Source organism: Rousettus aegyptiacus, unplaced genomic scaffold (genome assembly GCF_014176215.1).
Source record: "Rousettus aegyptiacus isolate mRouAeg1 unplaced genomic scaffold, mRouAeg1.p scaffold_m13_p_10, whole genome shotgun sequence".
Taxonomy (NCBI): Eukaryota; Metazoa; Chordata; class Mammalia; order Chiroptera; family Pteropodidae; genus Rousettus; species Rousettus aegyptiacus.
Window position 1 is genome coordinate 68833887 of NW_023416285.1, and position 72089 is coordinate 68905975.

At 32.1% G+C, this 72089-nt stretch overlaps 1 pseudogene; it reads left to right on the top strand.

Moving 5' to 3' along the window:
- Positions 1–33939: 33939 nt before the first annotated feature.
- On the top strand, positions 33940–35018 carry LOC107518841 (annotated as a pseudogene).
- The last annotated feature ends 37071 nt before the right edge of the window (positions 35019–72089 follow it).

A 72089-nucleotide genomic window follows, 5' to 3' on the forward strand; every position in this document is an offset into this window, starting at 1 on the left:
GTGCTCTACTAAATCTAATATAGTCCATATGAAAACACTAAAATAAAAATGCAACTACCTAAGGAATAACAATTTTTTGGTTATACATGTTTTCTCCAGAGAATTATAAGCACATTTTTTTTAATTCTCAAGGAATAACATGTTGTCAGAAAATGTATGCAATAATATTCTTATAATGAGGATGTATAATATGTACCAAACTTGTCAGAAACTCCACACAAATCCATTGACTTCACTTTATACATTTGTATTTTAAAAATGACTTTCTAAAACAATTCTGCATTTAACTTGCTTTTCCATTAACACATAATTATTACCTACTGGTTTCCAATGGGCTATAATTCAAATGCAAAAATATCTCCCCCACACTCGAACAATTTTAAAAACTATTTGTCAAAATAAGGCAAAATTATATTAGAACAAAATATATTTCATATAGTCAAGAAAGAATTATTTGTATTTGTGTCTTTTTAAACTACAAAGGGAAAGATGTGTCCAAACTAACCAAAGACTTATGTAAAATTTTAATATTACAAAGGTATACTTTATTTCCTAATTGCTATTGCTACTGTGATTCTATATTCATTTGCACCAATTTCCAAAGATTTCTGAATTAAAAATGTACACATTATCCATGTTAATTATCTAAAAATCTAAAATTCTTAATATCATCACCTAGAAGTAAATGTTACTACTATAGTTAACATTACATATTAAGTTGGGATTATTTGTTAAAAGCCTTGAGATATAAGTAAGTTCACTTTTGACCTTTTGTGTCTGTGGATTTTTCTGAAGCCCTGTTATAATTTACATGGGTCTTGTTTCCATATACTACATAATATTTTTATTCTGATATTTAATCTCCATACTGCAATCGGTTAACCTAGGTTTGAAAGTCAAGCCTTTTAACAAGTTCAGTAGACTCACTCCAAGAATTTGTGCATGTTGCAGAGGGAGGAGTTGAACATTTAGCTAAAGTCATATTCTATGTTAGCAATGCAAGTCGATTTGATTTCAGTATTATGAATTTGTTTTTATTGAGGTCATTTAGGAGATAAGAAACAGTGCCAGACATGTCATAATTGCTATTTAAAAGTATCAGTTTTTACTTTATTCATGTCAATCCTGGTATTCTCCCACAGGCCCCTTCCTAGACAATCTCCCCTCTCCCCTTAAGTGGCTGTCCCAGGCTTATATGTTCCCAAATGTTTGTCTGGCTTTATACAATTTCTCTTTTATCCAATATAAAATATTTCATTGTAAAGAGGGTGTGACATTTACAAGTTCTTCAGTTTTCCCTTTTCTGCCAGCATTAGTTTCATCTAGTCATTTTTCTGTTTTCTTTTTTGTATTAGCTATTATATTAAAACTTTTATACTTGTTATTGGTGTACATATAAAAACAGATTTTACTGCATCTTTTTATTTTAAATTGAGTTGTTTTTAATTTAGCCATGTATTTGAACCTTTTCCCATAACTATATATCTACAAAAGCATACGAGCTTACATGTAGCAAGAGGTAAAGAAAACCTGAATATGAAGTTTCTTGAGATCATTTGTGACATCACTGAGTTTTATAAATATAAGAAAACATTCACCCAGATGTGTGCTTAATATTGATATCTACCTACATGTAAAACCTATACAATTGTTTTAAAAATGTATTTAGATCATAAAACAGCATGTGAAAACTTCTCAGGACACCACATCTAAAATTGGTCTTTAGTTTCGCCTTTGATTTACATAGGATTGTATGCAGACCTATTTCACACGTGCTGTCTTACACACAAATGAAGATACTCATACAGAACACAGCTTTCATAATTATTTCATATTGAGTGATATTTATTAATTACAAACAAGCTGTTTTCATGGATAATGTTTTTAAAAACATTTTATTTTGATTTAGTTCTTTCTGCTTTAACTCTGTTTGCCAAAGATGTCATTGCTTGGAATAGCAAGTAAGAGGAGTACAAGAATGCCATGCACGTTCATTTCCTGTGACAAAATCATGTAGTTTGAGGTATGACAGTTTTCAACCCCACTGGATAATGCCCCACAGCCTAGATAATTGTTACTCTGTACAGACCGATGGGAGTGTGACCTTTGCTCTTAGAAGGCCTGCTTCACACAGGTAACAACAGCACATGAAAAATTTGAGGTTCATTGGGTATAATTTTGCTTGAATTTACTTTTCTTTGTTCAGAAGTTTTCAATAATGAACTTTATATAACAAATCAGTTAGAAATACCACTAGTATAAATTCACTGTCATTATCTTTTTTTTTTTCATGACTACTATTTGGATTAAAATAAATCATCCTCAAAAACCTTATTTATTATAATACTGTTGAGCACTGGTGTGTGCCATAAAAAGAAAATTGGGTGTGTAACTCATAGACTATAAAGCTAAATGTCTGATAAATGACTACCACTTCAATACACTATTTAGCCACATAACAAGAACATAAATTCTTAACAAGTAAAATTAAGTAAATAAAAACATTACCTTGCTCTGAATCTCTGAAACAGTAATTTTTAGTTAAAATTATTATTTTGAGCAAAAAGAGAAGATGAAAATATCTATTGGAATCAGAATGGTTGAAGTGAACAGAGCAGGACCGACCACGTCAAACTGGTATTTAAAAATTTATTTTTTATTAAATTGTGATGTTTTACATAAGCTCATTTAGTGTTTTAAAGTATGTAAATGGAAAGATATTTTATAATTACTAACAATAGGTTTTATTAAGCAGAATAGATTAGATTATGCTGTGGTAACGAAATAATCTTGAGATCTCTGTGCTTCAATAAAACAAAGATTTAGCTCTCATTCTTATTATGTGTCTGTCATAGACCAGTTTTGGTCTTATGGGTTTCATCTTTACTCTAGGACTAAAAGTAATGACAAATCACTATCTGGAATGTGCTCATGACTTTGGTAGAGGGAAAAGAGAGTTCTGGAGGGTCTTGTGAAGGCAATTTAATACTTTGGACCGAAAGTGATATGTATTATCTCTGCTATCACTCACTGACCAGAAGGAGTCACAAGGCCTCATTCAAACACCAAGGGGCAAAAATGCTCAATTTGGTCTAAGGTCTGAAAGGAAGGATAACTAGAATTTGTAAGTAAGCATATAATTCAATAATGTTAAATTATATCTATTACCAGAAGTATGTTGAATCTGGCTTACAGTAGTTTGCAAGAATTGGTTTTTCATATCTCTTCCCAACTCCTTATTAAATGATATCGCTTTGGAAGCTTAGATATTTATACCAGGGATATTGGCAAACACTACAAGTTAGGGCTCCCCGCCCACCTCTGAGAGCTAATTAATAAACATTTATATCATACCAGTGAGTGTAATTTTATAAAGCCAAACAAAAAATGCTAAATGTGCAGTAGTAAAAGAACAATTATTTCACATTCCTATCTTAAAATTTTCAGATATATCTACACTCTGTCTCCTGTATTTGTAGAAAGTATTTATGAATAAGAAAATCTAATTGAAAAATGCATTATTTCTGCCTAACTTTTTGTCTGAACTAGGTTTCATACATAAGAAGACATCACTGATTTTCTCCTTAGTTAAAAACAGCCAGTTTCTGCTTCCTAACAAATAAAAATAATATATCAAGACCTTGATGAAACTGAACATTTGTAAATTTCATGGCACTGCAGACCAGACCTACATATTTTAACAAACCCTTCACTGCTGAACAGAACTTAATTTCAGAGCTGAGCTAATATCTTCTGTAGTGTCTTACAAATTGTATTACAATGTGTTAAGTTACAATTGGAGCAATTAATTATTTAATTTTCTTTAATTATAATTACATTTAAATACTTCAAAGTTATTTTCCCTAGAAATATGCTTCATTAAGTTAAAACAAATAAATATGTATTTACAAAATTCTTGCTCTGACGAAATTTAATTCTTATTGATTAAATGTCTTCTTGCCAAAGAAAAATTGGACTAGACAAATTAAAGAGGCAAGGACAACTTTATTTGAGACTATAACAATAGCGGAGAGAGAATGAACTCAATCCCACACAAACGAAAGTCTGATGGGTTTTTAAGAACAGGTGGGAGCTAGTGGAAAAGTACTAGAGAATATTGGGCGAGGGGAGGTTGAACAGTGCAATTAGGCCATCTGTGTTTGCCAGTTAGTGCTTATCAAAGCTAGGTCCCTCAGAGACAGAGAGATGGGTAACATCTTCCGTCCTGATTACATTAGGAAAGATGTTTCCCAGGTTCTTGAGAAGATATTCTTGGGATGTAAAACTGGCAAGAGATCGGGAGAACATTTACAATTAAAAGGGCCAGGGAAAATAACTGCAATTACAAGTTTTCTAAAGCAAATACTCTAACCAAAAGGATACCATAGGCCAAGAGTCAGGAAGAAGCTATGTAAAGTTTAGTCAAGCTGAGAGGAAATTTTAAGGTCTTCGTGGTCACCCCTACTATTTTAAAATAATATGATGTGACCAATGCATTTAGTGTTAGTCAATGGACTAATAAAATTGTATTTAATTATTTTTTACATTAGCCACTGTTCTGTCACTTTTCCATAGTAATTTATCATTCTTTGTATCAGATTATATTGGTATAGTAAAAAGGAAAGGAAAGATTGCAGCCATGAAAAACACTGAAACTAAATGACTATCTAAAGAATAACAGCTCTAAACGAGATAGCACTTGATTTCAATGTTGTTATAGACTTAATATTTGTGTCCCCTCAAAATTCATTTGTAGACATCCTAATATCCAAAGTGATTGTATTTGGAAGTAGGGTCTTTGAGAGGTAATTTGGTAAAAAGAGTAGAGTCCTAATAAATGAGATCAGTGCCTTTAAAAAGTGAGTCCAGAGAGATATCTTGACCTCTCTACCATGTGAGGACAAAGCAAAAAGAACCAGGAAGCAGGTTCTTACCAGACACTGAACTGCCAGAAATTTAATTTTGGATTTTGCAGCCTCTAGAATTATGAGAAATAAATTTCTGTTGTTCATAAGCCACTGAGTCTATGGTTATTCTGTTATAGCAGCCCAAATAGCCTAAGACAGATATCGAGGTATGGTTTTCCCATGATTGATTGTGTCATGATTTAGTTACTAATGATAGTTGATGGCACTTATATTATGAAATATTTATTTTAAAATATAAGTTAGAAAACTAGAAAATCTGATTTGAAAATAAATTTAGAAGTCAAATGGTTAAGAATAGCCAAGGAACTTTGCAGAAAAATAAGGTATTGATAAAGATGATGACATAAATAGAAACTGTTCTATAGAGTTGGTCACTTGATATATGACAAAGATAGCATTAGAAATCATTGATGAAAAGGGACTTTTAAATAAAAAACTCCTTATTATATTGGATACCCATATAAGAAAATAATTAAATTTTGTCTCTACCTTATACTACTCTTAAAAAGCAATTCCTTATGTATTATGTTTTACATGTGAAGAGCAAAATTATAAGTATTTTAGAAAATAATAAAGAATATTTTTATAACTCCAAAAGTAGAAATAATTTCTTAAAACTAAATAGTTACTAATTATATGGAAATAATTATTATATTCAATAACATTACAAATTAATCTTCTATAAAGACAATGTACAAAACAGAGTGAATAAATGTTTGTAGCACATGTAACCAACAAAATAACTGATATTTAAAATATATTTAAAAGTTTTACAATTAGAAAAAAAAGAGAGAGAACCCACTTAAAAATAAGCAGAAACCTTAAGTGGCCACTTCACAAAAGAGGAAATCAAATTAGGCAATCAACAAATAAAAGGATGTCAACTAATTAGTAAAAAATTCAAATTAAAATCACAATGTAAGTATGTTACACACACACCAAATGGGAACAAATTTAAAATTCTGATTTGACTAGAATGTGAAGCAAGGTCAATACTCATATGCTTTTGTGAGAATAAAGGTGTTAGTATGACCTTGGGCAATGTTTGACATTATCTAATAAATTTGTATTTTTATATATTCTACAGCCCACCAATTTAAGTCATAAATTTATACCTTAGATAAATTCTTTTACATTTGCATTAAGATATTTATACAAAACATACAAAACAGTATTATTTTGTATAGGAAAAGCAAGAAACAATTTATCTCTACCAACAGCAGAACAGGCAAATAAACCATGCTTTTTCATATTGTAGAATAGTCTAGTGAGATAGTGTATATGAAAATAATTAAGAATATAGTATTTGGAGCCAGATTATATAGATTCATATCTGAGCTCAATCACTTATGAACTCAGATTGATGTTTTTATAATTAATAATGCTAGAGTTAATATGATAGTAATATTATAATGTTAAAATACTAAAATTGAATAAACAGTTATATAACAGCATAGAAGGTTCTAATAAATATAGAGTGAAGACAATTTTAAAAATATAAAAACAAAAACAAATTTATAGATAAAATAAATTGAAAGAAATGTGAAGTTTTCTTTAGAATAAAAACAGAAACTTACGTCTAAAATGTTTTTTCGATTTCTGGTCAAGATGGCAGAATAGGTAAATGCCATGATTGCCTCCTTTCACAACTACATCAAAATTACAATTGAACTACAGAATACCCATAATTGAGAATCCCCTGAAATCTAGCTAAATAGAAGTCCTACAACTAAGGACATACAGAAGAAGCCGCCACAAGACTGGTAGGAGGGGCAGAGACACAGAAAAGTTGATCCCACATCTGCAAATAGAAGTTAAAAATTGGGAAGTATGTCTTAGCTGTGGAGATACCCTTGGAAGAACAAAGGTTCCAAGTCCCACACCAGGCTCCCCAGCCCAGGGATCTAGTGCTGAGAAGAGACATTGTGGCTGAATGAGACAGAAGGTGACTAAAGTCTCAGGTGTTTCTCTTAAAGAGCCCACACACTGACTTAGTCATTGATGGCTTCATTCATTCTGATCTCCAGCACCGGGGTGGCAGTTTAGGGGGTGCCAGGGACATACAGAAAAGAACTGAGTTGTCTGGTTTCATGGCGAGTGCTGAAGGAGCAGTTTCCTCCCACACAGAAGTACTGGAAGAATCCTTTGTTTCTTTGCTGAGAGCTTTCCTCTCCTGGCATGCAGATGCAAGCAGATGCCATATCTGAGTTTCCATCAACCCAGCTAACACTGGTCATTTCACCCTGGAGATTCCTTGAGTCCCTGCCTCACCCAAATAGTGGGCCTAACCAAGCTGCTTCCAATAGATTTTTCATACAAACAGAACATTTGATTCATTTTATAGACTTTACTAAAATCTCTCAAAGGATCACAACACCCAAATAGGCAGCATTTGGCCTTAGCATACTCTGTACCTCTTGCTGAGCAGCCCCAAGCCCAGTACTAGCAGCAGCAGGCCTAGGTTTATGGCTTTGTCTCTCTCAAGCCCAGCAATGGGGGCAGCCATCTGAAAACTGCTTGGTGAGTCACACCAGGTGGCCTCAAGCAAAGCATAGGCCTGTGGCTTAAATTGACCTGTGGTATGAACCCTTTTAGGAGGCTCTGGGGCTGGCACATCCATTGTCCCGCTTCTGAACAAGCCTGGGAACCACCCAAAGCCATATCCAATGACAGCACACAGAACAGACAGACAGGGAGGTATCAGAGTTCTGCTAAAGTGAATCTTGCTCTTTGGGTCAGCCCCTACACATTAGTTAATCCACAGTAGTCACAGGCTAGTTCTCACAATAAACTAGCCTATGTATCAATCCTTTCAGGTGACATGGAAACAGCAACCAAGGCTCAACTACGACAGGAATGCATACACAACCCATACAAGTGACACACCTGGAGCACATAGTTCAGGTGACCAGGGAAACTGTGCCACTGGGCCTCACAAGACTGTACATAAGACCACTCTACTAAGACCTGGAGATATAGCAGCCATACCTAATACATAGAAACAACCATAAGAAGGCAGTGACACGGAGAGACAAAGAAAATAAAAGAACAGAACAAAATTCCAGGAAAAGAACTAAACAAAATAAAGACAAGAAATCTACCAGATGCAGAGTTTAAAAAACTGATTATAAGGAGGCTCAAAGAATTTAGCAGAAGAGTAGATAAACTTGGTGAGAATTTTAACAAAGAGATAGAAAACATAAAAAAGAACCAGTTAGAAATGAAGAATACAATCACTGAAATAAAAAATACATTAGAAAGAATTGACAGTACATTAGATGAAGCAGAGGGCTAAATCAGTGACTTTAAAGACAAGGTAGCAGAAAACACCCAATCAGAATAGCAACAAGCAAAAAAGAATTAAAAAAAAATAAGGATAGTTTAAGGGAACTCTGGGACAATATCAAGTGTGTCAATATGCTCATCATAGGGGTACCAGAAGGAGAAGAGAGAGAGTAAGGAATTGAAAGCTATTTGAAGAAATAATGACAGAAAAATTCTCCAACCTGGTGAAAGAAACATGCATTCAAGCCCAGGAAGCAGAGAGAAGCACAGGCCCACACCAAGACACATCATAAAATGCCATAGATTAATGTCAAAGAGGAAAATCTTAAAAGCAGCAAGAGAAAAGCAGTTAGTTGCCTACAAGAGAGTTCTCTCAAGACTGTTAGCTGATTTCTCAATAGAAACTTTGCAGGCCAGAAAGAATTGGCATGAAATATTCAAAGTGATGAAAAGAAAGGACCAACAACCAAGAATCCTCTATCCATCAAAGCTATCATTTAGAATTGAAGGACAGATAAAGAGCTTCCCAGATAAGAAAAAACTAAATGAGTTAATCACCACCAAACCAGTATTACAAGAAATGTTAGAGGGCCGTCTTTAAGAAGAAGAAACAAAAGATCAAAAACGCGAATAATAAAATGGCAATAACTACATCTCTATGAACAATTACTTTAAATGTAAGTGGATTAAATGCTCCAAACAAACAATAGGGTGGTTGAATAAATAAGAAAACAAGACCCTTGCATATACTGCCTACAAGAGACTCACTTCAGATGGAAGGACACACAAAGAGACAGAAAGAAAAGGATTAAAGAAAAATATTTCATAAAAATGGAAACAAACAAATAAACATAGGAAGCAAATGTGGCAATTTTTATAGCAGACAAAATAGACTTTAAAACAAAGGCTATAACAAGGGATAAAGAAGGACCCAGTAATCTCATTTCTCAGTATTTATTCAAACAAACCTAAAGTACTACTTTAAAAGGAAATGTGCATTCATATGTTTATTGCAGTATTATTTACAATAACCAAGATATGGAGGCAATCTGAGTGTCCATTAATGGATGAATGGATAAAAAAGAGATGGTACATGCATATAATAAAATATTACTCAACCATGAAAAAATAAATAGTAAATTCTTGCCGTCTGCAACAATATACATGAATCTAGAGAATATTATGCTGAGTGGAGTAAGTCAGACAGAGAAAGATAAATTCCATATAATTTCACTTACATGTAAATCTAAAGAACAAAATAAACAAAAAATGCAAAAACAAACTCATAGGTACAGAGAATATTTTGATGGTTGTCAGATGGGAAAGGGTCTGAGAGAGTGAAAAGGGGAAGGGATTAAGAAGTAAAAATTGGTAGTTATAAAATAGTCATGGGGATGCAAAGTATGGCATAAGAAATATAATCAATAATTTTGTAATAACTATGTATGACGTCAGATGCATGCTATATTTACTGGGGTTATCACTTTGTAAATTACATAAATGTCTAATTACTTTGTAGTACACCTAAAACTAATATACATTGTATGCCAAATGTAATTGAAAAAAAATTTAAATATATTAAAATAAATAAATAAAACAAAACAAAGAAAATGTTTTCTCGAATGGCAGAGGCGTATCACTCAGTAATTAAGTCTATATCAATAGGTATATGTGACATGTGATTAGCATGGTGATTCAAATAAGGATGTGAGGAAACATTTCTGGTTTAATTATTTTGTTATTTTGTAGATATAGTGAATATAGTTATGATTGCCTTTAGTGAGAGGTTTCATGTTGATAATTTCTTTTCCCTTGTCAACAATGGTCTTTCCATAAATCCTTCATTCCACTCAACCTAGAAAGTTTGCTTTTAAGTTATAGTTAACATAAACATATGCCATCGCCATTAGAAACCCAATGTGAAGACATTTTTAAAGAGAAGACACCTTGTTACAATAAGAAGTTTACATATGTACTAATTATCTAATGTTACCATATTAAGCTCTATTTATAATTACAAATGTCCTACAGAGTAAAACACAATACGCCAGACGAGTTGAAAAAAATAAATTTTTTGAGCTTATAGTTTGATCACGAGCCAGGTGAATCGCCTTGCATTCAGAGATGCTTCACTCAGGTAGTTTAAAATCATTCTAATTAAGATTTTCTTACCATCATTAAGTACATCTAAATGATACCAAATACTTTAAATTTGTTTTTTTTAATATTTTTATTTATGTACACCTATGTTTTGGTGACTTTTAAAAAATGTCAATTTTGACTTAAATCTTGAAATAAAATTCATATTTTTTCATAGTTTGTTACTTCAGTGTGTTACACAAAAACATAGAGAAATGGACTTCTACAAAAAGAGAAAGGAAATTTATATTGTTTTAATGTAAAGAGATTTATAATTTTAAAGTCAGCCTATACTTATATGACTGGTATATGATACCACAAACATAACCACAAAACTAATTAATAAATTATATATACTTAATATATTTCTAAAAGAGTCAATTTATGGTGATAGTTAAAAGTTTTAGAAGCCTCAAACAGTCTCTCAATATATAAATAGAAATTTTTGTCCCTAGTGGTAAATAAAAATTTAAAAATTTAGAAGGCATAATCTAGAAATGTATATTTATACTATAAGCCTGAAAATTCCTATGAACTGAACAAGTTGTCATGAATATTGAGGAGAGAAATAGAATGTAATGAGAATTCTTTTTAGTGTCCATAATCACAGTGCTATGACAGATATTGGAGACTGTCTGGTTCAAAATTCTTCTTATTAAGGAATTTGAGCTTCTAACAGAATAAAAATAAAGTTTTATCCAAAATAAATTATTTTCTTGTTCAATATCAATAGTTACTAATCAGGACCAGAATCTGGGTCTAACTTTGTGCTTTCTTTGATGACATATTACTGAAATTGGATGTTTGATGAAGATATGTAGTTATGTTCCAGAATGAACATTTGTTCTAAGATTCCTTTGCTCTTTCTTCACAACTATTTTTCTAAGAGACAATATAAATTGAAATATCATTTTAGTATTATATAAAATGTTATATAAGTGAGGCCTGTCACAGCCAAAGGTTCTATTCTAAAATCAGACTTGATAGCCTTACAAAAATAGCATGATGACTCATTATCCGTGGCTCTGCAGAAAGGCTAGGAGTCTGTTTAAAAGTTAATAAGACTTCTTCACCTTATTTTCATTAGTCTGGGTTGACAGTCTCAATCACAATTCCATGCAGACCGAAACAGAATCATGGATTTTCAAAGTCTGCACTATCAGAGGCAAAATCTACCAATGTGTACAGCCAAGCCTGTAAGTTCACAACATTTATCATGCCTACTATGAGACAAGTGTTGAAATTCCATCATAGTGGTGAGTAAAACCAACTCTCCCTCCACCCCAAAAAATAAAAAAAAAAAAGAAGATAAGAAAATCTTCACAGTCTCGAGAGGGAGAATAATAACTAGCATTTGTTGAGTTCTTACCAATTGCATCATATACATCGCCTTATTTCATGCTCACTCAGTGACTGAGATATATATATATAGAGAGATATATAGATATATATCTATATATATATATGCATACACACACACACACATACACACACACATATATATATGGTCTTTTTCAGCTTTTTAAACATATGGGAATATTTTATTTTCTTTTTTTAAAATAAATGTATTGGGGTAACAAGATGTGGTTCATATATACAATTGAACAATTCTCAGCTATAAAAAGATGAAATACTGCCATTTGCAACAATATGGAGGGATCTTGAGAGTAGCATACTTAGCAAAATATGTCATATGGAAAAGAACATGAACCATATTATTTCATTCATATGTGGAATATAAATCAAAATGATATATATTTTTATTCCATTCTACTGATAAAGAAACCAAGGTACAGATAGATGATTTGATTGAACTGTTCAAGTCAATTAGCTCTTCTAACATATTTTAACTTATGTATTTCCCATAAGCCAAAGATAGTTAAATAGAAAACCATAATTAGCTTTGGAGATGTTATTTTTTTGTAATTTGATATTTTGGAAATTGTGAGAATTATTTCTTTTCCTCAATATTTTATATAAAAACCATCAATTAAGGTACCTATCCTAAATTCTCACCTGATTACATATACAGCTGATCATTAAACAACATGAGTTTGAGCTGCATGAGTCCATACTTTTTAAATAAATCCTTGTACTATTTTGGATTGGGAATCCATGAATTCAGAGAGGTTATTGTGTATACTGATCTATGTCACTTTGTATACAGGACCTGAGCATCCTCAGACTGTGATATCTGTAGCGGTCCTGGAATCAATACCTCAGACATTTAATTCAGTTTTGAGTAAGTTAAAAGTTATACATAAATGTTTGTCTATGTTGAGTCAGAGCCCCTAATCCACCCGCTCAAGGGTCAGCTGTATATTCCCTTGCAAGTCATTAGAGGATAACAAGTTTAAATTTTTGAATACTCAAAATAAGTAGAATTCTATATTAGTAGTAAAAATACCTAGAATTTGTATAGCATATATAAATGTCAGGCAGAGTGGTAAACGCTTCACAAATATTTTCTCAAAATATGCTTATGGGATTGGTACTAACATTTTCATTTTATAAATGCAGAAACTGCAGTCCTGAAAGGTTAAATAATTTACTGAAGGCCACATGTAGCTTAGTGAGATGTAGAAACGCAAAACCTCTCACTTTTACAGAAATATCAAACAACTCCCTTTGGTTTATTTCCCCAAAGAGAGCTGATTATTTTCCACCATCTAATATGTTTGCTGAATTAAATGTCTGTTGCTAGTAGCAACAACATGCAATAAAAACTGCTTTCTCTAAAGACATTATATCATGTGGAATAACACAAAATCTTAAATAATTTAAATAATCTAATGTCATTACATAAAAAACACAGAAAAACAAATTGTTTCACGAGCTGTTCCAATCAGCTGGTTCTTAAATCTACATCACTTGGGAGAAAAGGTTTAAATTTACCATATGTCATCCATCTTTATCAATCACATTTTTAAATATTCAAACAAGATCAATTAAAAAACAGAAATGGATAAACAAATCATATTTTTTTAATGCTTGATTTTAAAGGAGCCCTCAAGCTATGCTATCCAATTTCTCAATTGTAAATATTCTTGAGAAATAACCCTTTATCTTTAGACACAGATATTCAATGGGAGTTTCTATTAAGTTAAAAAGATGTCTTGATGAAATGTTAAATGATGAAAGATGCCGCAAGAACCATGGAAAGAATTCTTTACATTTATTGGATTATAGCTTCTGTCTTGAGAAAAAAATCAAGTCTTCAAAGATTATTTGCTATGGTAGAGTTGCTAAATGGAGCCGTGTTCAGTTTTAGTTACATCTTCAGAATTGCACCTATAGAACTGCCTGGTGCTTTTATTAAAAATAACTGCAATTAGAAAAAATGTCTTAAAATCTTTGTCTCTTATGACATTATCTTCTTGATAAGGAAATAGCCATGGACTCTGTGAATATTATTTTTTTACTATTGTCTCTAGGTTGGAAGAGATACAGTACATAATAGAGAAAAGGATTTTATGCAGTGGTATGTGGTGCAGTGATAACAGGTTCAGGTATAAATTCTTTCTGATTCTCATACCTGTGTTTATTTTTTTCTGTAACTGTTTCAAAAAGGGCAGGACTTGCATGCAGAATTGGAATTTTGCAATGGGTTGAAAACATTTCCCCAAGACTCTTTTATATAAACTTTTTAAGAGCTCCCTCAACCCTTAAATGTTAGTGCTAGTAAATCTCTAGAAAAAATAAGAAAACCAGAAAAGAGGAAGAAAGGCATTGGATAAAAAGTATAATATTTCTGTGATTCTAGAGGGCACATTATTTTTCTTTACAAAACAGAAAGGGAAAAATTGGACTGATAAGATTTCCTGTGTCTGGGGAAAATACGTTATTCTTAAAATCAAGTTAGAAGTAAAAATAAAACCCTCAAATAATAGTGCTAAATAATTGCAAGTGCCTATTGTCAGGTAGAATGATAAGCTATGGGAACTTGCCTTTTATTTAACACTCCATTGAAATGAAAACTTACATTATCTACCTCAGCAGTTGGCAGTGATTCAGCTCTATTTTAATATTTTCTTTTTAAAAATCTTGAAAGCATTATTCACACATACACATGCTATTAAGACCTTAATAATAGAAAGTTACTCAAGTTAAAAATATAATAATAAATGTAATGTAAAAATGAATAAATCTATAAATAACCTATTATTGAAATGTCTGTATCTAAATTGTAAGCATCTGTTTTTCAAATAACTCTTAAAATTTAACTATCTCATGTAAGCTCATTGAGACATGTCCATAACTAATATGATGGTAATAACAGTCTCCAGTATACACCTTAACCAGGTTGAGCATTCAACAATGCTCTTATTTGTGTGAGATAATTTACCATAGATACAGAAGTGGCATGTTGAAGAAGTACAGCTTATGGAGTCAGGTAATGAATGATGCAATATTGTCTCTTACTTTCGCATTAAATGCATTCAGTCATGTCAGTGTTTCTACTAAGGTGAAAGGAAACTGGTAGAATCTATATATTAACTGGTAAATCTTATAATATTAATTAGACTTTAAGTTTCAAATAAGTTTATTTTCAGAAATAAAACAGTTCAATCAGTTTTATTTCTATGGAACAACGACAGAAAATTGAAAAACTCAAATTATCACTCGTAATTAGAATTCATAAGTATTAAATAACTACTAAATTTATCAAATAGTGTAAATATGAATGCCATGTATTCTAAACTATTTAACATTACTGAGAGAAATTTAAACAACCCATTTAAATCAGATATATTCCATACTGATAACTAAAGGTTAAATAGCTAATTCTCTATAATCTACTCTTTGGATTCAATGTAACTCTAAATAAAATCACAGCAGATTTTGTTATTGAAATTAACTATAAAGCCAATAAAGAAATTAATTATAAAGTTCAAATGAAAATTCAAAAGATCAAACAAAAAAAGGGAACAAGCTTGGAGAGGAAAGTTAGAGACCTTAAAATTAAGGCAGTGGGAACAAATGGAGTGGGGACAAATAGATAAAAAGACAAATGGTACAGACTATAAAGTCTACAAAGAGACCTACACATAATACATGTAATTCATTTATAGCAAAGTTGCCATTAAATACAATGAGATAACAACAGTCCTTTTCAACAAAAAATTCTGTATCTAGTGGAGTTTTCTAGTTAGAAAAAAGGGTAAAGCTTTCCCTTTATCTCAGGTCATACAAAATATGTATCCCAGGTACATCGTAGCCTTAAATATGAAAGTAAAATTAGTAAGCTCTTAAAGATAACAAAAGAAAAAAAACATCTTCATGAATTTGAGGTAGGCAGAAATTTCTTAAACCAGACACAAATAGCAATAAACATATAATGTAAAACTGATGAATTAGACATCATTAAAAATTTTTAAATCGTGCATTAAAAGAGCTCTTTAAATAGTGAAAACATTCACAGAATGTGAGAAGATATTGCTATATGTATACATACATATATGAAAAAGAGCTCATATCTAAAGTATGTAGTTTTTTAATAAATCAATTGAAAAAAAAGATAGCCTCCTCTCTCCCAAGAAAAACATGAGCAAAATATTTTAATAGACACTACATAAAAGAAGATATCCAAATGTTCTATAAGAATATTAAAAGATGCTCGATCTCTTTAGTCAAAAGGGAAATAAAAATTCAAAGGACAATAAGATAGTCCTGCAACTACAAGAATAACTACAAAAGAAAAATGATGGTTAATACCAAGTAACATTGGAATATGTATAATCGCAACTCCTAAGCACTACAGTTGTGATTTTTAATTGCTAAATCCTTTTGGAAAACTATTTGGTAGTATTACCCAAATGTAAATATATGCATACCTAATATCCCAGCCACTCCATCTCTAACCATTCTACTACTACCTAAAAGTAATTTGCAAATTGTTTACCAAAATACTTGCAAAAAATTTTTTTATATTGATATTATTTACAGTAGCCAAAAGCTGAAAATATTTCAGTTGACTTTTAACAATAAATTAATAATATATTGTGGAATATTCATACAATTAAAATAACATATTGATGAGGGAAAACACTTATTACTATATGCAATAAAAGTAATAAATCATATTGATAAATACAATCTGTCATTTATGAATTTTTCTCTACTGATTTTTTTCCCCTAATTTTGAGTCATATTTTCTTGTTCTTGGCTTGCATAGGCATCTTTAAATGGATATTAACATCACACATGTTATATTTTGAGTGTCTAGATTTAAGTCTTTCTTTAAAGAATATAATGCTTAGTTTTTCCTGAGATTGAACTGCTTACTGAGAACCCTGATAATTTTGAGTTGTGTTTCAAAATGTGCTAGAATGGGTCTAGAAGAGCCCTCATTTGAGAGATAGTTCACTTCCCCTACTAAGTTATGACTCATCTGAGCGTTCTAAGAATGCTGAGTGATCTCTGAGGATGCTTCATTCTGTGTGGTCAAGGATGGAACATCTCCTCACCTTGTATTGAGTTCTGGGAACTTTTCAGTTTATAACACTCTGGCTGTTCTTTGCCTGTCCTTGAAAATTTCACACTTTTCATACGTCATCTAGTAATAAGCAAACACTCAAGGAAACATTACTGCAAATTTCTGGAGTTTTTTTATATATATATATATATGTATACACACATATATGTATATATATTTATATATATAATACATAAATACATATATACATATATATAATATATGTATTATATATGTATATGTATATATGTATATGTATATTTATACATATATAATATATGTAATAAATATATAAATATTTATATATGTATATATATTTTATATATTTTATATATATATATGTATGTATTCTCCATGCTCAGGATACTATACTAAAATTTTCAAGGACCTCAGCTCCTCTAACTGTTATTACTAATTCCTCAATGCAGTGAGGGTTCCTTGCTCAGCTTGGGATTCCCCTCTTCACTGTGGCCTGAATAATGCCTTAAAGAAGAAAGCCAGTATAATTACAAGTCTGATTTACTTCCCTTCTCTCAAGGATCACAGTCCTGCATTACCTTTTGTCCAATATCTGAAAAGAATTGTTTCACATATTTTATTATGTTTTGTTTTGTTTCATTTTGTTTGCTAGTGATATTGCAGGAGGTTAAATTTGGTCCCAGATAAACCATAATGGCCATTGGTAGAAATCTTCATCCTTGTTAATAAAAATTTAAAATTATCCAACATCTTTATATATATATTAGGTTGTTTTTTGGTACATTTTAATCAGATATCTCGTTGACTCCATTTTGATGTACCGCAAATAACTGGTTCTGAATTATTGATAATATACTCAAACTTTATGACTATCTTACAAGGTTATTAGGTTCTTCATGTATTGATGCTCTTATATATTCTTCACAGAGGAATGATGGAGTCCAAACTCAACTTGTTAAAGATTTAAAACTATTCTAAGTATAAAATTGATAAATACTATATTAATAATTTATACTAATTTCACCTGAAGACAAGGTAAATCATATTTTTGAAGTAGCACATCATTATTTAATGCGCACAAAGGCTCGAACCCCAACTATTATTAATAGCTTTGTGTCCATTAGTAAGTTTTAATCCTCTATGAACCACAAAATTCTCTTTCGAAAATGAAAATACCAATCCCTCACTTGAGGTTAGAAGTGATAAAATACTCTTTTAGTAAACAGTCAATATTATGATAACATCCTCATTATTTTTACTGTTATTTCTATTTTTATTGTAAGTTTTCTGAAAAATACATTACCTGACTTCTAAGTCTAGAAGAAACAGCCTGTTTTTGTTTTTACAAAATAAAATTTTTAAGCTGAATTTTTGGTATTGTATAGATATCACAACAATCATGGATTTTAAATATATTATCTTATGTTTTGTTGTTAATACCTCTGTAGGCCAACAAATCAAATTCCTAGACAGATATGTAGTTTCTGAACTACTTCGTATGCCTTTATTTCTGTTCCAACCACTAATATGTATCTTGAGCATAATAAGCAAGACTACTGATATCACAATACTATATGCAGAGAAATCAAATTTTTGGTAATGTATATGTTGTCAAAAAAATTAGTAAGATGAATTATAGTACTAGATGAAGAGCCTTGTTTTCAAGGTTTCCACAAAGTGTAGACTCAGCTACTTTATTATCCTGACACTTTCTGTTAATGGTAACATGGTTCAATAAATTAAAACATTTTCTGGTGGCCTACACATCCATTATGTTAATGCAGGTATGGCAGCATAATCACAAAAGACACAAACTGTGGCAAGTTTGCTTGATTTATGCAAGGATGAGTTACAGACTATTTAATTCTATCTGGCTTTGCAGTATATGTTAATTATATGGTTCATTTTAATATAGGAAGAAAATAGTGAAATCAGATGTTATTAAATCAGGGGATATAAACAATAAACTTCCTTAGTCACCTGCTGAAATCAAATAAAAGAAAAACTTCAAGAGATTCAGTAATCATCAGGAAATAAGAAAGATGTTTTTCACTTCAAAAATGTATTTTAAATCCCTAGTAATTAAGTTTTCAATTTTGTTGTAATAATTGTTATATTTTTGGCCTGATTGCTAGATATAAAGGTTTCTTTTGCCTCTAAAACATTTCTTTTTAATTATCGGCATTTGAAAGAAAAAAACCACCATCACTTTTTTTTCTTAATAAAAGAGTACTCCTACACGAAATAAAGGACATTTTATGTATCTCAGTTCCCAAGGCCAAAGTCTTTAAAAAAAAGGAAAAGAAAAAAGAATGCTAGAAGGGATATTATAAAAAAGAGAAGACAAAACAACTGTTGGTGAGGATGTGGAGAAAAGAGAACACTATTGCACTGTTGGTGGGAATTTAAATTGGTTTAGTTATTATAAAATACAGTATGGAGTTTTCTCAAAAAATTAAAACTATCTACCCTACGATCTATCTGCTGCACTTCCAGGTACACATCCAAAGGAAATATAGACTGGCTATCAAAGAAATATATGCATTCCCATGTTTACTGCAGCATTATTCGCAATAGCCAAGATTTGAAAACAACCTAAGTCAATAGATGAATAGATTACAAATATAGGATGTATATACATATCTACAGTGGAATATTATTCAGCCATGAGAAAGAAGGAAATCCTGCTATTTATAACAACTGTGATGGTTGAAGACATCCAGAGAGGTCAGTCAAAGGCAAATACTGTACAATATCACTTATACATGGAATCTGAAAAAATCTGAACTCTGCAAAACAGAAAGTACAATGGTAGTTATCAGATGTTGGGGGACAGAGGAATAGGATAGATGTTATTTAAGGATACAAATTGAAACCAGCAAATAAATAAGTCCTGGAGATCTCATGCACAGTACAGGGTCTACAAATAACAATATTGTGCGAAGACAACTAGATCTTATTTACTCCCACTACAAAAAAATAATAATAAGTATATGACATGATAGAGGTGCTAGCTAATGGTACAATAGCAGTCATACTGAAATACATAAATGTCTCAAATCAACATCTTGTATACCTTCGACTTACACAATGTTATATTCCAACATTTTTCAATAATAAAAAAAGAATTCACATGTAGTCTTTTATAGTCCCAATTTTCTATTGAATTTATCTTTATTTTAAGTGGTGTTTAATTAATAACTAACTTTTTATTTCCAATTATATTATCATATTTCCAATGTATTAATTTCGTGTTGCTAGCTTGAGAAATTTTCTTTTATGTATCTATGTTCTTTCTTCACAGTACATAGACATCCTCCTCAAAGACATGTTAGAATACATGTCATACTCAAATGATATCTCAGAATTTAAGCATCTATAAAATGTTCTGAATATGTACCTTCTCCTTAATTTTACTTGTATGGTTAATAACTTGAAATTCTAAACATTAGATCTAGTAACAGGTAAAATAAAACTAAATCTAACTCTGTCTTGGGGAAATCAGAAGTTATATACTTTTGTATAACAGAATATTTATAAACAATCAATACATTATGTTTGGCTCTAAGAGAAAATGACCCTCATTCCTTTTATTAAAAATTAGGTCTGTTGCTAATATTGAATATATAGCAATGGTAACACTTAAAACAATAACTTAAAGTCAGAAGTTTACTTTCATTTAAGGAACAAATCTCCTTCAACAAATGAATCATATCACATAAAAACACACTATCTGAGTAGATAAAGGTAAGTAATTAACTTGACTATTAATTGGACTAGGACTTATCAGCCCATATAACTTTAAAAATGAAATGAAAATTAGGGAATTTCTCAGACACAAAAAAATAAAGAAATGAGTAGTCTAAGATGGATCAAACATTGCAAATACATTCACATGGATGCTACAATTAATCATTGTAAAGCAGATAATATGATAGTCATGCCTTAAAAAGAAAATGGCATATTTTTTTAGCAGCATGTGCTATTAGCATGATTAGGCCCAAATGTGAACAGAAGCAGTGCTTTTGATCTAACATGGAAGTGTAAAAACATAATATGAACAGAACCACTTTACAATGGAGCTGGAGCTGCCATCCCAGAGGAAATGCCTTGCATGTCTATGACTCCAATCTTTGAAATATTAAAACAGGACAAAATAATCTATGTGCTGAGCCTAAAGTAGCATTGTGCCCCCAAGGAACTGTTAGCAAACATAACAAGAAAAAACAGATATTATGACAATGGTAGACTAATGACTACAAGGCTGAAAACGAAATTTGCGTCACCGTGTTAGCTTATCTGCACTGATAGAAGTGTCTACCTTCTACTAAAGTAATTGTTCCCCTTCTTTTTCTCATAAAAACCCTTTGCTTTCATCTCTTAATCAGAACACCATTTGGGTTTCCACCTGAATCAGTGCTTCCTAAATAGCTATTCTTTTTAATACCCAATAAATGCTTGTTGCTTCTCACTCTCGCCTTTTATTTTTAGGTTAACAGTTAATTTAGTTGTCATTGTTGTTGTTGTTGTTGTTGTTGTTGTTGTTGTTGTTGAGGGAGGAGGCAGAGGAATTAGTCTTCTGCTCATTTTGTGATCAAGATGGTTAAGCATAAGATAGACCAGTATAAAAATTATGATGGGAAAATTAACAGAGAAGAAGAAACAGTTGTGACAATGTATGGTCTTCTATTTGGTTCATATTCTCATATGTAAGTATTATCATGTGAAATATACTATCATGTTAACAAGCAGCCAACATGAAAATTACTCAATAAAAGAGATTAAATTATAGTTCCATCCAACTATCAGATTAAAAGATGGTCTATTAATTTTTTATTGGTGCGGTAACAAATTACTACAAGTTTAGTGGCCTAAAACAACACAAATTTACTATCTTACAGAGTTGTAGATCAGAAGTTAGGGTAGGCTAGGGTTTCATAGAGCTGAAATCAAGGTGTTGGCAGGATGGCGTTCCTTCCTGGAGGTTCTGGAAAATAACCTGTTTCCAAAGTTACTCAAGTTGGCCAATTTAATTTTCTTGAGATTGTAGAATTGAGGTCCCTGTTTCCATACTGGGTGTCAAAGATCTGTCTTTGCTCCTAGATTTTGTCTGTTTTCTTTCTCATTCTTTCTATGTGTTCCCCTCCAGCAACAGTAGATCAAGCCCCTCTTATGTTTTCAACATCTCTGATTTCTCCTGCTTCCTCATCATTTTGACTAATTTAGAAAGTTCTCTTTCTTTAGGGACTCATATAATTAGACTGGTCTCAGTGAGATGATCCGAGATGATCTCACTACTTTAAGTTTCATAACTTTAATGATAACCATAAAAGCCCCTTTGTCATATAATGTAACATGTTCATAAATTCTAGAGATTTTAGTATAGATACCTTTTTGAGTTCACTCTGAAGATATATAGCAAAGTTCCTAGGTACATGTTTTTTAAAAAAGTGAAATTATCCAAATTACTCAAAATTGAATATTAGGTACATGTATAATACTTGCATATATTTAGATACATATATTGATATAAATGCATATGCACATATGTTTCTCCCAAATATCTAAGTTAGTGATGCCAAGTTACCTTTTCCATCTACTACCTAATTACTTCAACCCTAAATTTTACTTAAATGTGTATAGAAAAATTAAAACATATTTTAAGAATTCAAACATATTTAAGTTAACGGTTTTGATTTAAAAAGTCATCAAAGTAATCTTATTAGCAAAATATCAAGGAACTCTCATGATATCTACATTTGATTTTGTCCATTTTTTAAAATTAATATCAACTATGTAGTACATTGCTTAGACATTTATATGGTTTATGAAATGATCCTCCTGATTATCTTCCATCTGGCTCTACTGTCTACATTTAATTTTGTTCCTACTCCTCAACATAGACAATAATTGTTTCATTTTCTACAGAAGGAAACATTAGCTATTTATGAATTATGGTCACATTTTACTGCTTAAATCCAGAGAAACAACACTGTTTTAAAATAGGCCACATTACTTTGCATTTCTCTGCAGGAAATTCCAAGAAGAAATAAGAATAATTTTAGTTACTATAGCACTACCTACATCAAAATAGAATTATAATTATGTTGCAGGTGAGAAACTACTCAAAGTACCTGCAGAATATAGATAAAGTGGTTTATTGGCCATCCATTTCCCAGGCGGTTTAACTTAATTTGCAGAGTATGTATAATGCATATAAATCTAAATAGTCCTGAACTTTAGCCATTTAGAGAAAGCACACCTGAATCCTCCTTTAAGAATAAGTTTTGTAATACATTTTTTTTCTGTTTCTAATCATTATCACTGGGTATTTTAAAATCTATCTGGAAGCTCATATTGTTACTCTAAAATACTTACCGGGAATTTTTACTTTTCCAAGATTACTCTACATTAAAAGGAGTAATGATGCCCTGCGTGTGTGCCATGTCTAAAGATGTTTAAAATAGCTAGAAATATATAAATTCCCAGTCTGCATGATTACAGCAGGTAGGTAGCTCAAGTGAAGTGGAAAATTCCCACAGTATGAGACATTACATCTTTCTTAAAAAAAAAAAAGCGTCAAAAATAAAAGCATAGGCTGCCCATTCCTACGAAAGCATTTACGGTCTATATACTAAACTGTCACATAAATTTTGAGATATCGTGGCATTATGCCAGATGGGTTTGTTTATTAGCTCTGTTGATTATATATCATGTATGATTGGATGACAAGCAGCTTGTGGCTTAGAACACAAATATCAATGTAACAACAAGGAAATATGAAGCCAACTACCTTTTATAAATCAATACTAGCTATAATTCATTAATAGTTACAGAATGGCAAAATTGTTTTCACAATTCAGCTGATTATCCCTATGTGTTTAAGGTAAAATATCTACAAAAGTTGCATAATGCCCTATGTCATTCTTAATACTTAAAATAAACATTTCTTCAATTAAGCTATATAACAAAATAAAATAAAATAAATATTAAATTAAATATATTTTATCTGGAAGAGAATCTAAGTAAAGATAATAATTTTAATAGACTTATTTATAAGTCTAAAACACTGTTTTATGATTTATAATATAAGACTAAATTGAGTTGCATATGAGAAATAAATTTTCACACATTAGCCTTGACAATCATGTTAAAAATATAGAAATGTTTTATATAATTCAAAAGTATCCAAGAATCCCAGTAATACATACAAATAACACTTTTGGCTAAGTTTAGCCATTCCCATTTCCTTCTCAAGGATTTTAGAGGTAACATTAATTAAGGTTTATAATAAATATCTGTCATTAATAAATGAAGTGTAATTGTCAAACAGGTACATATTAAAAGGAAATCAAAGGAAATTATTTTTTTTCAATTGACTTGAGGCGACATTCATTAAACTCATCTTATTACTTTTAGCTTCTGCACTTACAGGCTTATTTCCTTGGCCGCTATAAATCTTTACCCAGATAACTAATGAAACAGAAATGTAATGCTTTAAGCTTTTTATTCTTTCTTCTTAAGATAAAAAAAATAAACTAGAGCATTCTTACTTTATTCAATCAATTAAAAAATAAAAATTCTATAAATAATCTAAATACATAAGAAGATTTAAATTTTTTAACTTAATTCTTATTTTTGTGCTAAATTAATTTGAGAACTGGAACAAAACAAAAAGCAGTTTTTACTTTCATACTTAAATAATGTGAAGAACATTTTTCCAAAGCAGTCACTGAGAATTTTTACAGCTTTCATTCTTCACTGCATAATTTGAGGGTGGTTTAGAATGTCTAACTGACAGAGTATTTATGGGTGTTATTTTATGATTGCTTTTCTAAATATTTACACAATTCAAAGCATTTTAAATGATTTTCTAATTTTAAATGTCTATAACCTTGAAATATGATTATATCTTTCTATTATTGGAGATTTTAAAAATTGAATCTGATTTAATATTACAGAATATTACATTTTAAGCTTAGTACATTACTCATAATTTTTCCTCCCCCTTTCTTTTTCAGGTCGCACAATTACCCTATCCTTACATAATTATATATGTAATTTATATATTTTATATATATGCATATATAAAATTATTTTATATTTTATATATATATTTTATATTTTATTTATATATTTTATATATATGCATATATAAAATATATAAATTGGTGATATACAAAAATATTTTTGTTATAAGAATTTATAGTTATAGGGACTGAGAAGTCTCAAGATCTGCAGTTGCAAGCTGTAGACCCATGAAAGTTGATGGTATAGTTCTAGTTTCAGTGCAAAGGCCTGAGAACCAGGAGAGCTAAATCTGCACAGTCAAGTCTGAATCCAAAGGCAGGAAAAGACCAATGTCCTGGCTCAAGGATAGGCAGTGAGTGTGAATTATTCTTTGCTCTACTTTTTGGTTCTATTCAAGTATTCAATGGGTTGGATGAGACCTACCAACATTATGGAGGGCAATTTGCTTTACTCAGTCTAATGACTGAACATTACTACAAAATGATGAAATTCTTTAAAGTAGTATAGACAGTGAGTAATAAAAACAGTATAACATATATTAATATTACAAATCAACAACTTTCATTTATACAAATGAATAGAAGACAGGAAAAGAAAACTCCAACTAAAAAAGCAGCAATAAGAAAATTGTAGGGATAAGCTTAAAAACCATATATCATGGCTTTAAATGTAAAACTTTAAAGCACTCATAAAGAACTTAAAATAATTGAACAAATTAAAAAGTTCTTGTATTTTTTTACTGTTATAATTAATGCAATTATCGGCACCAATTCTTTAGTTTTCATTGCTTCCTTATCCATGTCATGGCCTCATAGTTAGTGTAAGGTTCCTTCCCACTCCTTTGACATTGTGATTATTCTGTGACTTTCTTTGACCACCTATCTCTCTGCCCATCTACCAACACTGTAAGGACATATTCTGGCTAGACACCAGGTCAAGGAGAATAAGTTTTTTCTGGTTTCAAAGGTGCAATAAGCTTCTTTAAAAAGACTAAGCCTCAGAGCAGATAATATTATTTAGATAATATTATCAGAATACTAATAATTAAGTCCAATAAGAAAGACATATTCTAAAAAAATAGTGAATGTGGCTTTTGACAAAAACTAGATGTCCTCAGATACATAAAACCCTACAAAGTTTCAGAGAGAACTGTATGAACAAAACACTGTCAATTTAGACACAAAGAAAGAAAGAAAGAAAGAAAGAAAGAAAGAAAGAAAGAAAGAAAGAAAGAAAGAAAGAAAGAAGAAAAGAAAAGAAACAAACAAAAAAAATGGCTCTGGGCCTCAAAATTTCAGCTAGTAGGAAGTAGGCTGTGTATGCTGGCAGCCACAAAAAGGAATATAGGTTCCAACATTTGTTTTAGAAGTGGCCATGTAAGATGATAAGAAATGAAAACTTTTCCATGATGAAGCCAAGATCCTTGGAAACAGCCTCAGGAATTAGAACTAAATGACTAAGCAGGTAGTATTTACTACCCAAGATTTAAGGTACCAGGTAACATTTGCCCAGTATTTCAAGATTGATATAGACTAGTGACTGCTATGAATTTTTGATTGTTCCTTTTAAAAATGAGAGTGTATATTGTGTGTGCATTCTTTTCCTGTGTAATCCCTTTATATAGGGTATGTGCAGTATAGATTATTTTATTTTTGTTCTATGTACCAAGATAAATTGCATTCAGATCCAATGTAAATCAAAATATCTTAGATTTCAAACTTGATGTCATGATTGTATGAGACATATGGGATGGTGATGAGTGTGTTTTGCATGTGAAAATGACATAAATAATTGAAACCAAGAGGGCAGACTATAGCATAGTAAATGTTTTGCTCCAATATTGTATTATTTCTTCATTCACACCATTGGCATGGCCTCAAAGCAGTCATAGTGTACTTCCCGACCCTTTAGCTTTTAGCTTGACTATGACTTGATTTGGTCAATGTCATATATGTGGAAATGATAGTGTGCTAGTTCTAAGGCTAGTAATTAAGTGATCTTATGTTTCCACTTGCTTTCTTGTACTTCATGCCACTGCCCTGGAATGAAACACACAGTGTCTTTGTTCTGGCTGCTGTAACAGGAAACCATAGACTGAGTGACTTATAAATAACAGAAATTTATTTCTCAAAGTTCTAAAAGGTTGGCAAATTCAAGATCAAGCCACTGGCAGATTCAGTGTCTGATGAGGGTCTGTGTCTTAATTCAAAGATAGCTATCTTCTCACTGAGCTCTCACATGATGGAAGGGGTAAGGCTGCTCTCTGGGTCTCTTTTATGAAGACACTAATTCCATTCATGAGAGCTCCATACTCATGAACTAATCACCTCCTCAAGGATCCACTTCCTAACACCATCACTTTTGGGGGTTAGGATTTCAACATCTGAATTTGAGAGGACAGAAACATTCAGACTGATACCTAAGGAAAATGAGAAGAGTTGCCCAAAGCAACTCATAATTGATTTCAATTAGAAGTGTATCACTATAGAAGACAAACCCAGTCTGGAATCACTGAACAAGAATCATACAGATACATGAGAATATGTAATTTTGTTTTAAGTAACTAAGAGTAGAGATTATCATATAGCATTTTTTGTGGCAGTTTTCAGAAAAATAAAATGTCATTAAGATTTAGGTCCTCTTTATTTTCCAAAGTGAATGCACTTCCAAAAAAATACTAATTTTAGAAAATGAAGTCAGTTTGGAAACCCATGCTAACAATCATATGAGGGGGAAATTTGCAAGCAACTATCTTAGAGATTTTTTCAAAAGAAGAGCAAAACATGTAGACTAACTTATAATATACCCAAGTGTAATTAGACCAGTAATTGAAAGTGTGAAATTGCCATTCAAACAGATAGATAGATCGATGGAGCACAATTAAAAATACAGAGACGAATGAACATATATACAAAATTAAGGGTATAATTAAGGCAACATTTCAAACATCAGAATAATTACTTTTTTAAAAAGAAGACAATTGAAACATAGTAGTTCATATGACCTCTCTGAAGACATCAAAAGACCTATAAATTGATATATCTGTTAATTAACAGCAGCCTGTTTAATATTGCACCCACTTCTGAATGTTCTCCCTACTTTCCTTCTTATTACCCTTTGTCCTTCTCTTCTATTTCCCTGAAACTATATTCCTTCTCTTAATAAGGTGTTAACACATTATATTTTTGTCTCAGTCTCTATTTTCTAGGCAATCCAGGCTAAGATACAGAAAAAAAATTTTTTTTTACCATTATAGATAGAAAATATTTTGTCTTTTAAATTAACAAGACAAACAAACAAAAACTCATAGACACAGACAACAGTTTAGTTGTTACTAGAGGGAAAGGGGGTGGAGGGTAGTAGACAAGAGTAAAGTGGATCATTATATTGGATGAAAGGAAATATAATTTTGGGTGGTGAACACACAGTGTAATATACATATGATGTATTATTAAATTGTACACTTGAAAGCTATATAATTTTCTAACCAATATCATTCCAATAAATTAAATAAGTAAAATAATTTACTATGCAGAAATTTTTAATTTTTATACTATCAATTTATCATAAGAAGTTTTCTTTAAGAAATATGATTTGAAATGAATTTTTTATTGTATCAAATGTCTTTTTAATGAATGAATAAATACTATGATTTCTTCCCTTTGAAATACTATAGTGGATTAGATTAATGATTTTCTAATATTGAAACATATTTTAGTCCTTCAGTGAACTCATCTTGATTTGATATTATTATTTTAATATACCAATGAATTGTAGTTGATATTATTTTATTTTAAGAGTTTGGTACTGATAGTTATATTAGAAATTATTTTTTTTGTATATTTGTCAGTTTTCATTAATAATGATATCCTAGATTTAGAAAGAAAGAAATTTTGATTTTTGCGTATTCAGTGTGGCTTTTCTCAGCATCTATTTTCTATTTCCTTTCGTTTGCTTATTCTCTGAGAGAAGGCTGAATATGTCACTGGTTTTTAAAAGTCCTTAAATAATAAACCTATGGAAAGTCTGAGGGGAAGAAATAATAATTAAAAACTTCTTGGGATAAGAAATTATACAAGTAACCTCAGACTACTGCCCATCTTCCTTCCTTAAGAATGCATATGATGGGAGCAGATCCAGCTGGTTGAAGAACTAATGTCATCTGCTTGACTTGTGTCTGGCTCTTTATTAATTCCACACTCAGATGGTGAAATAGATTCATTTTTTTGTCCATCTTCAAACTCCAATAATTTGAGACTTCAGTTTACATTTAGATGAAAGGAAACTTGCTTCAGTATTTGTTAATTATACATCATTCGGGCTTACATAATTACAGTAAAGTTCTGTATTGAGGTTTAACAGCAAAGTTCTGGCCAGTAATCATTACCTTGTCTTGTTCAGTTAGCTTTAACCTCTTACAATGGTGTGTATATTTTCTTACAAACCTCATATGGAGTGATGATTGGCTGAGAGCAGGACTGGGGAATTTGGGAGCCTCTTAGCCAGATGCCATAGTAATGCCAACTCATTCTCACCAGCATTTCAAATATTGAAGTACCTAATTACTAATCTTTCTTATATAGTAACTCATTCCACTCTCTCCATAATACAAAATTTGCCTTTGTAAATGAAGATCTGTTTTCCCCTTCTTGGCCAGTATTCTGTAGCTTTAGACTAGCTACAATAATCAATCAATTCTGTATATCTTTTTAGGTCCTCAAGGTAAGTATATGGTTTACTTTTTTGTTGTCTGTTTTTGTTTTCTTTTGAGATACCATAATAGGAATAAATAAGACAAAACTGCCACAAAAGTGCTACACTATATATTCCAGAACAGGGGTCCCCAGCCCCTGGGACACAGACAGGTACCTGTCCATGGTCTTTTAGGAACCAGGCCGCACAGCTGGAGATAAGCAGCGGGGGTGAAGCTTCATCTGTATTTGCAACCGCACCCCTGTTCTAGCATCACCACCTCAGCTCCACCTCAGATTATCAGGCATTAGATTATTATAATTTGAGACTGGTCTCTGGTGCCAAAAAGATTGGGGACCACTGCTCAGGAAGAAGGTGTAATTGTCAGGTGATTTAAAAGCATGTATAACATCTACACTTTGAATTTATATTGCCAGTGGCAGGCTTTGTTTTTGTTTTGTATTTTTTAAACAAAATTTATTATTGTATAAGAAAATATTACTATGATAAAATATATAGCTCATAATCCCACCATCGGATAATCAATTAAACTTTAAAAGACCAGCAAAGTCATACATATCCAGTAGATCTTTGAATATCATTTCATTAAATGTCGTTTCCTTAGAACATTAGTGAAATGCCATAAGATAATACCAATTAGCTTATTGTAAAATTGATTTTGCTATATATCATTTTGTTTAGTCACAGAAACTACCAATGAGGTTAAGTGAGTCCTTACTATACAGTATACGAGTAAAAAAAAGAGTTTAACACAAATGAAAGAAAGCAAATTACATGCAAGGCCCTTCTCCTGATACCTCTATTTTTGTACCCATGCTCACTCCTTAAAAATTACCTCAATCAACAATTTAGAGATATAATTGACACATGGCATTGTGTAAGTTTAAGGTGTACAATGTGTTGATTTTGTCTATTTATTTATTGTGAAATTATCATGACATTGGGTTAATTAACACCTCTCTCCCTTCACATAATCACTATTTCATTTTTGTGATTAGAATACATTTAAGACCTACTTTCAAATATATCATACAGTATTGTCAACTATAATCACCCTGCTATACATTAGATCTCCAAAACTTATTCATCTTATAACTAGAAGTGGGTGCCCTTTGATCGACATCTCCCCATTTCCCCCATCCCCATTCCCAGCCTGGCAATCACCATTCTGTTTTCCGTTTCTATGAGTTTGGCTTTTGGGGATTCCACATATAAGTAATATCATATTGTATTTCCCTTTGTCTGATTTGTTTCACTGAGTATAACACCCTCAAGTTCCATCAACATATTGCAAATGATTTCCTTCTTTTTATGTCTGAATAATATTCCATTGTGTATGTGTATGTATATACGTATACATACACACATATTTACGTATATATATACCTGTTAGGTGTATACATACATGCACACATATAATCTTATATATATATATATATACACACACACAAACACACATATATATAATGTTATATATATGTGTGTATATGTGTGTATAATCTTCATTCAGCCACTGAAGAACACTTAGGTTGTTTCTTGGTTATTGTAAATAATGCTGCAATGAACATGGAGCACAGATATATCTTTGAGACTCTGATTTTACTTCCTTTGGAGATACACCCAGAGTGGGATTGCTGGATCATATGGATCATATGGTCATTCTGTTTTCAATTATTTGAGGAACCTCTATGCTGTTTTTTTTTTTTTTTATTCTGGCTCTACCAATTAACATTAGTAATAGTGCACAGGGTTCCCTTTTCTCTACATCCTTGCTGACATTTGTTATCTCTTGTCTTTTTTTTATAATATCCATTATAACAGGTGTGAGGTGGAATCTCGCTGTGGCTTTGATTTGTATTTCCCTGATTCTAGTGATGTTGAGCATCTTTTTATAGACCTGTTGATCATTTTTATATGTTCTTTAAAAAAAGGTCTATCCAAGTCTTCTGCTCATTTTAAACCAGATTATTTGTTTTTAAGGTTTGTTTTTTCACTATTGAGTTGTATGAACCACTAATATATTATATATATTAAACTTTGGATATTCATTTATCCGATATATAATTTGAAAATATTTCCTTCCATTCTGTAGGTTGCCTTTTCATTTTTTGATTGTTTATTTTGCTGTGCAGAGGATTTTTAGTTTAATGTAGTGACATATCATATGATCTGTCCATGAAAATATTCTATGTGACCTTGAGAAAAATGCATATTCTGCTGCCATTGGATGAACTGTTCTGTATATGTCTATTAGATTCATTTGATCTAAAGTTTCATTCAAGGCCAACATTTTCTTATTGATTTTCTTTCTGAATGAATTCTTCATTGTTAAAAGTGGGATACACACATCTCCTACTATTGTTGTGTTGTCTGTTTCTTCCTTTAGATCTATTAGTATTTGCTTTAGGTGCTCTGATATTGGGTGCATAAATAATTGTTAGATCCTCCTGGTAAACTGACCCATTTATCATTATATAATGATCTTATTTGTCCTTTGTCACAGCTTAGAGTTAAGGTCAATTTTGTCTGATATAAGTATAACTACCCTTGCTCTCTTTTGTTTTCCACTTTCATGGAACATCTTTTTCTATTCTTTCACTTTTAGCCTATATTTTCTTAAAGTGGAAGTGTGTCTCTTGCAGTCAGTACATATTTGAGTCTTCTTTTTTATCCATTCATCTATTTGTATTTAGAATGATTACTGATAGGTAAGGACTTAGCAATAACTTCTTTTTAATTGTTTTCTAGCTGTTTTGTAATTTTCTTGTTCCTTTATACCTCTTGCTGGCTTCCTTTATGAATCGATGATTTTCTGTAGAGGTATGCTTTGCTTCTTTTTTCTTTATTTTTTTTTGTGTAATGAATGAGGATTTTGCTTTGTGGTTATAATGAGGTTTACATAAAACGCCTTATAGATATAACTGTCTATTTCATGCTAACAACATTGATTGCATACACAAACTCTACCCTTTTACTTTCTCTTTATTATGTTTTCGATTTTCACAATTTACCTTTTCATGTTGTATATTCATTGACAAATTACAGTAGGTATGTTTTCATTACCAGTATGTTGTTGATTTTTAAATGTTCTCATATTGCTAATTAGAGTCCTTTCACTTCAGTTTGAAGAACATCCTTCAGCATTTCTCGTAAGGTGAATATACTGGTGATGAAATTCTTTAGTTTTTGTTTATGTAGAAAGGCTTTATCTCTCTTTATTTTCTAAAGGTTGATTTTGCCAGGTAAGTATTCTCAGTTGGCACTTTATTATTTTTCTTTCAACACTTTGAATGTGTCATTCCACTCTCTCTTGGCCTGTGGTATTTCTACTGAGAAATCACAGATAAACTTATTTATGTCACTGATAAACTTAATCCATTTTAAGTTACATACTTTTTTTTTTCTTGCTGCCTTTAAAATTCTTACTTTGTCTTTGATTTTTGATAATTGTATTACAATGGGTCTTAGAGAAAATCTCTTTAAACTGAGTTTGTTTGGAGATCTATGAGCTTCATGAAATGGATATCCAAATCTGTCCCCAGATTTGGGAAATTCTTAACCATTATTCCCTTAAATGAACATTCTGCTCCTCCCTGTCTTTTCCTTCTCAGACTGCAATAATTACAGATTGTTTCTTCTGGTTGTATTATATACATCATACTGGCTTTCTTTGTTTCTGTTTTGTTTTGTTTTGATTTTTTCTTCATTCTCCTTTGACTAGTTAATTTCAAAGATACTGTCTTTTAATTTGCCTACTTTTTCTTCTGCTTGATCCATTCCACTGTTGATGCTTTTTATTGTATTTTTCATTCATTGTATTTTTCCATCCTAGAATTCTGTTTGGTTGAGTTTTTTTAAATTATTTTTATCTCTTTGTTAAAATTATCTTTCATTTGGGTGTTGTTTTCTTGATTTTGTTGGGTTATCTTTTCATGTTTCCTTGTAGAGCATTAAACTTCCTTAAAATTCTTAAGGTTCTTTTACTCTCACTCTGCCTGGCCTCTTCTGTTATTATTTTTTATTCTCCAATGGCAGTGAAAGCAGAGACAGAGACAGTGCCAGCCATGTGGGCTGTAATGAATGATCTTTCAGACTGGAAATAGGACTTCAGGTGAACCTCTTCCCTCAGGAATGTTGGGATCATAGCCATGCAGGATCAGCAGTCCCTACCATGGACCCCAAAAGGAGGATGAGGCTTGGAGAGTTATGGAGACCCAGATTGCAGCAGCAGTGGGTCTACCTCCCAGAATCTCCACTCTAAAAGACTGTATGTAGCTTGAAGAGTTTCATTTGGGGATTAGGCCAACACACTGATCCGGATTTAGAGACACAGACTGCCCAGGATGCAGAGTAGGTTGGAGGGGAGGGCAGGAAGGACAGAGCAGCAAGATGGGCAGTAAAATCAAGCCCAGTGAGTTCCTGGAGGTGGTTGATCCGTGCCACCCTCTCATTCAGGAGGAGACTGCTAGTTATAAGCTGATCATGACCATGGATGTCAAACTGGGTCAGATGACCTTGTAAGACTTTCTCATTGCTCCAGGGGAGCTGTCCAAGACCTTTCCCTTTGCTATCATATTTGATGCCAGCTCTAAGCAGGTATCAATGCTTTCGAGTAAATCTTCTCTCGTATCTCTTGCTCCAAGAGCAAGTAATACCTGGTCCTGGTCTTCTACTTGTACTTTTACAAGGAGGAAATTTGAGACCTGCTTTCCAAGAAGCCTGCTAAGAGGCTAGAGCTGAAAGAAAACTCTGAGGCATCTAAATCAAGGATCTTTCCTTTATCGCCATAAATGTCAAGGAAATTAAGCAGCATCTGATGAACCTGGGGAACCAGACCTATACATGATTCAAGTTAACTCCTGCTTTCATGCCATCTTTGTTATCATTGTGGAATACAGTGAGTATGGTTCTGATGGCCAGGACCACATCCACTTGAACAAGTTCAATATGGTGGACCTAGCAGTAAGAGGAGGAACAAATCATCCCCCTACACAGCCTGAGGGATGGCCACACAGTCCATGGGTAGTGGTGGCAGTGGAGGAGACAATGGTGGTAGAGAGAAGCCTGAGGAAGCCTCCAAAATCAGCCTGTCACAGTCTGCCCTTGGCAACATCGTCACTGCTTTGGTGGGCAAAAGAACACTCATATCCCCTAAAAAGACCCCACACTGGCCTGGCTGTTTAGAACTCTTTGGATGGGAATGCCATGGTGGCAACACTGGGGTCAGTTTCTTATAGCTATACCAAGAGCCTTTCCACCCCATACTTTGCCAAAAACCAAGCCAAGAACATCGAGAACAAGCCATGAGTGAAAAAGTACCCTAGGACACACTGCTGCAGGAATTCCAGGAGAAAATTGTCTGCCCGAAGTCCCAAGTGGAATCAATGCTGGGGAAGTGGTTCCAGAAGAAGAGGAGCAATAGAAAAAAGGTTGTGTCAGCCCCACTGGGGTACCATGAGAAGCAGTGATCGAAGACAGGTGACTGAAAGTAAGATGATAACAACAATAACCACCCACCCAGGATCTTTCTTAGGTGGTGACTGTATGGGCAACATCCATATGGTATAATACTGAAGTATTATACATGAAATAATGAAGAAAGATCTCTTTATGCCTTCTTCAAGGATATATAGTAGTGGGTGTCTTTGTGTGGAGAACTTATCCACAGCAGCAATGGGAGTGGCTGGAGTTTGTCATGTCTGAATGTTGGATGATGCAATGGTCCACTCAGCCTGAGTTTGTCTCTCTGATTACAGTTCTCCAAGAGGCCCCAGAGAGAGGCTCCTGAAGGCAGAGAGAGGCTAACAGTCTCTGCTGGTAGAGTGGTCATTTTGGCCATTATGTTTTAAGGCAGCAGTCCCCAACCTTTTTGCACCAGGGACTGGTACTCCTATGAGACTCTAATGCCTGATGACCTGAGGTGAAGCTGAGGTGGTGATGCTAGTGCTGGGGAGCAGCTGCAAATACAAATGAGGCTTCACTTCCGCTGCTCACCTCCTGCTATGTAGCCCAGTTCCTACTAGGCCATGGACCAGTATTAGTCTACAGCTCAAGGCTTGGGGAGCCCTGGTTTAAGGCATTCCTCTATAGCAGCCTCTCCTTCAGATTCATCTGAACTCAGTCTGGCTCTAGGACAGAGGCTGAATTCTGGGAAGGTGAGCAGGAAGAGAAAGACCACAGCCCTCTACTTAGGAATCTGCCTGGAAAGCCCAAATGTCAGTGACCATGTCCACTCCATGACTGATCCACTGACCCAGAGTCAAGACATCGAACTACACCAGCAGTGCTTTGCCTCCTTTGTCCCTACTGGGCTCTCGACCCTAAGGGAAAACAGTAGAGTGCAAATCTATTTACAGAGTAAGGCAGGTAGGGCGTGTTCTCACTGACTTCTGGAACACCTTCCCTGAGAAAAAGGTGTCCAATACCGCTGAATCTCATCTTTGTGGGGATGTCATTGTGTAATTTGTGGGTGGTGGGTTTTGGGGTTTTTCTTGTTGTTATTTTACAAATTTACTTTGACATTTGAGAAGAAGAAAATTGGTTTTGTTGTCAACTTCGTAAAGTTCTATCTCTCCTTTGTAATTACATAAGGAAATGAAATGGAGTCACGAGAGGAAGTGAGAGCACAAGCTTATGCCTGTATTAATAGAGGAGGTTTCTCAGCCCTGGATCTGTTGCCAGGCGACCCGAGCTGGAGGCACTAGTGGTTGGAGTGCTGGCATCTAAGCAGATGCAGTCACTGAGGGAGCGTCCTCAAGCCCTGGCAGTATTGCTGCTGCAGATAGGGTGGGAAGCTGGTTGGCAGTATGCTGAGCTTCCTTGGGTTGGCTGCGCATGAGGCCGTTCTCACAGATCTGGTGGCAGAACCTATTCTTGTATGTATGAGTACTGTAGTGTGGCCTCCAAGTGCAGGAACTTCTTGCTGCAGAGCTGCAAAGGGCCTTTCAACTGTGCGAGTTGTCAGGTATGAAACTCTTGCAGCCTACATCATGGCACATGGCACATGTACTTTCTCTGCAGAGACTGGAGGTCTGCACAACTTTAACCACAGAGGGTGAGGGTTAGGGAGTGGATGAGCTTTTTCTGAGCCCAAATGTTCCCTCCCCAGGGGCCCGAGCTACAGTTCAGACTCCAATCTTGACTTAGAGCTCAAGTTTGTTCCACTTGGGACTGGGGAGATGGGGTGCAAGTGGCAGGGGCTCCTCTTTATGGGTCAGTACAGGGGGTCCTCTTTATGGGTCAGCCTAGCTCTCTGTGTTCTGCAGGAGTGGGAACCAGTGCTTGCTGGTCGAAGTCAGCCACAATCCTTAACACCAGGAAGAAGGAGGTTCTGTCCCTATCCTTTCCATAGTAGCCCCACTAAAGCGCAGCTTGCCTCAGGGCCTCCCCATCTTTGCCACCAAGAAGCCGGAGTGGTTGTGAAACAAACAGAATAGACTTCATTTATAAAATAAGTCCTGGGGATGTAATGTACAGCATGCTGACTATAGTTAATAATACCATATCATCTACTGAAAGTTGCTGAGAGAGTAGATCGTCCAAGTTCTTGTCACAAGGAAAGAAAGCATGTATTTTGAATTCTTTATCAGATAAATCACAGATCTCCATGTTTTGGGGATCAGTTCCTGGAAAATTATTGTGATCTTTTGTTGGTATTGTATTTTCTTGATTTTTTATGTTTCTTGAAGTCTTGTGTTGCTATCTTCAAGTTTGAAGTAACAGTCATTTGTCCACTCTTTATTGAGTGACTTCAGATGAGAAATATTTTCTATCATCTCTTCTAGGAATTCTGAGGCTTTCTCAGACTTTCAGTGGACACCTGCTCCACACTTCTTGCTTCTTCTTATGGAAGAATTCTTCAGCGTATGTGCCTTCTCTCCATCCTATAACACAACAGACCCATTTTAGACAGCCTCCCTTTCGGTTTCCCAATGGTGATGCTAAAGCTCAAATTTATGGTCTCTTTCTGGCCCGTAGATTGAAGCTGATTATCTGTATGTGCTCACTAACCATCTGCCAAAGCTCTTTCTCACTGCTGTCAGAAGTGTGCACGGGGAGCTTGCCATATAATTTGTAGTATACGTGGGTGAAATGCACAGAGCACTGGGGATATGCATGGCTCAGTTGGGAAGAACCATGGGATAGGCATCCCCAGCGGTTCCTGGGCAGACTTCTCGATGGCATCTACAATGAAGTTAGCAGAATTCGAATCTGCATTCCTTTAATGCCCTCTGAGACGTCTATCTGCCACTTTCCCAGCATCATCTGTACCTCAAGTGAAGCAGCACACAACTCAGAACTCTGAATGGAGTAAAAAAAGAAATGGGCCTCTTTGGCTGCCAGTCACAGGCTGGGGAATCTGGGTGCCAATTCATATGCTCTCATTTTTCCCATGTGAGAATTATGGGCCAAAATGGTCTCTTTTTGTACTAATTTCTCCTGCCTTGGGTTGTGCAGGTAAAGTCAAACTATTCCTCTTACACATTTTAATGCATCCAAACATAATTTTTCTGCCTTCAACAGTGTGCTGGAATTACTTTACTGGGCTCCTGGACTCTCATAAAGGTTTGCTCATTCATGTTTAATTGTCTAATTCCTTGTTCTCAGGAGCTCCCAGACCATGCTGAGAGAAGCTGGAGCCAGTTTACAGGCCACTGCAGGATCCACAGACAGGACCCAGGTCTGTACGCCTATTACCTGAAGCAATTTATGATGGTCAATGTGGTCTGGGTTTCTTTGACACTGAAGTTCTAAAAAAAAGACAAAAAAAATACACATTTTGGGTTTCCTTATTAAGCCTGTGCTTGAATGAACACCATTCACTTGAATTATACTCATAACCATTGAAATTAATATTCCATGGAGCCTTAAAAACAAAATAAAAAAACTTGAATAAAAAAAATTTTTTTTGAAGGAAGCAATAGTCTTATCAGTAATTACCCTTAAATATAATTATATTATTTGAAATCAAAGTGTATATTTAATGTTCCTTTTGTGTTTCCTATTTGTATAATCATCATTGGCTACATACAGATTTGAGTAAAACTGGTAAATAATTTTAAGTGTTCCATTGTCATTGCTTCAATATTACTTTTAATGCATTATGCTGATAGAATATGTTAGGCATTATTCAGTGTGTTGATGATTTTCCTTATTTTAGGATGATATTTTTTAGGATGATATTTCCTATTTTTTTAGATAAAGATGATATTCTTTATTTTATTCTCTTCGACAACAGAAGAAATAAATAACGATGTTACTATAACATATATTTCCTAATGTGTTTCTTCTGACCAATTAATGAACTGTCCAGGTATATTCGTTGCATGCATAATTATAATGTTGGCATATGATATTTACTTCATGAGTTAGAGCAAAGTATGTCACCTGGAATATAACAATATGCACTTTGGCCTTCAAAGCAATCTTTGCAAAAGACTCAGAAAACCCTAAGGCTCTTACACTAATTGTACATGAAATGCAGCTATTATATTTGAAAGGTTGTTCTGCTTCTGGACAATTTTTTTTTTAATCTAATGTTAAAACAGGACTTCAATACAAAGGCTGGAGTTTAGGTACTCAAATAAACACACAGAAAATTTCATGAATTTTGCATATGCTTTAAGTATTTGTATATAACATTAAGATACGACCTTAAATTGTTAAAATGTGTTAGTTCAGCTCATTTCTCCATTTAAGCACATGACACATACTCGATATATGTTGGCTATGTGATTTTAATTACTTTTCCTCTAATAAATATGCTCTGAATTATCATTTTTCTATTGTAAATTATAAGTTATCTTGAGTTATACCATATATACATGTTATATTAAATTATACATATATTTATAATCCATTAAAATGTTATTACATTCTTCTATTAGGTAAATTTGTTTTTCCATATATATATATATATGTGTGTGTGTATATATATATATATATATATATATATATATATATATATATATCTCAAGTGAATGTGTGGCTCTTTGTGAAAAAGTTTGTTTTATTGCTTAAATTTGGTTAAAAATGTAATGTGCAGAATGCTGGCCTTTGTACAAATTTAGCACTTGATGAAAAATAACCTTTATTATTTCTGTCTGCTGATAGAAATTCCTACATGTTTCCATTGCAACATGAGCTTCTGCTTAAGCATAGTTCTTGGGAAAATAGAAATATGAAAAGCAAAATGAGATAAAGAGGATGGAATAGAAGGTGAAAAATTTGAAAAGCAATGAGAATAAAAAATCTTCGATGACTAGGACAGGAAAAACAAGCAAATGATTTGTGGACTTCGAAGTCTGATTGCTGCCATAAAACCACATAGGTTACAGTAGTTACATTAGTTATGGGTTACATTAATCTAACCTGTATAAATAAATGGAAGGTATTGGTTTGAGCTGACTTGCATAATGTCAGTATTTCAGATATAGAAACATTACCTTAAAAAAGAATACAAAAATAATTTTTCATCCCTTTAAAACATGTCTTTAAGAATGGCTTAAATGACGTTCTCAAGCATAACACTTAATTATAGGTTCTGGATGAACTTTAGTATGAAATACAATATCAAGAGACACTTTATCAAGATATTCCCAGTTTTATATCGAAATGTTTATATCAAACATTTTATAATTTGATAAACTTGTATTATGTTACATTTAATATACCTGTCTAATAGAGAGATGGAGAATGAGCAGGAGAGTGAACTCATATACTTATGATAAAAGCTACATTTTTTTTTATTTCACAAATATTCTAGAAAAATCCTATAGATTTTGTTTTATTCTTTCTCTTCAAATTAACCTCCCCAAAGTTTCCTGAAATCTAACCCTATATTTTCCTAAAATATTAAAATTCTAATATTATAATAAATTGGGAACATACTACAATAATAAAATAATTATTTTTTAGGACATGACATATAGAGTTGATATAATTTTTTAAAATAGCTGCAAATTTTAATGTTGCTATTAAACAAAATTCAAGATATTTGCAGCCCAAGTCCTACTAAGGTAATAATCAAATAATGAATCCAGTCCAGCATTACATAAAAAAATTCCATTTTTCCACTATTATCACCATATTTTGGGGCAGCACAATGTAATAAATAGTTCATGGGACTTGACATCAGAAAAATCTTAATTAGTATTCCTCTACTGCCATTTGTTGACTTTATGACCTTGGTCAAGTTACTAATACTCTTAGAAATCTTTCTCCTCAAATATAAATCATGTTTAATAATTACTGGATTATATGGAGGGTTAAATATGTGAAAGAGATGGTATGTGAAGGTGCATGTTTCTCTTTTCCCTTATGCATTGGGAGAAAGAGTCCTTTCACGTATGGAAAAAGATGTACTCTTTTAATTTATGTGGTCCTTAAGACAGTCTTTCAATTCATATTTGTGTCATGACCACTATCTTATTATGGAGTAGGGAAACATAGTCAAGTCTAAAGTGTAATACAGGATAATGAAAACCATCTGCCTTTGTAAATCAAGGGAAATTTTAAAAATAATAAGTCAAAATATTTAATTAATGAATAAATGACAATCACCTAACCATCATTAGCAGACCCGAGTCATAGGATTCACCTGCAGAATTTGTTGTTTATGAAGATTCTGAGCCCCATCTGAGCCTCTTAACTGAGTTGAGTATGAGAGGCAGAAGCTGTGGGAAAGTGCTTAATGATCAAACTGCTGGATTCTCAAACTTTAAAGCAAGTGGCCCAAAGTGGAGAAAAAAAAGGATAAAAGTCTAAGATATTGGCATTAAAAAAAAAAATCTGCAGTGCCTAGTTATGCTGATTTTATTTCTTCTTACTCTTGCTGTGGTACTCAAATAGTTAAAATTTTATTCAAAGTAAAAGTTCTCAAATGTTGGTATTCAAACTAATCACTTGAGAGAGCTTATAAAATATTAGGAAATGAATCCCAAACTAATAAATAAAAACTATGAAAAATCAAACAAATATCTTAATATATGTAAAGGTTCTGAAATAATCCTGATGGAAGTGTAATTTGAGAACTCTGGTTGAGACAAGAGAGTGACTTTGCCAAGAAACAAATTTCTAAAGTATATTCAATTAAACAATATATTGCCAAAAATTGACCCCCAAATCTCAGGAAAAAGTCTTCATATGATGACAAAAATGCTTGGAAATACATTATTATTATTATTATTTTTTACAAATGTTCTCATTATAGTACATGGTGAATGGGATTATTAGTACATTAAATTCTGAAGAGGAATTGTAGATTGTAAAGTGTTCAGCTCACCGACTATCTTGCACAAGAAGAAAAATTTAGAATACTCATTAGGAGGGTTTGATTTGATTTCTTGGATCATATTTGCTGATACCAGACAGAGTAAATGTAGCTTAATTAAATGTATTTGAAAACATTTGATTGCAAAAGAACAGTTTTAAGTGTGTTATATATTAGCATTTTATTATAAAAAGAGAGACTGAAATAAACTATATGGGTAAAAATGAACAGATTTAATTTCTATTTTAGAAAATGAAGATATTGCTACACTTGTTTTGGAGCATCAAACAATCCTGAAAAATATTGGAACAGATTTTTCTTTAATTAAATATGAATTCTATGATTATCTCATTGTTGATCAAATTTTTGGAGTAGGATAACCTATTTTTCAAATCAATATTTAATAATATGGAACCCAAGCAAATTAAAAACTGATAGTTCCTTTCGTTTCAGTAAAATTTTTTTCATCTTTAGGTAATTATTGTGTATTCCTTTATGTAAAATAAATATGTAAAATAGACAAAAGAGATTAGCTTTTGTGGTGTGACTTGAAGTTAAGTAACAGAAACAAGTGCCAACCTGCTTACCCGTCTCTGCTAGTGACACAGAATGGTTTGAAATATACTCACCTTGTAGTAAAATATGTTAAACACAAATGTACTACATTCCTGGTATTCAGAATTATACTCATAACCATTGAAATTAATATTCCATGGAGCCTTAAAAACAAAATAAAAAAACTTGAATAAAAAAAATTTTTTTTGAAGGAAGCAATAGTCTTATCAGTAATTACCCTTAAATATAATTATATTATTTGAAATCAAAGTGTATATTTAATGTTCCTTTTGTGTTTCCTATTTGTATAATCATCATTGGCTACATACAGATTTGAGTAAAACTGGTAAATAATTTTAAGTGTTCCATTGTCATTGCTTCAATATTACTTTTAATGCATTATGCTGATAGAATATGTTAGGCATTATTCAGTGTGTTGATGATTTTCCTTATTTTAGGATGATATTTTTTAGGATGATATTTCCTATTTTTTTAGATAAAGATGATATTCTTTATTTTATTCTCTTCGACAACAGAAGAAATAGATAACGATGTTACTATAACATATATTTCCTAATGTGTTTCTTCTGACCAATTAATGAACTGTCCAGGTATATTCGTTGCATGCATAATTATAATGTTGGCATATGATATTTACTTCATGAGTTAGAGCAAAGTATGTCACCTGGAATATAACAATATGCACTTTGGCCTTCAAAGCAATCTTTGCAAAAGACTCAGAAAACCCTAAGGCTCTTACACTAATTGTACATGAAATGCAGCTATTATATTTGAAAGGTTGTTCTGCTTCTGGACAATTTTTTTTTTAATCTAATGTTAAAACAGGACTTCAATACAAAGGCTGGAGTTTAGGTACTCAAATAAACACACAGAAAATTTCATGAATTTTGCATATGCTTTAAGTATTTGTATATAACATTAAGATACGACCTTAAATTGTTAAAATGTGTTAGTTCAGCTCATTTCTCCATTTAAGCACATGACACATACTCGATATATGTTGGCTATGTGATTTTAATTACTTTTCCTCTAATAAATATGCTCTGAATTATCATTTTTCTATTGTAAATTATAAGTTATCTTGAGTTATACCATATATACATGTTATATTAAATTATACATATATTTATAATCCATTAAAATGTTATTACATTCTTCTATTAGGTAAATTTGTTTTTCCATATATATATATATATGTGTGTGTGTATATATATATATATATATATATATATATATATATATATATCTCAAGTGAATGTGTGGCTCTTTGTGAAAAAGTTTGTTTTATTGCTTAAATTTGGTTAAAAATGTAATGTGCAGAATGCTGGCCTTTGTACAAATTTAGCACTTGATGAAAAATAACCTTTATTATTTCTGTCTGCTGATAGAAATTCCTACATGTTTCCATTGCAACATGAGCTTCTGCTTAAGCATAGTTCTTGGGAAAATAGAAATATGAAAAGCAAAATGAGATAAAGAGGATGGAATAGAAGGTGAAAAATTTGAAAAGCAATGAGAATAAAAAATCTTCGATGACTAGGACAGGAAAAACAAGCAAATGATTTGTGGACTTCGAAGTCTGATTGCTGCCATAAAACCACATAGGTTACAGTAGTTACATTAGTTATGGGTTACATTAATCTAACCTGTATAAATAAATGGAAGGTATTGGTTTGAGCTGACTTGCATAATGTCAGTATTTCAGATATAGAAACATTACCTTAAAAAAGAATACAAAAATAATTTTTCATCCCTTTAAAACATGTCTTTAAGAATGGCTTAAATGACGTTCTCAAGCATAACACTTAATTATAGGTTCTGGATGAACTTTAGTATGAAATACAATATCAAGAGACACTTTATCAAGATATTCCCAGTTTTATATCGAAATGTTTATATCAAACATTTTATAATTTGATAAACTTGTATTATGTTACATTTAATATACCTGTCTAATAGAGAGATGGAGAATGAGCAGGAGAGTGAACTCATATACTTATGATAAAAGCTACATTTTTTTTTATTTCACAAATATTCTAGAAAAATCCTATAGATTTTGTTTTATTCTTTCTCTTCAAATTAACCTCCCCAAAGTTTCCTGAAATCTAACCCTATATTTTCCTAAAATATTAAAATTCTAATATTATAATAAATTGGGAACATACTACAATAATAAAATAATTATTTTTTAGGACATGACATATAGAGTTGATATAATTTTTTAAAATAGCTGCAAATTTTAATGTTGCTATTAAACAAAATTCAAGATATTTGCAGCCCAAGTCCTACTAAGGTAATAATCAAATAATGAATCCAGTCCAGCATTACATAAAAAAATTCCATTTTTCCACTATTATCACCATATTTTGGGGCAGCACAATGTAATAAATAGTTCATGGGACTTGACATCAGAAAAATCTTAATTAGTATTCCTCTACTGCCATTTGTTGACTTTATGACCTTGGTCAAGTTACTAATACTCTTAGAAATCTTTCTCCTCAAATATAAATCATGTTTAATAATTACTGGATTATATGGAGGGTTAAATATGTGAAAGAGATGGTATGTGAAGGTGCATGTTTCTCTTTTCCCTTATGCATTGGGAGAAAGAGTCCTTTCACGTATGGAAAAAGATGTACTCTTTTAATTTATGTGGTCCTTAAGACAGTCTTTCAATTCATATTTGTGTCATGACCACTATCTTATTATGGAGTAGGGAAACATAGTCAAGTCTAAAGTGTAATACAGGATAATGAAAACCATCTGCCTTTGTAAATCAAGGGAAATTTTAAAAATAATAAGTCAAAATATTTAATTAATGAATAAATGACAATCACCTAACCATCATTAGCAGACCCGAGTCATAGGATTCACCTGCAGAATTTGTTGTTTATGAAGATTCTGAGCCCCATCTGAGCCTCTTAACTGAGTTGAGTATGAGAGGCAGAAGCTGTGGGAAAGTGCTTAATGATCAAACTGCTGGATTCTCAAACTTTAAAGCAAGTGGCCCAAAGTGGAGAAAAAAAAGGATAAAAGTCTAAGATATTGGCATTAAAAAAAAAAATCTGCAGTGCCTAGTTATGCTGATTTTATTTCTTCTTACTCTTGCTGTGGTACTCAAATAGTTAAAATTTTATTCAAAGTAAAAGTTCTCAAATGTTGGTATTCAAACTAATCACTTGAGAGAGCTTATAAAATATTAGGAAATGAATCCCAAACTAATAAATAAAAACTATGAAAAATCAAACAAATATCTTAATATATGTAAAGGTTCTGAAATAATCCTGATGGAAGTGTAATTTGAGAACTCTGGTTGAGACAAGAGAGTGACTTTGCCAAGAAACAAATTTCTAAAGTATATTCAATTAAACAATATATTGCCAAAAATTGACCCCCAAATCTCAGGAAAAAGTCTTCATATGATGACAAAAATGCTTGGAAATACATTATTATTATTATTATTTTTTACAAATGTTCTCATTATAGTACATGGTGAATGGGATTATTAGTACATTAAATTCTGAAGAGGAATTGTAGATTGTAAAGTGTTCAGCTCACCGACTATCTTGCACAAGAAGAAAAATTTAGAATACTCATTAGGAGGGTTTGATTTGATTTCTTGGATCATATTTGCTGATACCAGACAGAGTAAATGTAGCTTAATTAAATGTATTTGAAAACATTTGATTGCAAAAGAACAGTTTTAAGTGTGTTATATATTAGCATTTTATTATAAAAAGAGAGACTGAAATAAACTATATGGGTAAAAATGAACAGATTTAATTTCTATTTTAGAAAATGAAGATATTGCTACACTTGTTTTGGAGCATCAAACAATCCTGAAAAATATTGGAACAGATTTTTCTTTAATTAAATATGAATTCTATGATTATCTCATTGTTGATCAAATTTTTGGAGTAGGATAACCTATTTTTCAAATCAATATTTAATAATATGGAACCCAAGCAAATTAAAAACTGATAGTTCCTTTCGTTTCAGTAAAATTTTTTTCATCTTTAGGTAATTATTGTGTATTCCTTTATGTAAAATAAATATGTAAAATAGACAAAAGAGATTAGCTTTTGTGGTGTGACTTGAAGTTAAGTAACAGAAACAAGTGCCAACCTGCTTACCCGTCTCTGCTAGTGACACAGAATGGTTTGAAATATACTCACCTTGTAGTAAAATATGTTAAACACAAATGTACTACATTCCTGGTATTCAGAGATATTAAAAACAACTGTTTTAGTGTTGAGCAGAGACTTAGGAATTCTATGATGTGTGTTTGCTTATATGCTCATGTGTATATTTATAATGTGCTTTTATTTATTTGTAATTTTTTGTGACCGAGGCTCTATTATAGGACAGTTTCACTAAACTAATGAGATCTGAACACCACCTATGTTTCAATACAACTCTAGTTATGACTCAGATAACTCTACATACTCTATATAGAAATAGATAAAGAAATCTTTAATAAAATATTCTTGTATGTACAGGGTTGTTCATGGCTTAAAAGAGAATAATTTGTGATAGTTAAAAAGCTAATTAATGTGTGGTAGGAAGATAGGCACAAAAAAAACACATGTGATTCTGGATGCAAATATAATTTAAGAAGGAGCTGGAAACCTGTACAAATAATCTTTCCATGTAACCACAGGTGCCGAAGGTACCAGCATAGTATTTGAAGCAATTAATTTTATGAGCAAAGATTGGTTCAAGAATTTTTAAAAGCATTTTAATTTACATAATATGAAGTTAATAGGAAAGGAGGCGTCACCTGAATATATAACTGAGAAAGTATTCCCCACCAAGGCGGAAAATACAAAGAGAAGAGCCATAGGCAGAATAAATTTTAGTTAGAATTAAACTATTCAAAAATGAAATAAAATATGTTTCTAAACATACATTTATGCTGTTTGTATGAAAATAAACATGATATAGCAGCAATCACGATTATTTACTATTACTGTTATAGCTTTGCCAATTTAGTTTGTTTATAATTAATATTACCACAATAATAACACATTAATATATAAAATAGATTTCATTTTATTAGAAAAAAACTAATTCAATATGAAATTAAATCACTTAATATCAAATTAATATTAGTATTTTATATTACTGTTTGGGAATTTAACTTAAATGGTCATTAAAATAATGTAATATTTTATAAGGGAATTGATATATATTAGTGATTTTAACAAATATAGAGATCTGCAAAGGTCTTATAAAGAATTACTCACAAATGTCTAATTTTAATGTCTTCTTTCAGAAAATGTGATATATAGATACTGATGATTGTTCATTTTTTTAAGGTACTAAATAAAGTAGCAGATTTCTACTTTAAATGATATACTATTTTATGTGATAGTTTATATATAGAAAAATATGTTTTTCAGAAGGATCCAAGAAGCTTTCTGTTTCCTAACTGAATTATTTATGAGAGTTTTCCTTTAACTTTTTCTATTAAAAAACTTCACCCGTTTAATGATTATTTTAGTTTTGTGGTTAAACACAAAAGCCTTTTCTTGCTCTGGAGAGGCTGTTTCAGTCTCAACCTACATATGTCAGGATAGGCTAAACATATGCTGTAGTAACAAACACCCCTCAAAATCTCACTGATAGGATTTCAAAAGTATATTTCTTGCTCATTTTAAGTTCCATGTGGTTTCAGATATTTCTCAACAAAAGCTATCTCTCATGTTTAAACTCAACTATTGAAGTCATTCTCAGCTTGTAACTCCTTTTTGTTATGAGATAAAGCCTTTTCTGTTATATTGTTCTGGCAGGGGAAGAGCAAGAGAATAGAACTCTCTAAAAACTGTTTTCTGTCTTAGCCTAGAAATGACACATTTCTTCTCTTCACTTTTTAATGACCAGAAAGACTCACACAACTCTGCCTAATTAAAAGAAATGTTGAATGTGCAGTCTTTTTTTGTACAAGACAAGGAAAAATAGATATAATGATGAATTCTTGTAATCTTTGCTTCAAAAACTTAGCCCAAATTTACAATGTTTTTGCTTAAGATAGTAAAATCTGTCCAATGTTAGGGCACTGATGTTAAGAATTAGATAAAACTATTGTTTGCAAGATCATTTAGTTTATTTAACATAATAAACCTATTATTTTACAAAACAAATGAAGGGTAATATACTATTTTTAAGAAAAAATTGGATAGTATGATTGGCTTCTAAATATAAAGTTTTCACACACAATCTCTAAATAAATGAAGCCAACTGTAACCTATGCCAGGAACATAATTAGGAGATACAGCTTGCTAAAAACTTCAATTTATAGGTATAAGGGGAAAAATATCCAAAACATCCCTGTAGCCATTTCTAAGGTAGAATGAGCAATAAGGACCTTAAAATAAGGCATATATTGTATTGTCCTGGAAGGAAAAAGTCCGACTCTGAGTGGCAGAAGAATTGGAACATGTCAAATGCCTGTGGATCAGAACAATGGCTATTAAGCTACCTAAAGGAAAGGACTGAAACATGTAGAGTCAGAAGTAAAAAAATGGAGAAGCATAATTTTTGAGGAGATATTATTGGAAGCTTGGTGGTAAAGAGAGAGAGAGAGGGGAAAAACAGTGAAAAACATGAATCCTTCAGAGACAAAAGAATATCACAGCATCAGAAGAAACTATCTCTTCTACCTCTAGCACACTCAGGAAAAAGGCAATTAGTAAAAAGATTTCTATGTGCCATCAGATTACGGTAAACTTGAACTAAGAATCTTATTCCACCATTCAAATCCCTCAGCCTCATCTACATGTAATTAACTATAATTAAAGTTTCAGAAAAATAAAAGGGACTTACTTAAAATACACAGAAAAATTCAGCCTTCATTTCAGATCTACTACAAGAAGAAAACAGAAAGCAACTGTCAAAACCTTCAGCTGATAAAAATACACACCAAAAACAATTGTGAAGCAGAGGAAAATTATAATAGAACACTCCGATATAAATTAAATAACATTCAATAAGAACAGGATAATGACAGGATACTAAGAATCATAAAGTCAACAATTCAGAATATAAATGTATTGTAAATAAGATAAAAAACAGGAAACATGAATTAACCTTAAAAACAATTTGCTAAGTGAAAGAAGCCAGTCACAAAAATTATATTGATAGGAGATGTCCAGAATAGACAAATCTTTAGGGAGAAAGTAGATTGTTTAGGGTTGGGGAGATGAATAGGAAGTAACTACTAATGGGTATAGATTTCTTTTTGGAGTGATAAAAATGTCCTGAATTTAGATTGCTTTGATGGTTGCAAAGTTTTTGAATATCCGAAAAACCATTGAATTACATACTTTCTGTCAGTGTATTGTATGGTATACAGATTATTTTTTAATAAAACTGTACAACACATGAAAATGTGAAATCAAATTTTCTGAACTGAGGAAAAAAGTCAAAGGAATAGACAAAAACAAAGACTACATTTTAAAATTCTCAAGGAAGAATGATTTGACTGAAAGTATAGTAAGGAAATTTGAGAAGAGGAATAAAAGCAAAGAAGATAACTATAATGAAATAAAAAAGAATAAAATGAATGAGAGAAAGCCATAGATTTAGAATATAGGGAACAAAGACCTATCATATGTATCATTAGAATGTCTGAAAAGGAAATAACAAGAATAAAACTGAACTGATGTTTAAAATTATAATCAAAGAAAAGTCTCTAGAATTCAAAGATGATCTGAATCAACATTTTGAAAGGGCCTACTTATACCTTGTTATATTGACTCAGAATGATAAATCTTGATATATATGTATATATACATATGTATATATATCTTAAAAACAAAGATAACAGGAACCACTAATCTTTCAAATTAAAAAGACCAATTACATACAAAGGAAAGAAACAGGAATGATGCACCTTGAAAATCAAGTGGTGGTGAAGTAATATTGTCAAAAAAAAAAAAAAACGCAAAAGAAGATAAGGAAGTTCAAGATTTTATACTCGGTAAAAATACCATTTAAGAATCTAAGTTAGAGGTTCCCTTAATCAATAATATGGTGGACTAGGAAGCTCCAATTTTTTATTCCCCCACAGCTACATTTAAAAAATAACTAGACTGCCTAACATAACTTTATAGAAGCTCTAGAAATTAGTCAAAGATCTACAGCCATCAAATCAACCTCTACTCATGAAAAAGCCACATTCAGAATAATAGAACATTTCATGTTGTTTATTTATTCTTGTTCCTCCCCATCCCCAACACATCTTTGTTTAGAAGAAGTTGAGGCCTGTTTCTCAGTTAACTTCCTTGGACCACAGAGATAGCAGAACAAACCTAATCTGCAGCAATCTAATCTGTCTTGGGGCTTCCAGAGGTGTTGTTCTCAGTATCACCTAACATAGAGCTCAGAGTAGGAAAAAACATGAGAGACAGTGGACATGGCTGCTGAAAGCCACAGGGTAACTACAACCTGTAGATGCATTGGATAAGAGATTACTAGTAGAGGATTACAATATAATAGTTAAGGCCCTGAGAAGAAGCAGGAGTGATACTCAGGGAAATTAACATAATTAAAAGAAGCCAAATATATCAGACAGTGGAAACAAACAAACAAACCAATAAAACAAACACAGACCCAGAGAAGTATACTAAAAACAGAAGGCCTGAGAAGACCTTCAGCCCAAGTGATGGACTGATACCAAGTATTAGAATGTGCCCTGTTAATTAGTAGAGGTTTTCAACTGCATGGAGCCAGTCTACAAATACTGGGAGAGGTGGTTACTTTTGTAGTCAAGTACCCATTTTTCAACAAAACATCATAAGGAATACAAATAAATAGAGAAATATGGCCTACTCATGCTGAAGACATGGGTATTAGACTTACCAAACAAAGACATATCAGTTTAAAGTAGATCGTTATGACTATTTAGATACCTTCTAAAATTTACATGGACTCTCAATGGACTCAAAGTAGCAAAACAGTTTTGAAAAAGAAAAGCAAAATAGGAAGTTTCATTCTTTCTAGTTTAAAAACTTAATAGAAACTACAATACTCAAAACAGAGTGTATGGCATAAATACAGATACATAGATGAATAGAATAGTGTAGAGAACCCAGAAATAACCCCTTGCATATGTGGTCAAATGACTGGAAAAAGATGCCAACACTATTCAATGAGGAAGAGGACAATCTTTTCAAAAAATTGTGTTGGAAAACTGGATATCCATTTGCAAATAAATGAAGATGAGCTCTTACTTTAAATTGTCTATAAAAATCAACTCAAAATGGGTAAAAAACTGATATATAAAAGCTAAACTATAAAACTCTTAGGAGAAAATATAGGAGGAAAGCTTCATGACATTGGAATTGGCATAATTTCTTTGGTATGACACTAAAAACATAGGCAACGGTACAAAAAATAGATTAATTCAACTTTGTCAAAATCAAAAACTTTCCTGCGTCAAAGTGCACTCTATCAACAGAGTGAATAATCAGCCCAAGAAATAGGAGAAAATATTTGCAAATTATATATCTGAAAAGGGATTAATATCTAGAATAGATATGAAACTCCAACCATGCAAAACAAACAAAACAAAGATAAAAACCTATTTATAAAATTAGCAAAGGACATTTCTCCAAAGAAATATAAATGATCAATAAGCACATGATAAGATGCTCAACATCACTACTCATTAGGGAAATGTAAAACAAAATCATAATGATATATCACCTGATAAGCGTCAGGATAACTATTATGAAAATAAACAACCAAAAAATAATAGATGTTGGCAAGAATATGGAGAAATTGGGACCCTTTTGCATTGATGGTGGAATGTAAAAATGTGCAACTGTGATGAAATTGGTACTGAAGTTCAAAAAAATTAAACAAGCAATTATCATGTGACCCAGCAATTTCACCCAGAAGAATTGAAAGCAGGGTCTCTAACAGATATTTGCATACCTGTGTTCACAACAGCATTATTCACAATAACCAAAAAAATGAAGCAACCAGAGTATACATTGACAAATGAATTAAAAAATTAGTCATATACATAAAATATTATTTGAATATTACAGGTTATTATATATCCTATATATATATTATAGAATATTATTCAAGTTCAAAAAGGAAGGAAATTCTGGTTTAGCTACACATGGATGATTTTTTTAGACATTAAAATATGTGAAATAAGCCAGTCAAAAAGGAACAAATACTGTATGATGAAACCAAGGGAAATTGTAACTCTGATTAAATTAAGATTTAAATTCTAGCTCTAGAAATCACATAGCCCTCAAGGACCTAGGCTTTCCTGCAGATAATCAGCAACCCTCCAAGCAGCAGAAGACGGTGACCAGGACCTGACTAATGGTCATATAGTCCAGACCTCTGACAGGCAACAGGTAATGTTTTGATATGTTATGTTTCAGTTCCTGAGCCTTAAAGTGGAATAACACCTCTCAAGCCCCACTGCCTACTTTTCTATTAAACTGGACAGAGGGACACTAGAAAAGATCTCAAAGCTGTCCTCGAGACCTGAAGAAATGATTTATTATCCTTACCTCACCTCCGACCAATCAGTTCCCAGCACTACCTCAACCTCCTATTTTGCCCTATGTAGTCTGTAACCTACATGCCATCAAGAGTCAGGTCTTTAGAGCATTAGCTCCTCACCTCCAAATTGGCCAATTCAATATTAAATTATCTTTTTCTCTCTATACTGCAAACTTCTGCTCATGCATTTCTTTGAGTCAGTGAGTGCAGGCAAGCAGACTCAAGGAAAAACATTGGGGTTACGATAACAATGATTCCACTTACATGAATTACCTATAAAAGTCAAATTCGTAGGACAGAAAGTAGAATGCTATTTTCCAGGGGCTGGTGGGAGGGAGTAATGAAGAATTTTGTTTAACGATTATGGAGCTTAAGTTTGGGAAGATGAAAAAAGTCTGGAGATAGATTATAGTGCTATTTTATAAACAATGTGAATATATTTTAGACCACTGAAAAGTACACTTAAAATACTTAAAATGACCAATTTTATGTTAATACTAAATAAAAAAGAGAAAATAATCTCATTCTATTTAGCTCTACTTCAGTAAACAAATAAGTAAATAAATAGGCAAAATTCGTGGAATAGTATTTCTAAAAGTATTTTCTAAAGTATCTAGTAAAGACAAGATTCGTCCTATTATATTCTGGCAATACAGCTGTTGAATGTCTTAATTATTTATTTAGAAAAGTGAGACAACATTCAAGAATAACATGTAAATATTATATATTTAACAAAATAAAAATCAAATAGCAAAACTTAGGTAAACTGAAAGAGACAAGAAAAAAGCATATTCTCTTTAATAGTTAAGGAGTCAAATCATGTAAAAATTTTTGCTAATAATCCAAATATTAGAAGTACAGAGAAAATTCTAATTTATAGTCTTAAATAGTTAAGTCTATTTAATGAATGAATAAATGTAAATGAACAGAATTCCTTACAAAACTGTTGAAACACACACACAAACACACACACACACCACAATATAAACAAAAAGAATAAATAAAAAAAAAGAGGGAGACAAATTAATTAAAAATATAAATTAACTAAAAGAAAAAAGTAGAACTATTGAATAAATCAAAAACTAGTTATTCGACAAAAACCAATTAATCAAAGTTTAACAATTAGAAAACACAAACAAAATATGAGGGAAATGGGAGGGGAAAATAATATTGAGTGATGAGAAAACTTGCAAATCATGAGATAAATTTGTACAAATGTTTACAAATAAATATAAAAATTTAGATTAAAATAAATATTATCTAAAACTTTTATTAAATATTTCTTAAGTGCATACTAGTAGAGGTATAATAAAAGCAGATTTCCCCAGAAGGAATAGAAGTTGTTACAAACAACCACATTAAAAGGCACTAAGCTAAATGTTTCTCAAGGGAATTCTATTAAACCTCACAAGTTAGGTAATCCCTGGGTTACCTGACTTGTTCTCATAGCCTAGAAGACTAAAATCATCCAGATTCTATTTCTTGGAAAACAAGTAAATTTGATGCTTAAACCTGTTAAAGATTGCACGATATAGAAAAATGTACATCAATTTTATTTGTGGATATCAATGCAAAATTTTTAATGGAAAAAGAAGAAAAACATTCTAAAAAAGCATTAAAAAATATAGTTCAACCATAGCAACTAGTCAGTGGTTGTTCACAGTTTGGTTTTCTGGTCGCCTAATATCTGTTTTATCCTCCTTCCCATATCACCTTCTCAAGCAATACAACTCTATCATCCAGTCATTGCATCCAAGTGAAAGTTTAGGATTTCTGGGTGATCGACTCATTTTGTTAACATTTGGTCAATTCTTTATGATCAGATAACCTATATAACCAAAGAGCTAACCAAAGAGAATTTACCTGCCCTGCTACTGTCCTCAACATATACCCAATATACAAAGGTGCAGCAAAAAGTGTATAATTCCAATTAAAACTGTCACTCAAGGAAGGAAGGAAGGAAGGAAGGAAGGAAGGAAGGAAGGAAGGAAGGAAGGAAGGAAGGAAGGAAGGAAAGATTAGAAATACACAGCAGTCATTGGACCATATCAATAATAACTTTTCGCTAGGCCCAAACTAGAAAATGTTTTGACCCTGGTGTGATTGAATCCCAATTCTGCTTTGTGAGAGTACCTCACCACCACACTATTCTCCAAAGCCTCCTAATGCCACCTGTAGGACTATTCCTTTTCCATTATTATCATTATACATATTTGAAGTGGCTGTTGGCATGCATACCTTCTTTGGGGACTGCTCAGTTTTTACTGTCCCCTTCTTATAGGTTCAAGTATGGAAGTGGAGTGTTGATTTAAGTTTCAAATAAGCAACAGTAATTTTTAGTCAGCTCTGATTAATTGACAAGATAATTGCTCAAAGACTTATTGAGTGTATGATCTATTTGTTTCCCATCCATTCTGTGTACCAGAAACCACCTAACCACATGCAAAATTATTTTCTAAATGTAATCCTCAATTGTTTCATTTATTTTCTTCCTAGACTATTCTCTCTCTCCTTCCTTCCCCTCCCCGCACCCGCTCTCTAATGCTGAACACCTTTGAACACCTTGAGGTTATCTGAAATAATAGGCTTATCTAGCTCAGAAAACTCTTAATCTGAGCTTTGCGCAAGACTCTGCTCTTGTGCTATTTTCTTTTCCTGAGAAATCTGTTGCTCAACTCTAGCTATTGGAAGTCCAGAAGCAGCCAACTTTTTCCAAACTTTTAAGAGTCTCCAAATGTTAGGACTCTGCTTTAATTTCATTTTGTAAAGTGTCTAATTCTTTTCTCAATGTATCTCTTTTATCAAGTACCTTTCTGAAAGCATAAAATAATGCCCACTTTAATTCTCACATTTCTTAGAACTACAGATTAGCAGGCAATAGCTACTAAGATTATTCAGTCTACTAAATTATCAAGGGAAACAGCTTTGGGGTTTTGCTGCTGCCCAAGGTGTTGACATATTTTTGAGCTCTGATGTCAGTTTCTTAGAAACTACCAGCTGATTGCTAAGCCAATCCATATTGCAGGAGTCCTCATCCCCCAGACCGTGGAACAGTATGGGTCTGTGGCCTCTTATGAACTGGGCCGTACAACAGTAGGTGAGCCGTAGGCAGGGAGCAAAGCTTTATCTGTATTTGTAACCACTCCACAGCGCTGGTATCACCTCCTCAGCTTCAGCTCAGATCATCAGGTATTAGATTCTCATAGGAACACCGATCCCTGGTGCCAAGGGGGTTGGGGACTGCTGCCCTATTATGTATGATCATGGTGGAATTATTTCACTCCAAAGTACTAATTCTATATTAATTAAGGAAGCGCTACTGTTATATAAGTGACAAAAATGTGTAGCAGCTCAATTATAACAGGAATTTATTTCAAGCTCATATAAAGTTTAGTTAATGTCTCTGATCTATTTGTTCTTCTCTTTCAAGAAACGACAAAACCCCAAGTTCCTTCTATTATGATGGAAGATGGCTATGCCATCTGTACCATGTGTCTTTTCAGAGTCAATATACATATTAACCTCAAGACAGTACAAGGGGAAAGAGACCAGAGAACTATTCAGGGTCAGTTTTTATTGCTCAATATTAGAAGCAGCCCCATAACTTTTATTCACATACTGTTGACACAAATTCCTTCAGCAGCAGATTGTTGTTACATTGTTCTAAGCATTAGGCCAGGGTGGCTGGAAAGTTTTCTCTGTGTTACTGTTCCACCTTCCGCCTTCATTCAGCTTTCAGTTGATTCTGCATACCTCCACCATGGAGGTAGGTTCTCTTTCCATGCTTTTCTCCTGAAGCTACACATTTCTTTAGCTTTTAATTCTTTTTGGGATTATAATAGTGGCAGTTGCCCTGGTGCAGCCTTAGCATTTGTGTACCTGGGCCTTGGAGATAGATAACACCTTCTCAGTGTCTTTGTACTCCTCTCTGTGCAGCAAATTGATTTCTATCTGTGGTAGGTGTTAGGAAGAAGAGAATTCCCTGCCCCTTCCCATGTAACAGCAAACTTCTGTTTCATATCAGTGTAGCATCCGGAGTCCAGGAGGCTTTTGTGGACCTTCCGTAGACACAAAGGACTTTTACTTTTACCCTTCCTCTAAAAGCTGTATCTTTTTGCCTGCTTTATGGCAAATAGAATTTCCTATCCTAGACAGATTTTGTTCCTTCCACTTACATGAAGGCCTTATGGTTGAAAGAATTTGCTACTCTCACCTTTACCTCTGTAGTTAAAATGGTTAAAGACTCATTTCCTATGAGAGGAGGGTCCAGGGGAGCAATGTGACCAATAATCATTTCATGCATGCCTGTACCTCTGAAGGGACTTGCTCCTGTCTTCAGCTCTGTCCAGTCTTTCTCTTGAGAATCTGGAGGAAGCCAGTGGCTCCCAATTGTTCTATACTGAGGCTAGCCCAACTCAAACTTTAGTAATTCATCATTTAGTCAACTTTTCACATGCTTCTTTTGAAGTTCACTATATTTTCTCTGAAAGTTCATTTGTCTTTTATCTCCTGGGAGAGGACTGTCAATCTTGAAATTCAGTTCCTTGGTTGCCTTTTGACAATAAGTCTTCAATACTTTCAAAAAGTGTTATGCTTTTTTGGGGGGATGGGGAGCTCTTTTGGTTGTTAGGATGAGAGTCATGTTCTCTTACTTTCTACATATTAAGTGGAAGTAGAACTCTCCTGATCATTTACTATTGTATTTTTACTATGCCATAATCTCCATTAAGGTTTTATTTATTACTGCAAGTTGATGTATGTAATGCAGTGCCTGGAATATAATAAAAATGAGACTTGAAACGTGTATAAATAAATAAATAGTATATTAACTAGAATATATAGTATTCTAACAGGTAAATAAATAATATTTTGTTATATACATGTATATCTGTTCTCATTCCCTCCCCCCAAAAAAAAGCCATATACTTTTATTTAACTCTCATATTTCTAAATTTTATGCTCTTATGGTACTTTTCACAATCAAATCTTGTGTGTCTATATGGATATGTGTGTGTAAATATTTGATTAATGTTTATTTCTCTTCTCCGACTGCAGGATTCACAAGGATATATTTTTTTGTTCACTATTGTTTTCCTAACATCTAGAACACTACCAAAATAGGCCCTCAAATAACTGTTGAATGAACCAATAAGAGAAAGAGACTTAAAATAGGTTAATTCAGGAAGATAACAGAAAAATCATAAAATAATACAATATTTTTTGTTTTTCAAACATGATAAAAAAAGTTTAAGGAATTATATTTGGAAGAGGTATTTAAATTATTCAGTTCAAACTCTGTTGAATAAATGAAGAAAATAAGGACAGAAAAAAAAATAAATGAGTCTCCCAAAGTCACAGAACTTGTTAGTGGCTGAGCCTGAAATAGAAACCAGGTCTTCTGACTTTAAATCTATTGTTCTCTTGATTTGAGCTCTCTGAGAAAAAAACTCTTTAAAACATTGGTTTCTAGATATAAAAATGCCCATGTTGAGAAAAAGGGGTAAAGAAAGATAAAATTCCAAAATATATCTCACCCACAATGCCCAAACAGATGGCCAAACTGCAACAGTTCTCCCAGGGAAGTTATATTCAGAGAAGGCAACGCATCACCAGGTCTCATAATCCCAATGGACAGTAAATGATTTCATAGTATATCAGGCAGCATATAGCTATCAACATTTCAAAATTTCCTTCTGAAAGGAAGATAAATGCAAAATAGCTTTATTTTCATGCTCTAGCTGGTGATTTCTCTTTTGTGTCCTTTTAAACATAGGTAGAAAAAAAAAAAGAATAAAGTTGGCTAGACATTTCCAGTATTCATAAGCTCAGAAAAAATCTAAAGTTTCTACTACTATCAATAACAATAATAATAATTTCTAGCATGAACCAAATATAAATTGGTTATTTCTTAAGTACTTAAAACCTTCAAATAATCATTGTAATATATCATTTTTTTAACTAGGTGTTGAAAAATATAGACTTAAAGTGTTGAAAAATCTCAAAGAACTAAAAAGTGGTTAAAGGGCTGAAATTTAAATGTAAGTTGTTTCAAGTTACTATAATATACATAGATAATAAGGTACAAGATGTAAAAAATTAATCAATTTCTTGAGTGTCAACGATTATTAGACAACAATTTTAGTTCCTTGATTGTTATGGTTAAGGCCTGAATTTAGTATCATGATAATAAAACAATTTTTAATTTTTTTAACAATAAATGAAACCATCTACCAAGAAACTATATCATGGTTTTCAAACCTGTATCTCTATTAGCTTCGTTCAATAAAAATATCATTACAACTACATATTTTATTTCACATTTTTTGTTAGCCACATTTGTAAAAAGTAAAAAGAAATAGGTAAAATTAAATTTTTAAATATATTTTATTTAACCCAATATATCAAAGATATTTCAATTCAACATATAAACAAAAAAAGGACTATAAATGAGATATTTCACATTTTTTATAAGTCCTTGAAATCAATAGTGTATATTTTGTAATTATCTCATCATATTTTACTTACCAAGTTGGATTTTTTGTTATTCTCACTTATGTATGTTGCATTTGTATTGTAAACATTATAACAATAGTGTCTTTAAAGTGCAGACATTCAGGAGAAAATCTCAAATATATAGCTGTTTCTAGATTTGCCAATAAACCATGTTTGAATTGTCTTTTGATCTATCACTAGATTTTTCATTGTAATGTTTGAAAATATATTTGATCTTTTCTTTTTATTTTTTTTTCTCATATATTTTACTATTGAAAAAAACTGGTTTTGAATATTGCTCTCTTCTCTATACACAAGGGCTCGCACCTATGCTCTTGTCTGCTGGTAAGTATAATTGTTATTTCCATTACCCGGCGTCTGAGTCAATTTCTGCATCACTATTCACTATGGGCTGTGACTACGTTCTTCATTACCATCTGTTTGATTTATTTAACATTGCTTCTAAGCCTGATTAATTTATAGGCTGTATATAATATTTATTTCCATACCGTGAAAGTTTTTTCCTATATTACTATTTACTCTAATAGTTATTTTTCCAAAGGTGGTAATTATTTCAAGAAGTTCATTGTTAATTATTTTCTGAAATCTACTTTTCAGTTGTTAAGTCTTTTGCCCTCAAATAATTCAGTATTTTTAATCTTGCATTATTACATTATAATATTGCTTGAATATATTTTTGTCACATCTCCATATCATACTGAATTTCACTAGCAAAAAGATGAATTTCTATAATCAGAGAAGAACCATATCTTTCAACATTCTGGAATACAGTTTTTGCAAAATAATAGGTACTCTATTAAGAAAAATTATAAATTATAAATATCTCTCAGGATATAGTTTAACTTATATAAAACAAATATAATTTTTAAAGTACATAATAATTATATTACTGTCGAAATTATTTTATAACAAACAAAACTAGTGAGGTAGAAACTGTAATATCACTTGGTAATGACTGTGTTAGGATGCTGAAGCTGTCAAATAATATATCATTCATAAGCAAGTGAAAATCAGTTCAATAATTTTTAAAAATCTATTTCATTACCATTTTATGAATGTTACAAATAAGTAGCCCATCCTGGGCAATAAATGGTGACTATTTGAGAAATAAGAATTCTGAAACTGTAAGGCTGTAACTCCATGAAATTATTCATTCTGGTCGATGCCTTCCTTTTTTTCATGTGAGCATTTATTTGCTGTTCACTTTTCTCTTTCTTTGTCTATTTTCTCTTTCCATCAGTCTCCCTGACTCTAATATCATAAATCCTAAATGTATCTACTACCACAATCTGCTTCTCAAGATAGAAAAGAGGAAACAAATGAACAGAGGAAAAAGAATATTGGGGAAGGGGCACGAAGGAAAAAGGGGAAAAAAAGAGATGGACAAAGATCTAGGTTTCAAATGGAACTTTCACATTTTCTGTATATTTTCCCTGTTTGCTAATGAGTGCTACTCTAACAGCTAACATGTATTGTGTGATAGCTACATGACAAACACAATTCACATAAAGTCTTTTACACGTATTAACTGACTTAATTCTCAAAAGTCTATAAGTTATGTGAAATTATTATTTCTGTTTTATAAATAATAAACCCTGGAAGGACTAAGAAAAATTTCCAGAGTCATATGGCCAGTTAGCACCAGAGCTAGAATTTGCTGAGCACTTAATAAACCTGATCTTCTGCTTCTTAACTGCTCTAGAGTTGAGAAATTGTTTGTATAACAAATAAAGAATTATTTTGTAGCAGTCAACTTTTACAAAATTAAATGTCAGTCACTTCATTAGCTAAGTGATTAAGAGCTAACTGAAGATACATATATTATATTGCAAGAAAAAAATTATTTCCTTAAAAAGTAGTTCAAATGGTACACTTTCAATTTCCATAATCCTATTGTATTTACCATCAATATCACAATTTCTTGTTTATTTTGATTAAAAATAAATTTTTAAAAGACTGTAGAAAATAAACTTTTTAAGAAAGGGATTTTCTAAGAAAAGGAAAAGTAATTTAATATAAAGGCCAAAATGAAAACTTTTCTGTTTCTTTAGATAAAATACCATTACGCTCTATGATCTCAAACATTTTGTCTCATTAGCATTTACCATTTTAAAGGAGGAAAGAAAGAAAAAGTAAGAAAGAAAAAGAAAGGAAGGAAAGAAGGAAAGAAGGAAGGAAGGAAGGGAGGGAGAGAGGGAGGGAGGGAGACAGAGAGAGAGACAGAGACAGAAACAGAGAAAGAAAGAAAGAGAAAGAAAGAAAGAAGAAAGAAAGATAGAAAGATGAAAGAAAGAAAGAAAGAAAGAAAGAAAGAAAGAAAGAAAGAAAGAAAGAAAGAAAGAAAGAAAGAAGAAAAATTGATAGTAATATTCTACAGCAGCAAAAATATTAAAAGGACAAAAAATTTTAAGAAAAGATATATACCATGTAAAAAAAATGTATGCAATTCATCTATTGTGCCCTACCATATAATTGGCAGAGAACTATACAACATGTGAAAAAAAATTTTTAAGCTTATAGAAAATCATAGCTCAAAGAAACTGTCCAATGCCCTAACAAAGGCTTTTAAAAATTAGAAAAATTAACCTATTCAGATTTTAGACCTATGTCATTCAGCTAAAAGCTTTGACACAAGTAATAAAAAATTGCATGATGAAAAAACACAAGATTGTTTTTCCTTTCCTATATTTGCATTTAATGAAATTGTTTGATATTTTCCATATCGGCATGTTATGAAATTTTTTTCCCATGCTCAAGTAAATTTTGAAACACTTGGCTATGCAAATTTAAACAGCTAGTTTAACTCTCAAATTTCCCAGAAATTTTACTATTTTGACATGTATTATGAATTTTCAAGAATGCTATATAAAATATTTTATTTTACAAATACATTTGACCTCAGATCTCCCTTATTGAACAAATATAATTTTCTATTATGGGAAATTAAATATAAAAATGGAAAGAATACTGAAATTATAGAGAAGACATCTTGGTTTTCAACTTCCAATGTGTCATTATAGTGTCCCTAGATTATCACTTAATTTTATAAACAAAGTTCCTTCATCAATCTGTATCAGGGAAATTTGCTTAGTTAGCATACATTCATAATCTACAACTAATTTTCTATCAAAAAAAGCAGTCATTACTAATACTGACATTTTTCAAATGAGACATTAAAGTTTTGTATACATGAAAATTGTCATAAAATAGCTGTAAGTCATTTACCTTCTCTGAGCCTCAGTTCTCTTACTCCCATTTGAGAATATTGCATTATGTGCATCATTTCATAATAAATGTAAATCAAACCAATATACTCTATACCTTAAACTTAAATAGTAATGCATGTTAGTTATATCACGATAAAACTGGAGGAGAGAATATTTTACTAGATGAGACATTATAGCAGTGAATTGAACACGTTGATTTGCAGCCCTTACTAGCTCTTATTCAACTTAAAAACAAGTGCTAGAGTTTCTAGAAAATGTCCCTGCAACTGACACCACAGAAAATCTCTTATCGAAATTAATTTAACAGGTTTTTTTTTCAAAATAGACTCTTTTTTCTAAAGCAGTATTGGGTTCACAGCAAAATTGAATGGAAGGTACAGAAATTTCCCAAATATCCCCTGCCTCACATATGCATAGTTTCTTCCATTATGAACATCCCCTACCAGAGTGGTACATTTTTTACAATGATGAACCTACATCGACACATCACTACCATCCAAAGTCCATTGACTACATTATGGTTTACTCTTGGTGCTGTACATTCTATAGGATTAGATAAATGTATAACGACTTGTATCTACCACTATGGTGTTACAAAGAATATTTTTGTTGCCCTAAAAAATGCTCTGTGATCCACCCCTCCCCGCCCAACCCCAGGAAACACAACTGATCTTTTTACTGTCTACAAGGATTTGTCTTTTCCAGATTGTCACAGAGTTGGAATCATAATAAGTAACCTTTTCAGATGATATTCTTTTACACAGTAATATGTGTTTAAGTTTCCTCCATGTCTTTTTATGGTTTGATAACTTATTTTTTTAGCGTTGAATAATATTTCATTGTCTAGATGTACCACAGTTCATGTATTTATTCACCCACTGAAGTACATCTTGACTACTTCCAATTTAGACAATTATGAATACGCTTGATCTTAGCTAAAAGGCTGAGAAGATGGACAATTATAAATAGTTATAAACATCCATGTCAAGTTTTTCATGTGGACATAAGTTTTCAATTGCTTAGCTACCAAGGAGCCCGATTGCTGGATCATTACGGTAAGAGAATGTTTAGTTTTGTAAGAAACCACCAAACTTTAATACAATTCTGCATTTCTATAAGCAATGAATGAAAGTTCCTCTTGCTCCACATCCTTGTCAGAATTTGTTTATGTCAATGTTCTGAATTTTATAATAATTCAAATAGTTGTAGAGTGGTAGCTCTTTGCTGTTTACTTGTTATGTTTCCGGTTTCAATCCTATAAGTTAGCATTTGGTTCCCGCCTTTAAATCCAGAGCATTTGGTTTGGTATTGTGGCTTTTCTCTCCATATGGCTTTCTTTCTGTTCTTCCCTCAAGGGTAGACGTTCCCATTTTCATGACTTCACACTGGGATATTTCAACTTCATTTCTGGACCACTTTGACACACAGCTCAATTTCCTATAACTCTTATCTCTTACCTCATATCTCAAGTGAAATATCCCTGGGAAAGAAAAATAAATAACAATTGTTTATTTGACTGATGATTCAATCAATAGAATGTTAGTTTCCATGCCAGTTTTTGAGGAAAATAACAAGAGTATACAGCCAAGAATAAAGGATTTTATTTATGCATTGTTTAGTACACTGAACAAAATACAGGTCAAATTTGGCATAAAATTAGTGTTCAATAGTAAAATTGTTAACTGAAAATAGTAAGGTCTTTGGAGTCAGAGTGACTGGAATTAAATGTAAAATTTACCTCTTACTAGCTGTTTGGTCTTGGACAATTTAGCTTGCCACTAGACTTCAGTTACTTCTTCTATAAGTTCTGAGAAATAATTCATAAATCATAAATGTAATGTGTATATAAGTGAAAAAATTATTTTAAATGCCCAGTCTGGTATCTAGTATATAGAAGGTACTTAATAAATGATACTCTTTTCTCTTGTCTTTCTGGATCTTGCTTTCTTAGACTGTGTATCTTTCTAATTTACTAGACTTCTTTGAACTTGACATCTAACCTGACTGACAATACTTAACTATAGTTGCCTGTAGGTATTGTAAGGGATTGGTTCCAGTACTCCCACAGATACCTAAAACTGTGAAAATAGAATAGAGCAATGGATACAGTTAGCCTTCCATATTCATGAATTCCCAATCAAAGATTGAAAATGTTGTTTTTGGTCAATGATTGATTGAATTTGTTGGTGTGAAACCTAGGAATATGGAGGGTTAACTGTATATTTTTTTAATTTATATTTTTAATTACGTATTTACTTTTTAAAAAGCATGTGTAAATGGACTCTTGCAGTTCAAACCCATGTCATTCAGTATTTTTTTTCTGTGATGAGAATATTTCAGATTACTCTCTTAGCAGTCCTCAAGTATATAATATCATATCGTTAACTGTAATCACTATGCTGTACTTTGATCCCTAGACCCTATAAGTGGGAATTTGTACTCTTTGACCAGTATCTCCCCATTTTCCTCACCCCTCATCCCCTATCAACCATCATTCTACTCTCTGTTTCTACCAGTTCAGATTTTTTAGAATCTATATATAAGTGGTATCATATAGTATTTGTCTTTCTCTGTCTGACTTATTTCACTAAACATAATGCCTTTAAGGTCCATCTATGTTGTTGCAAAAGGCAAGATATTCTTTTTTTCTTATAACCGAGTAACATCCCTCTGTGTGTGTGTGTGTGTGTGTGTGTGATCACATCTTTTCTATCCATTTATCCATTGACGGAGACTTAGGTCATTGGTCATTCTATATCTTGCCTATTGGGGGTAATGCTGCAATGAACATGGGAGTGTAACGTATCTCTTTGAGATCCTATTTTCATTTCCCATAGCTATACATTAAGAAGTAGGATTACTAAATCATATGATAGTTCTATGTTTAATTTTGAAGAACATCTATATATAATATTAAAAATATTATGGGACATTTACTACATATCAGAATGTTCCAAGTACTTTACATGATTACCTCATTTAATTCTCACACTAACTCTATGATATGCATACAAATAGCATTACTAATTTGTAAATAAAGATAAATATAGAAAATTTGAACGACTTGCCAAAGGTTGCCCAGTTATTATGTGGCAGAAACAAACATTGAACCTGCAAGTTTGACTTTATAATCCATGACCTTAATCATTATATTTCTCATTCTTAAGGTTACTGATTTCAGGTCAATGCATATTATATTCTGAATAAGTTTGAGAATCAAATAAGCCAACATTTTCATTTGTTCAATTTTTTTTATTATGTCGACTTATGTGCTTTTGTTAGACCTCAGCAACTGAGAATTGCTTTATATTTTCTGATTTATGAGTTTAGATTACCATATTTTCATGATCATATCCTTTTGTTCAAGTTTATGGTACCTCGAAATAGCAATAATTTTAAAAATTACAAATTTATTTTACAAACATAATTTAAAAATTGGGCTAAACTTATCTTCTATTTAAATCCCCCTGGACCCCTGATTAAAACAGTAGAATTTGAGAATTTTCTCCTAAATGTCAGGAAACAGTTAGTCCTAATTTGAATCAGTTATAGTGACTGTACATGGCATACAGCACTTAATATTCATCCTCAATAAACACAACTTCATCCTTGTTATTTATGACATATTTTTAAATGTTACTTGTAAACATGTTTATGGCTAGTGACTACAGGTTTGAATAATTTTCTTTTAAGTATATAAAACTGAGATTTTTGTCTTTTAAGATATTAATGCTAAGTTAAAAGGAAATAATAGTTAGATGGCTAAGAAGGAAATGTTTTCAGTGAGACCTGGGTCAGATTCTTCTTAGACTTGACTATTTCACACAGAATGTAGCTGCTGGTGAATGTCTAATGTAAACATGTGGCATTTAATTTCCACTAAAACTTCAATAGTCTGAGTGAAATGTGGCTATGAGTAATATAATGAAATATAAGTGGAATGCCACGACACTAATGCTCTTCTGGGATTCAGACATCAGCAGTGGAAGGAGCTGTTCCAAGAACATCTGTTTTGTTAGCAAAATTCAAAGGCAGCTGCTTTGGTTACTTTATAATTCTCACGAGATTTTCTTTTGACTCCAGAAATGATGTCTGACCTCTATTGCTACACCTGAGTCATTTACATTTTCCCTGCCTGTGTTACTGTTACTCATTTAATTGCTTTTGATGGGGGTGGGGAGGGGGGAGAAAAAAAAGCTTCCTGAGAAAAGCTCAATGAAAAGCTTTAGTAGACTCTTATTATTTAAACCTAGCTTTGTACTTATCTTTTTTCCAGAACTCATTCTTATTTGTATTCCAAATATGATGGAGGGCAACAGTTGCAAGCTCATAATATCACTGTTCTTATCATGCCATGGTCTCCTGCAAATGCTGTGCTTTTGTGAAGTGACATATTATATCTCTCTGTGCTGTCTAATTATTTTCTTGTAAAGGACTGATAAGGTAAATATGTGCCTGCTATTTTTCTTTCCAAGAGCAATTGCTCTTTTTTTTTAACAAATAATTTGAAACTTAGGACATTCTTATCATACTAAAATGTTAGACTTCCTAAATATGTTAACCTGTAAAAGTAAGATTGTGAGAGTCCATGTACATGCACCTTAAATATTTATACAGTAAAGTATGTGCAAACCATGTAGCCAGCAAATCTGGCTGGAATTGCTATTTTGTCATTTTTTAGTTGATGACCTTGGGCAATATATATAGGATTTCTGAGTCTCAATTTATTCATCTGCAAATATTGAGATAACACTGTTAGAAAATACAATATATAGATACATACAAAAATTTCTACAAAGAGAAAATATGTGTATTAATCTGGTGACATTTGCTATATCCTGGAAGACAGGACACTAAGGAAAGTACCACAAACACTAGGTGATGGATATCTCATTTAAACAGTATATTTCATTCTAGTTATCTAAAAGAGTGACCTGTAGGAAAATTATCTCTTGAAATATGTTTTGTTTTGGATTCAAAAAAATTTATATGACAAAAGGGAAAAATACAGATGATAGTTTATAAATAAAAGTCAATAAAACTAAAGGACAGACATTATCCAAAGGGAGAAAACAAAAAAGTTCTTTAGTTATGAAAATTGAATGAACAACATGGGTACAGAAGTTAAGTGGAAATTATGCAGCCAAAATTTAAAAGAAATATGCAAGATATGTTTGAAAATAAAAGGTTGTTATGGCAATTCAGAATATTAATATGGGTATGATCAGTGAACTCGTTGTATTATATAAAGTAAAGCATGATGAATAAAAGAAGCTTCTAAAGCTAGTTTATTTTCAAAGAATGTAAAAGATGGTCTTTGATTAATTATGTGAAATGACATCATAAATACATAAAATATTCAGAGTATCACATCCCTGCAATTAGCAATTGTATTGAATATTTCTCATTTGCCCTTCCTAATCTATTTTCTACTTTTCTCCTTTGTACTCTGTCCCCTAGGAACACCAGCCTTCATGGACTGTGTAATTAGAGCTTTCTTGCTCACTTCTAGTTTAGTTTAGTAGTAGGGGTTGGCAGGTTATCAGAAGATGGGAAGACAGTAAGGTCAGAGCATGTCATTTGCCCTGCTACTGCTCTGCTATGCTGGGGGATGGTAGTGCTTCTTCCCCTTGATCTCCGCCCTCAGTTTCTGTTGAGCTACACTATTTTGAGCACTTATATACAAAATGGGAGAGATTATTTTTATTAATGTAATTATTGGTATTATCCTGTGTGCTAGATTAAGTCAGTATTTGTAAACCTAGAAACAATTTTGTAGCCGCTAAAAAATAGTAAATAATAAATTAGAGAATATTAAGCATTAAATGCCATAGTTAGATTTTTATTTAAGCAAAATAGTAGATGGAGACCATTATCATAGTGTAGAAGACCTCTTTTGGATTTAACACACCAATGTGTAAAATGTTGCTGCATTATTTACTTCTTGTGCAACATTTATGGCTATTAATCTGTTTTACAATCTATAAGATAAAGTTAATAATACTAAATATTCATATTTGCTGTGTAGAGATCATCTGAATACAATTTAAGAATGTAAGGCAGATGTTTGGGAAGGACTATTCTGGTGCATTGTAGGAATTCCCTATGCTTGAAACACTTACAGTTCATTTTACTTAAACAATTTTACAGGAACTTACTTAAAATTCATGAGTTTTTCACATTTCTCTTTTTATTTTCCCTTATTTTCCTCTTGCAAATATTGCTTCTTTAATCTTGTGCTAGATATTTATTTGATTTCTTTTTGCCCTTTAAAATTATGTAAAACAGTCATCAATTTCCTCTAAGTAAAACTTTGTCCATATAGAATTGCTTTGATATATCTAACTAAAATTTTAATTAATTTACTCCAAGATTTTCTTCTCTTCAAAAGTTGTTTCATGGAAGACAGATATTTTTGAGATTAGTTTTTGCTCATTTTAAATTATCTTTATAGATTAATTAAATACAATTATGTGATTATATTCTATTACAGCAATCATAACTTTTAAATTTTGAATTACTATTTATGAACAAAAACCAATATGAAATAAAATTTCCTATCTCATTCACCAATCAAAGTAGAGCTAAATCATATCTGAATCTCAAATATCTAGAAATTGAGCTATAACCCTATCTTTCTAGAAATCTAAACTTCAGGATCCAATTATTAATTTTTGTTCTTGATGTTCATAAAGGTAAATAATATGGCTATGAAAAGTAGTAAAGCAGAAGTTTTGAAAGGATATTTAGCTGAGTGAGAATAGTGCTGGAGGAAAATATTATGTGATCACTATTTTATTTTTGAGATGGGCTCCTCTTCCTATGCTCCTTATTCAGTGTTTTCCTGTAAATCTCCTTCTTTTATTTTTCTTTCCTTTTCTCTCCCTTTCTTTTCCTTTCAATTTTACTCTTCACGTTTAGCTTGATCTCATAAATTTTCATGGCCTCAATTAGCCATATACAGAATATATAGCTAAATAGAGATGATAGAGATAGAGATAGAGACCCACCCAGCTTTCCTGAATGGTGAACCTATATAAATCTGTATAATCAGCATCTCCACTTAAAGTTCCTTGGGGACCTTGAAAACACAGCATGTGTCAAACCGAAATCCCTCTACCTGAATTTATTATATTGTGAATGGTACTACTTTCTCTACACCACCAAGTCAAAAATCCAATCTTCTTCCTTGTTTTCTCCCTTTTTCCTGTCTTTCCCATTATCAGTAAAGCATTCCAACTCTTTTATCCTCTGAATCCTACTGTCCAAATATATTATTGCACTTGTCCACTCTCCTTTATCTCTTTTATCTTGCCTAACATTTCCATTGTCGTGATTTAGATCATCACCACTTCTTTCTTGAATCAATGCTTTAGCTTTTTAATGAGTCTCCCTACTCTGAGTTGTATCCACACACAGAGGCCTGTTTTTACCTTATTTTTTGTTTGTTTTTTTGAAGTTAAAATGAAGCCATTGTTGGAGTTTAATATCTTCCATTATCATACTCTGACATTTGTATAGAGAAAAAGTTGGTCAAAACTCACACCTGAACTGGTTTCCAATAATTCTCATCATAAGGGATACCACGAAGCCTCTTGATAGACTGTTGCAAGGTGTGGTTGGGTAGTAGCATAAGAATCTGAGTTTTTGAGGTACCCAGTTTTTTATCCCTGATTCAACCAAGATAGCGCTACATTTATCTGTATTATTTATCATAATTTACACTATTTTTAAAGAAAAAAACTAACAGTGTTTGGAAACCGTTATATCATGTTTCCAAATAAATTTTTTTTTCTTGATGCTGCATTACAAATATACTTATTACAAAATATTTTAACGAATCCATAAAACATGCCTAATCTCCCAGAGTCTAAAATTCCCCTGGAAAATATATTCTTTCTTAGCAGAATGTAATTTATTTATTTACTTGTTTTGGGTCATTTCTTTCTGTCTTGTGATGTGCAGGTTTAGCAGACTCAGAAACAGGTCAGCTTCCCAATCAAATTAAGAAATTAAAAATAATATAACTTACTAAATGTATTCTTAATAGGTAACGCAAAGAGAAAATTTTCTCCACAAGTATACGCTCAAAATAGAAGCCACTGATTTTGTAGCTAACACATTAAAGCAGTCCAAGTGAACTAATTTTGTATGCTTTCTTCCTTTCTACAAAATCAGAATTTTTTTGTTTGTTTGTTTTGTGTGTTTGTATGCTGGTATTTTCATTATAAATAGTTTCAGGTTAGATTATACTAAGTTGGGTGAGGTTTTAGAATCTTTCATGCACCATTAGTTCAGTTTTGCAGGTTTTTTGTTTTGTTTTTGTTTTTGTTTCTTTTCATTTGTTTGTTTTTGTTTTTGTTTTTACTAAAAAGCCTTGATTCTCAATTGGTCTCCCTGTTTCATGTTCCAAAAGCAGAAAACAAATACTTGCAACATTATCTCCCAGAAATGGTGATTTGTCTCTTAACTGTGTGTATTTTTTTTAAATAAATTTATTTATTTAAATTAGTTTCAAGTATGCAGTACATTGGTTAGATGACTTCTATATTGTTCATAAAATGATTCCTCCAATTACTCCCTCCCTCCTCTGGCCCTCCACCTAGCCATCATATTAATGCTAACTGCATTCACTGTGCTATGCTCCCCATCCACATGCTCAACTATCAATTACTAATTTATACTTCTTTAATCCTTCATCCCATTCTCCCAGCCCCTCAACCTCCCTCCCTTCTGTCTGTCACTAAATTGTTCACTATTTTTGTGAGTCTGTTTTTGATCAGTTTGTTCTTTTTGTTCCTTAGATTCCACATATACGTGAAGAATATGGTATTTATTTTCTCTGTCTGACTTATTTGACTCAACATAATAACCTCCATGTCATTGCCAATGGTAGGACTTCATTTTTTTAAAGGCCGAGTAATATTCCATTGTATATAGGAACCATATATTTTTTTTTTATCAACAGATGATGAGCATTTAAGTTGCTTCCATATCTCGGCTATTATAAATTGTGTTGCAATGAATATTGGAGTGCATAGATTCTTATGAATTACTGTTTTGGTTTTCTTTGGATAAATACCCAGAAGTACAATTACTGGGTCAAAAGGTATATCCATTTTTAATATTTTGAGAAACCTCCATACTGTTTTCCATAGCGGCTAAACCGATTTGCGATCCCAACAACAATGTATGAAGGTTCCAATGCTGAATCCAGAGCAGCCAACTGCACTACCACTTCAGGAATTCACAGCTAAAGCAATTAAGGATAGCACTCAAGATTAAATCTATGTGCCATCTTAGCTTAACTTTTAAATTATGACTATTTACCCCATTGCTTGGACTACATTGTTTCTGAGTCACTCTCTACTGATATTAACTGGATTTAAGAATTTTCTCATTTATAACATCTTCATGTCTAC